Source organism: Chenopodium quinoa, unplaced genomic scaffold (assembly GCF_001683475.1).
Source record: "Chenopodium quinoa cultivar QQ74 unplaced genomic scaffold, ASM168347v1, whole genome shotgun sequence".
Classification (NCBI taxonomy): Eukaryota; Viridiplantae; Streptophyta; class Magnoliopsida; order Caryophyllales; family Amaranthaceae; genus Chenopodium; species Chenopodium quinoa.
The window spans coordinates 2289058-2361146 of NW_018745617.1; the positions used below are offsets into that span (position 1 = coordinate 2289058).

The 72089-nt window shown below is 33.7% G+C and overlaps 3 protein-coding genes and 1 pseudogene across 4 annotated transcripts; 2 read left to right on the forward strand and 2 right to left on the reverse strand.

The window, feature by feature from the left end:
* The first annotated feature begins 8659 nt into the window (after nt 1-8659).
* Nucleotides 8660-10546, forward strand: LOC110716624 (non-specific lipid-transfer protein-like protein At5g64080). Its single transcript, XM_021895271.1, has 3 exons — nt 8660-9165; nt 9272-9304; nt 10092-10546. Exons 1-3 carry the CDS (start codon nt 8826-8828, stop codon nt 10289-10291), a joined length of 573 nt encoding a protein of 190 aa, XP_021750963.1. The 5' UTR covers nt 8660-8825; the 3' UTR covers nt 10292-10546.
* Nucleotides 10547-16013: 5467 nt separating this feature from the next.
* LOC110716650 lies at nt 16014-20797 on the reverse strand (annotated as a pseudogene).
* A 32332-nt stretch (nt 20798-53129) lies between these two features.
* Nucleotides 53130-58910, reverse strand: LOC110716618 (protein RAE1-like). Of its 2 annotated transcripts, none has more exons than XM_021895262.1 (12): nt 58810-58910; nt 58444-58511; nt 58186-58272; nt 57177-57254; nt 56863-57056; nt 56266-56407; nt 55418-55498; nt 54365-54493; nt 54097-54174; nt 53934-54005; nt 53733-53813; nt 53130-53623 (listed from the first exon to the last, which is right to left on the reverse strand). In XM_021895262.1, exons 2-12 carry the CDS (start codon nt 58504-58506, stop codon nt 53573-53575), a joined length of 1056 nt encoding a protein of 351 aa, XP_021750954.1. In that variant the 5' UTR covers nt 58507-58511; nt 58810-58910; the 3' UTR covers nt 53130-53572. The 2 variants fall into 2 exon arrangements, with proteins under 2 accessions (XP_021750954.1, XP_021750955.1); XM_021895263.1 differs by lacking the exon at nt 58810-58910 and adding an exon at nt 58613-58801.
* A 2446-nt stretch (nt 58911-61356) lies between these two features.
* LOC110716611 lies at nt 61357-65121 on the forward strand. Its single transcript, XM_021895259.1, has 4 exons — nt 61357-61652; nt 63460-63476; nt 64571-64647; nt 64750-65121. The coding sequence occupies exons 1-4, from the start codon at nt 61579-61581 to the stop codon at nt 65119-65121; spliced, it is 540 nt and encodes a 179-aa protein (XP_021750951.1). The 5' UTR covers nt 61357-61578.
* Nucleotides 65122-72089: the final 6968 nt, after the last annotated feature.

The window sequence follows — 72089 nt, forward strand, 5'->3', positions numbered from 1 at the left end:
ATATATATATATATATATATATATATATATATATATATATATATATATATATATATGATTTAAATGTAGGGTATTATATAAATAATACAAAATATAACATTGTTTCTCTTTTGTATTGCATGATGTATAATTTATATTTAAAAAGAATTGGATGGTTCAAACGTGTGTTTATTACTAGCAATGATCGTCGATTTCGTTGAAAATTGTGAACGGTACAATGCAATTGATGACTTTCTTGGTCATCGCTTCATCAGCATTTGGGTTAGCCGTACAATGTACCGTGTATGGTAATTTCTTCACACGGAAAAAAACCCACAAATTGAAAGGTATTGATATCTTGGAGCATACATAATAGGTGGAGCATGTTTTAAATCTTATAAAGTAGGTTGACGTTGGGCTTTGTAATTTGAAAATTGACTAGCATCAAAATCGTCAAATGTAAATGGTATTTTTCTTGCCCAATCCATAATATTGTCTAATGGTAAACATTGTCGCTTTTAATTATTATCATTGGGAGGCTAATCAGATGGCAAATTTTTGAACTAATCATGCTAGTACTATCCTCTTTTATCAATTGATTTAAATTTTGTAATGATTTATATTCTCTTTAATCAAAGTTAAGAGTACAATTAGGTATTCAATTTTTCCTTATTTCACCTTTTAGGTACTCAATTTTTTTTGCTTTGCTTTTGGGTACTCAAGTGATTTTCAGGTGAACTAACTCACCACTAACTCATCACTAACCATACCTAATTCAAAAATTAATATTAAAAAAAAATTCTTAACTTTGACTCATAAACTAGCCATTATTACTCTATTTAAAGGGGCATGAACTTGGCCAAAAAATGCCATGAAAACACCTGCAAAACACTAGCAGCACACCATGTTTTCTTAACAAAATTAATCCAAAACGATTTTCCCTGATTCAATTTCAATAAAAAAAAAAACAAAAACAAAAACAAAAACAGCAACGCAGAAGCTATAGCAGTACACCAGCAACAAATATCATCAAAAAAAGGTTCATTCACCATGTCTATTTAGGCACAAATTCTTCAACAAGGTTTTCCCAGATTTTTTAGAAATTAAAAAAAAAAAAAAAAAAAAAAAAAAAAAAAAAAAGTTGTTGCTAGGTTCTTCCCCAGCTGCTGCTTCTTCAATTCTTCCCCTGCTACTGCTTCTTCAGTATACCAGCCACAAAATCAGCCTCCTGCAAATTGGAAAAAACATAAACAGTAAGCTTCAAATCATGGATTGCTTTAGTGCGAAAAACATATCAACTAATCACACATACACATACACAATTTCACCAAAACTTCCCCTGTTTTAGTGCGAAAAACATATCAACTAATCAAACCCTTGCACAATTTAAACAACATGCAATCAACATTCAACAACAACACTAGCTTAATCCAACAACAAACAACAACAAAGCAACAAATTTAACACAAAAACACAAGAAATCGACATCATCAATTTGTTAAAAAAAAACCCCAAAAAATCAAAAACCCTAGGTCGCAAATGACATCAAGAAATGGGCAAAAATTCAAAATTTATATCAAAATATCAACATAATCCATGAGTAATTGAGCTTACCTTACAAAAATGGTGGCTTTTGGTGTCGTTTTCCCCATAATCGAGCCCAAGCTTGCTCGTGTTCTTCGACAATGACGTAGTAGAATTTCCAGAAAAGGAAAGAATAAAGGGAGCAAAAGGGGGAATAAAGAATAAGAGAGGGAAAAAAATTACGGGTGACCCGCGAATTTTTTTAATCGGGTGGGGCCCACTTTCTCTTAACCAAGATACTGAATTCTTTAACCAAAGGTACTGAATTCTTAGGCTGATTTATTTTTTTTTGGTCGGAATTCTTAACTCAGTATCCAAAAGCAAAGTAAAAACAATTCAGTACCTAAACGGTGAAAAAAAAGAAGAATTGAGTACCTGAATTTGTGCTTAACTCCTTTAATCACGTTAGATCATACGATATTTATTAAGTAATTTAAATATATCAAATACTTCGATAATTATTGTGAATTGTACATTCTTTATATTTCATTTTTTTTAAGCAAAAGATAAGCACTTCAAAGATTTGTAAACCCCTTTAAAATGAGATAAGTTTAGTTTACAAATATGTAAAAGATAACTACAATAACTATTAAAGACAGAAATAGGAGGGTGCAGCAGCAGAAAATTAAACAAGATGAATATCAACAGATGAAAGTTTAATGTTTATCATGATTCTTTTTTTAAAATGTTTCTTCCAACCAAAATGTCTTTCCGGGAGATAGAATCATTGGGTTTACAAGAGTAATCTAGGAAATTAGAATATTTAAAATATTTATTTTTAAAAATTTGAACCCAAAACTTATGATCTTGAGTAAGGATCTTCCAACCTAACTTAACCATGAAAGCTAAATTCCATCTACCCAATTCTCTAATACATAGGCCACCCTTTGCCATGGGATCACAAACAACGAACCTTCCAATGAGTACGAGGGATAAATTTAATTCTATTAATTTTATTCGAAAGAAATTGTTTGCAATACTTTTGAAAGTGAGAAAGAACCGATTTAGGAAAAAATTAGTTTGCATGGCATAAACCGGATAAGAATTTAAAACTGATTTAATTAGAATGTATCTTCCCGCCATGTTTAAAAGTTTGGCTTGCCAACCTTTAATTTTAGAGTTAACTATACAAATGGTGATCAAGTTTTTGTTTTTTTCACCCTTTGGTTATCAAGTTTTTTTATTTCACCCTTTGGTGATTGAGTTAGAAAAACCGAGCACTTAACTCACCGGAACACCTTTTAACCTGTTTTGAACTCAGCAGCAAAAAAAAAAAAAAAAAAAAAAAAAAAAAAAAAAAAAAAAAAAAAAAAAACACTTAGTCACCCAACATAAACTTAATCACTTATCAATATTAAATCATGAAATGAGTTTCAAAGCTGAATATATAATACTAGCTGTTGGGATGAATTACAAAAGTATAAATCAGGAGTATGTTTCCACACCCCACCTAATCGAACAACAAGTGTCATTGGGATCATCTCCATCTAAAACATATAATTGGCATTCAATTAAAAAATCAATAGCTATTGTTTAACATCAACACATATTGAAAATAAAACAACTTTCATATAATTCACAAACAAATTAATACATAAATACACTTTACTCGACATTAAATACTAAATTCTTTCAATTAAGTACAATTACTCTGTTTCACACTACTCCTTCCAATTACACTAAAGTCAAGATACCCACCCAATTTAACCATGCATTAGCAAATCAAGAGTCTTACAACAATAATCTAAAGGTAAAAATACGAAATTTTATCATCAAACACCAAATTCGACCCTAAATTCAGGAAGAATTCCACAATTTTTGACAAAATTTAAACCCTACTTTTTTCGATTTTAAAGACGACACAACGATTGAGGCAATTATGAATAACTTAACGTCTTAACCAAAGAGATCAAGTATAAATTTACCTTTCAAAGTGTCGAACTCCTTTAATCAAGCTTTCCAAAAAAGCAAATCACCATTATTCATTAAGAGTGAAGTTTGAAGAACTAGCAAAGAAAATTAATAAAAAAAAAAAAAAGGAAACGTGGGGAAGGGGAAGAAGAAGAAGTGCACCAAAGGGGGAAATTTTGGGAAAAGTTCATAAGAGCCGTCATTTTCACAAATTTGAAGTGACTGGTGTGAATAAAAAAAATTAAATACCTGCTTTTTTCCTATTGGTTAACCACAAGTGACTAAGTTTTTAACCCATATCTGATAAGTGATTAAATTTTTGCTTCTTTATATCTATTTTTTGCCAGAATTACCCCTCTAATCACCACACGGTGAAAAAAAAAATAACATAATTACCAAACGGTGAAAAAATATAAAACATAATCACCAACCTTATGCTTAACTCTATAATTTTAGAACAAGTTTTGTCTAAAAGAGGGAAATAGTCTAAGTGGATTAAACGGTTAAGAGATATAATAATGCCTAGATATTTACAAAATTGGTAGGTTTAGTAATATTACATATCTCACAAATGAATTTTCAAACATTATAATTCATTTTAACATTGATAGAAAATTCTTCATATATGAATAAATTCTCGTCTGATTTGATCTAGTCTAGGCTTATATTTATTTTTATTTTTTTGAAAAATAGGCTTATATTTATTAATAAAGTATATATGGAGTTTTTTTTTCTCCTAATATGATTCTATCCTAACTTAAAACTGATTTTATAACTAAAGCATGAAACAATATAAACTAAACAAAGCTCATAGATTATTACATGTGGCTACTACATTTATGTCAGATTGACTACCACATGGCAATGATTTCTCCAGATAATACAACACTTGGAACAAGTTAAAGCTCTACAACCAAATTTGTATGCTTTTACACACAACAAGCTAAGGCCACTAACGTTAATAAAACTAGTTTGCCAAATTTCAACAAAAGTAATTTGAATTTATTTCCTTTTTTTTTTTTTTTTTTTTTTGACTTATGAATTTATTCCATTCTAAAACAAATGAAATCGAATTTATTCCAAAGTGACAACAAGAAAAGGCCATACCATACCATAGCCTTATTGGGCCCACCCACTTATGAAATAATTCGAGCAGCCGCATGCTCAGCTGGTCCATAAATGACGGAGTTAAACATATTTTGTGATCACATTATTGAATACGAAGTGTAAATATATTAATAAAAGCTACTTCAATTCTATAGAGTTGCCATCATTATTTGGTAGCATCAAAGTGTATTTTCTTTTTATTAGGAGTGTTTTTATGTTCACACTTTATGTTGTTTGTGTCCCCATTTATATTCTCTTTTGGGTGGACAAACGAAAGTTAAGTTTCATTATGATTATGACTTTAGCATAATTATGATCAAAACTTTTTGTAATTTTAATTTTTAAACCCTAAAGGTCTCTAACGGTTGGATTTAGTAGATTTTTAAATAGGAAAGTGTAATTGTACAATGAGCGGAATTACTATAAAATGATCAAATGTTCCATTGACATAAAAAATAGTTACTTATTTTCTTAAATAATAAAGTTGTCGTTTTATAAGAAATATATCACTCTTAGGGCCTGTTCTGATACGTTATTTTCAATTCTGTTCAGCTCTAATAAGTTCAATTCTGTTCAGTTCTAATAAGTTCAATTCAGTTCTAATAAGTTCAGTTCTATTAATGAGAACATGCCCTAATGTATAAGATAACCATATTATTTTTTTATAAAATTTTTCCCTTAAAAACACTTCTTTAACATATACTATGTTATAAAAATAATAGCAGCTTAAAGATTGTTTCACACCAATAAATTTTACCCTAAAATTATTTGTTGTACAATAATTTTATACATTTATTACATTGTCACTTGGTCACTTGTCATTATGTTGTTTGGTTTCCATTAATATTTGTAAGGTGACATTGCATAAGTTAGTGGGCATGAGTTGGTGTATGGATGGGGGGTGACTCATAGTAATAAGTGGGAAATTTTGAGAAATTACAAGATTGATTATGTGTAGAAAAGTGTTAGATGATTCTGGAACAATTCCACCCAGCTAGAGTAGTGCACGTTCTGGAAATCCAATGTAAGGGGAGTGCATTCTTTATGTTATTTACAGTAAGAGCAGGATGAAATTCATTGGCCGGCGGTGGCGGCGGAGGAGTCTCGTCGTCTTTGGCCATGAGAAAGGGACGGTGTTAGGAGATGAAAGGAAGCGTGAGAAAGAAAGAAAAAAAGAATTCCTAGGATCGAAACCTAATGTTGTGATACCACGTTAGATTTCGGGAAAACTCCTCAAATTGAAGTGTGTACCATTGATCGATTTATATAGAGTTACAATCCTAACCCTAATCATATTAGGGGTTCATAAGATAACTATACAAAATATATACAAATATATCCGACAAATATTATCCAACAATAATATCTATCAAAAAGAATTTGTTAAAGTGATATAACAAAATAAATAATGTGTACCCAAATTAATACTTTTTTTAAAAAAATTATTTTTGGAAACCTACCCAAATTAATACTTCATACAAGTATAAGATGTTTTTTTTTTCCTTTTTGCGGAAAATGTATAAGATGTTAATTAATAATTAATATTACTCCTTTTGTATTTCACTTAGTGTTACAGTTTGACCGACACATAGTTTTAGACAATTTAATTGACTTAAATGAAATAAGAGATAAGTGGGGTACTTGAGTTATTAAATAATTATAAAAGAAAGATATTGGAGTTAATTGTTTATTGAAAAGTAATGGATGTGAAACAATGGGAGGAAGTATATAATAAATAGGAAAATTTGCAAATTGCAACCATTTAAAGTTCGTATTTTGCAAATTGCAGCCATTTTTTTTTTTTTTTTTTTTTTTTTGCAAATTGCAGCCCAAAGTTCGTATAAATTGTAAATTGCAGCTCAATTCAACTTTTACATGTCGAAAAATCTTCGGTTAATGTTTTAGGGGTCATTTCAATCCTTAAAGATCCAAATTGAGCTCGAAATTAGCAAACAAATAACATAAGTGCCTCATTTTGCATAACAAAAATATATCAATTTGTGGAAAACTGTAAAAATGAGACAATTACGTTATTTTTTTTACTAATTACGAGCTCAATTCGAATATATATATATATATATGGTCACATATTTTGGGTCATTCTAATATTAGCATGGGATCACCAGCTTCAAAACCAAAAAGGAAATTAAATCAAGCTATCTAGGTTACAATTATATATATGCTAGTGTACATTAAATACATTTGAGGCAACTTACTCAATATTTTTACTCCTCTAATAACTGTAAATTAATTAATTAATTAAATATACTAGTAGATTACAATTTATTTGTATCAGTACGATTTTTATCAATATCGGAATAATTTTTTATCACTTTAATTTAACTTTACACTCATATCCGGAGCCTTAGGCCCCCGTAAGCATTTTTTTTAAAAAAAAACTTTACACCCATATAAATATAATATCTATTGTACACCTCATTTTATTAAAAGTTTGTAAAGTTTTACTTTACTATTAAAATTAGTTTAAATAATCTTTTGATATGTTAAATTTTTTTATTTTTTATTTTTTTGGAATAGAATAGGGAGAGGTGATTTCATTAAATAGTAATAGATATTTGACACCTATAATCATCCCTTAAGAGATCTACATTCTCAATAAAGAATTAAACACCCCTAATATAATGACATCATTTATGAGCTGCTCTTGGATAATGTCTTTGCAATTTTGTATCATTCTTGACGAAGCTCCATTAATATATAGTCGCAAAAGTGATAAAACTTGATCGATTATCAAGATTGCAAATTTGCATAACGAATCTTCTAAATCTGCACCGCTATACCAACAGTCTCGCAATTCCACAAATTTGCAAGACGAATCTTTCAAATTTGTATCCCTGCACACACTAACAAATAATTCTAAAACCTATATGGAGGGACTGACTATAATCACCATATTGTTAGTGACGGGGCTTACCACAATAAAAATCAATATATGTTAACGAAAAAACCCTAGCCTCCTTTTCTCTCTTCTCTCTCCTAAACCTAGTCTCCATTGTCAATTTTAAAGGGGCTTCCATTGGATTTTACCGGTGAAAAGCCTCAATCTTGATTTACTTTTAAGCCTTTTGTTTTAGGTTACAATAATGTCTCCCTCGAAAGAAAGGGTTTCTCTCCTTCGAAAGACAAGGTTTTTCGTACTCCTTCGAAAGACAAAGTTTTATTTGTGCTTAATTTGGTCTCCGGTTGTGTGGGGCTACTATTGATTGTGGCTCGGATTCGGGTTACGGAATCAGCACAAGAATTTACTTTCTCACAAAATTGCGAAGCGACAAAGAATCCACTCAAAGTTGTATGAGACAACGAATCGAGAATATGCCGAATTGTTATATTTATGTATTTGGATTCTTAGCCCTTCCCCGATTAATTCTTGTTTGATTTTGTTAAATTCATTTTCATTATCGTTCATTGTCAATTGTAGCAGTCGTATGACTTATATTAATGAAATTCAGTGTCCTTTAGAACTTTTTTCAAAAAAAAAAAAAAAAAAAATAAAAAATCAATACATGTTAAATTAGATAACATAAAATTTGTTTCGCATAAACACATTATACAATGAAAAATGAAAATTATAGCATTGTTGCACACACATCAAGCCCGAAATATGTTCGCATCAAATCATTTTCCATACAATCTTAAAACACCTATGAGTAAACCAACATTATTGAACATCATAAAAAGAGAATAACAACCTTTCCATTCCTAGTTTCAAATATGGAATCATAATCTCCCATCATCTTCTACTTTATTTACCCTACATACAAGTCAGAGTCAATCAATTTTAATTACCCTTCATTTGGTAAACAAACTCACCTTTCAGTAAAAACAGTAAAAACTAAAACCAACAGTTACCCTTTTTACCCATTTCAACCATCCTAGTCCACCCTCATTGACTCACCCATCAAAACCCCTGACCTTCACACGTGTCATCCTCCTATTCGACCTTACCAAACCTTCCCACACAGCCACCCCACTGTATCATCCCCCTCAAAAATCCCCTTTTCACATTTTTTCAAAACCCCAAATGCTTCTCATCATAACATTCCCTCATCCCTATACTCCCTCGATGCCCGCCACGTGTCCCTCCTTTTTCCCCCTCCCTATTTTAACCTTCACTCTCCTCTCATCACTCCACCACACCAACACAAACACAACCAACTTGTGAAACTTCCCTTCTCTTTTTTTTCATTCATCTCATTTGTGAAATCTTATTATCATCTCTTCCAATGGCAGCAACTATTATGAAGTACGTGATCCTAATGTTAGTTGCTATCGCAATGGCTGCAACGGTGGAGTCAAAGGGCTCATCGCCCGCACCGGTGGACTGCACGAGCGTAGTGCTGAGCATGTCGGATTGTCTTTCGTACGTAACGAATGGAAGTGCAGTGAATAAACCAGAAGGAAACTGTTGTTCAGGGTTGAAATCTGTGCTTAAAACGAATGCTGAGTGTCTTTGTGAAGGGTTTAAGAGTAGTGCTCAATTCGGTGTCGTTTTGAATGTTACTAAAGCTGTTGGTCTTCCTGATGCTTGTCATGTTCATGCTCCTTCTGCTGCCAAATGTGGCTGTAAGTTTGTTTTTGATTTTAACTTTTTTTTTTTTTTTTTTTTTAACAAAAAATATGCCGATTTTAATAATCTGTTTTTCTTTTTTTAATAAATTTGTTTTTGCAGTGGATATATCTCCAACTGGCGCTCCTTCTCCAGGTATTTATCTACTTCCGACGCTTCTGTTGTATTGCTTTCCGTCGCTTTTTTCTGTCGTTTGTTTTTGTTTTATACGAAATACTTAAATTACTCTTGATTTTTGTATATGAATAAAACAATGGTATGCTTTAATTATACGAAATACGTATTTTAATTTTTGGAAATGTGAATTTTTTGGAAATTTGTGTTAGGAGTAAAATTCTTTAATTTTACAGATTATAAAAATAAGATAAATAGAAAAAAAAAGGGTTCCTTTTAGCTTGAAATTTCAGCATGCTGTTTTTTTTTTGGCTTTACAAAAGTGGTTTTTTTTAGGGACTTTAAAAAAGTGGATTTTTAAACCTGGTTTTAGGGGCAATTTTATTTTTTCTGGAAAAACAATTTTATTTTGTGTTCTCGACGATTTGAATATCGAAATTGAAGTATGTAGTATTTTTGTTTGGATCTTTAGAATGTTTGTGGGATTTCTAATTTTTTAATTTGTTAAGGAATATTTTCCTTGTTTATAGGATTTTAGAATAATTAATTAATTTGTGTTTACATAGTTTTTTTCAATATTTTACGTACTCATTTACTTGTTCTCAAATTGATTATAATTGTTACATTATTATTGCATAATTTAGGGATCAATCAGTGTTGTTTATCTAATTCAACAGCTATAAATGACTAATTGAATTTCCTGAATTACTTGATTGGTATCAATGATCCTCTGTTATTAACCTGTAACATTATTTGTGATCCTTTGCTATTGAACTAACTGTGATCCTTGTCATTTTTGTACTTGTAGCTGGTATGGTTTCTCCGGCGGGTGCTCCATCAGGCGCTTCGATGGCTCCAGCAGCAGCAATGGGTCCGGGAGGCAGCACAGTATCATCACCTGCAATGTCACCAAGCAGCCCAAATGGTGCATCCTCTGCTACAGGCATCTCAGCACAACTGACTGTTGTTGGTCTAGCAGCGTTAGGAGCATTTTTATCAAGTTTTTAAGGGGTTTAAAGACGAGCTTAATTTTGCATAGCAGTAGTGGCATATTTGGAAAGTACTTTGTTTGGTTAAACATTACTATTATTCTGTTTTACATTTGTTGACCCACATTTTTAATTTTTTTTGGTTTTGTGGTGGTGAGGAATTGGAATTGATTATGGAGGAGACCTTTATTTATTCTATGTTTCCAGACATTTCTCTGTATTTCTTGATTATATTTTCTTATCTCTAACTATTGAATTTATGATGTCTTGATTATGATTTATGTTTATAATATATTACCCATATATTATGGGTAAAGTTATATGTAGCCCTTGCCGCATATAAGTATCAAATATATTTTCTTTTTTTTTAGTATTAAGTGGAGAATTTTATCGACAATTTACGAGTAAATTGATGTATAAATGTTTATTTATAATCCATTCTTTTCATTTTTAACTTCTTATATGCCGTCGTAACAGTAGTAGTATGCATGGTTCGTGCAGGCGGATGCACGATCCACATGGTGCATCTCTTAAAAAAAAAAAAAGCGGAAAGAACATTGCATAGAAATATAAAGAACATTTAGTTAAACTGAAAAAAACATATTATAGAATTGTAAAGAACATTGTATAGAAATGTAATGAACATTCCGTTAAAGTGCAAAGAACATGTTATAAAATTGTAAAGAAAATAACGTGTAGTTAAATAATGTTCTTTATCTTCATGTTCTTTGATTGTCATAATAATGTACTTTTATTTGTGACATATGTTAATTGTTTATTTTGAAATGTTCTTTGAATTTTATATTTAGATTATGGTGGTTGAATAAAAATAATGTTCATTACATTATAATATCATTAAAGGTGATAAAAAAATCGGGTCGGGCTGGGCCATAACATAATATCTCGTGTCCAAAAACCCCGGAAAATGTAGTGGGCTTTTCGGCTTTTTTTCGGGCCGAGATTGGATTTTGTTAACTAAAAATGCATTTTTAGGCTTGTCTAAACCCGCCATATTTTCGGGTTGGATCGGGTTGGGCCGGATCGGGTCGGGCCGAAGTTGATCACCTCTAATTATCATGTTTTTAATTAATATTACGAATGTTCTTTAGATATATATAAAGAACGTGAAGTTGGATGTTTTTTTTACAAAATAGGTATATGTTCTTTATAAAACAACTATATGTTCATTACAATACAGCTCTAATTTGGATTTTCGGCTTTTTTTTCGGGCCGAGTTTCGATTTTTTAACTAAAAATGCATTTCTAGGCTTGTCTAAACCTGCCCTATTTTCGGGCTGGATCGGGCTGTGCCGGGTCGGGTCGGGCCGAAGTTGATCACCTCTAATTATCATGTTTTCAATTAATATTACGATGTTCTTTAGATTTATATAAAGAACATGAAGTTGGATTTTTTTTTACAAAATAGTTATATGTTCTTTATAAAACAACTATATGTTCATTACAATACAGCTATATGTGATGTTCTTTATGAAAAAGCTATATGTTCTTTACAAAACAAATGTATGTTCTTTACTGAACAACGGAATGTTCATTCCGCATTTTTAAAGAGAAAACGGATGCACGGAGCATCGTGCATCCGCCTCCATAGAAACAATTTCAACAGTAGTATATATTTTTTTCCATGTATTATTATGTTTTCATGTTATTGTTATTATCATTATTCATTATTATGATCAATTATTAAGCAGTATTATAAATTTCGAATTACAAATATACTCCATAATACTTTCTCAATATCTTAGGGTCCGTTCACTTCACCTTAAATCAGTTCAGATTAATTTAGTTCCCATCATTTCACTTTAATTCAGCTCCTAATTTTCTTCTCTCATAAAATATTCAATTCAGTTCAGTTTAGCTCCAATCAGTCTAGTTTAGTTTAGTTTAGTTAAGCTCGATTCAGTAAATATAAACAGACCCTTATACTTATAAGAGCTGTAACTTGTAACATGTAACACAGCTTCATAGCAAGCATCTGAGGAAGAGATTAGATGATACTCCGTGATCCTATAATTATTGCGTATACTACATAATCGTAGTATCTAACCCTTTTTAATATTTTAATCCCAAAGCTAAAATATTTTAATTTGATAAGTGTATTCATTCATTTTCTGTAATCACTTTGAGAAGTGAATCAAAAGATAATAGATTGTCTAGGGTGAGTGTTCATTAATTTCCTTGTTGATCAATACACTTGTGAAACTCATCTCCTTTCTTGGTTGATTTAGTATTTGGGCTGATTTATAACATAACTTGAATAGAATTCATGAGTGGACATGATTGGCATGGGCACGGGTTGTACTCCAGGCCACTAGCTTCGTTGGAACACCTTGTCAAGTTTCTGTAGCTAATTTGTATTCCATATTTCATTACTACGTATTTTTGATCCACCCGTGAACGTGCCCCTGGCTGGTGGTTTGATAGATTAGTCTCAATCGTCGCATCCTACATGGTCCGATTAAATGACCATTTTTATCCTTAACAAACTTTAACACATAACGGACATATCAAAATTCAGAAACAGACCTGATTGCCGAAATTGACCCAACTTTTGATTCAAACCCAAACTAGTCTTGATGAACCCGACCTCATAACCCATTTGAGTGTAGGATATTAATATAAAAAACTTAAGGAAATTTTGTCAAAAACCACCCACTAAAAACAAATTTTTTTATGAAAAACCACCCACAATAAAAAAAATATCGTACAAAACCACCCAAACTAAAAAAAATGTTGTAAAAAGCCACCCACTGTCGGAATTAGGCTATTGACCATATTTACCGGTGTCAACCGCCCTCCCCTGGTGTTTACAACTCTTCCCATCCCCTCGAAAACCCCTAGAATTCACCAAAGGGGGGAGGGGCAGCCGAACTTTCCGGTGAATTCTAGGGTTTTCGAGAGGATGGGGAGGATGGTCAATGCAAGGGGAGGGCGGTCAATAACCTATTTCTGACAATGGGTGGCTTTTTATAACATTTTTTTAGCTTGGGTGGTTTTTACAACATTTTATTTAATTGTGGGTGGTTCTTCTAAAAAATAATAATAAAAAAAACAAAAAGCTTTTTTAGTTGGTGGTTTTTGATAAAGTTTCCAACACTTTAATACTTCCATGATCAAACCGCCTTATGCGCACGACACTCCATTTTTAACTTATGTGCACTGACACTCCATTTTTAACTTCCAGAGTGTGTGAATATACTTTCACCAATGTATCTTTTGTTTAAACTTCTAAATACAAGAAGATTATTGAATTCTTATTAATTAATGGGTAATGTTATATGTAGCTATAAGGGTTATATTTAAGGGTTAAATATAGTTTTGAAAATTGTATAAAATTAGAAATTCATGACAAAAACACGCGCAAATCAGTGTTATTAGTGTTTATATTTTGATGAATTATTAATTTCTTACGATTTTCAAGTGTAAATTTAATGCTTATATGTAGCCCTGAGGGTTATATATAACATTTTCCTTAATTAATATAAAATAATTAATATAATCAAGGAAGGTTATTCAATGACTGCATAAAAAATGTGGCCATTATAAATAATTTCAATCTCAACCGCTTAAATATTAATAATTAATCTTATCCATTCAATATTTGACTTCTAAAATATGAATGTTTTAAAAACTAATTTATTTTGAAAAGAAAAAAAAAACCGAAAAACACTACGTACTTGTGTCAGTTGTCAGTTGTCACTGCCATTGATGATCTTCTAAGTATTTAAATTCATCCTAATCTCCATTAAATAACTATAGAGGAACAATTAAAACATGGATATGATTGAACTATATATAACAAACTATCAACTAATCTTCAAAAAGAAATATGATTTTATACATTGGATAATTTAATACGAAGTACATGGATGATTGGATAGGATCAAATTCATTCTTGCACTAATTTGATTTCTTTTTATGTGATTCTCTCTCCTCTCTGCACCCCACTCTTCTATCAAATTCTCCCCATAAATCTTATGAATTAAGTTTCTGCTGCTCATTTTTGGCAGCAAGTTTCAACAATAAATGCAAATTCGTCGGAATCCTTAGCATCGGAAAGTTATTAAATTGCAATATCTTTCTTTTAGTTGACAATGGTGCATAATTTTTCTAGTGGATTGTGGTTATTCATATTGGAAGCTGTCGTAGACTCGTAGTAGTTTAGTTAAAGAAATTTTCTTTGTCAACTTAAATTAATGGCCTTATTTACATAATAGTGTAGATTTTGTTTTTTATAATGGCTACAATAGCCGTTACAAAACTATCCTATAATCAAGTGCTGGATTATGTAAATACATCTTTTATAAAATAATAACTATTTTTTTCTTAATAGTTTGTAGGCGTGTAAAATAGTGTTGTGGTTCCAGCCCAATTTGCAATATCCATATATTGTTTTTTGGACTCATGTATTATGGGCTCTTTTCACGGACTTGTTAAGTCTTATTTTTTGGTCCATATTTGGGATGACTTTTATGGCTACTCTTGAAAGCTTTAGATGAGATATCTTGTGTTCAACAAGTGAACAAGTAAGCAGCAAGTAGCGAATACTCTCCCCGTTTTTTAAATACTTGCTCCACTTTCTATTTGCGACCGTTTTTAAATACTTGCTTCATTTTCTTTTTTGAAAAGCTCTTACAATTTTTAATTAATTTCTCCCACCTAGTGGACCCAACATGTATTATCTCTCTTCCAATTCTCTCCACTACTTTTGCCTTTTACTTTTTTTAATTCTTCCACCAACCTCACAACCTCTATATTTTATCACTTTATTCAATTTCTCCTAAAACTCCGCACATGGAGAAATGAAGCAAGTATTTAAAAACGGAGGGAGTATTTCATACACACAAAAGAGAGAGAGAGAGAAAGAGAGGGTTCTTGTAAACAACATCCAACTTCGGAGTTTTGTGGAAAATCTTTACAAAACTGTCTGTTACTAGAGTTTTACCGTTGGATCGGGCTCAAAATTTTACAGCTTATTCTTGACATCAAAGGCTTCATTTTGAACGGTTGGATCGTCGTTTTGAGTTTTATTTTAGTCAAAATCGTCTATGGACAAAACTGCTGTCTTTTTGGGTGAAGTTCACTCTTTTGCTCTCTAATTTTGATCTCTTGTTGTTTGTTGTTGTTGGTGGGTGTGTAAAACTTTAGTAGACAAATTTTGGTTCATTTTATCCTCAATTATCAGTAAGAGAAGATAGGGTGGACTCCTTAAACGGTCCTGTGGCTTTTATCCTTCACATCGAAGAGTTTTCCACGTATAATAATGTTTGTATGTTGATAAATGTTGTTTCTTCCGATTATTGTTGGCATTATTATACTTTTGCTACTGCTTATTTGCTGTCTTGGTTGTGTAAGAGTTTGGTTTTATTGGATTGATTTTGGGTTGATTGTTTTGTGTGTGACATAGTGCGTGTCATAGTGACCCCTTCCGGTCCCCACAAATAGAAGGGAGTAGCGTCTAGCAACATCAAGGGAAAAGGCAACATGTATCCACCAAAAGTTAAGCACTTGTTATATGTTTAAACCCAACGTTCAAAGTTTGGAGAAGAAGGAAAAAACAAAAAAAAAAAAAAAAAAAAACACACACACACTCTTTCTATGATTTGGAATTTGTGTTGATCTAATTAACAAGATTGATAACCCATAATTTTACTCTTCAAGTTATACTCTAATGGATAGTCAATTTCACTCCAAGCTTCAATAATTAGAAATTTCATTCTTCATAAAATATTAAAGGTTGATTCACAACCACACACTTAAAATGGTAAATTCTTACAGTGATCACGCTGATCAATACTTTGTACCACTTCAAATTGTACATTGTATAGATCTGTATTAGAAGTAACCTCTCAAGGACTCTCAATCTCAAACGATTCAGTAGAATGGGAGGATCAAAAGCCGAACATAAAAAATGAAGCTCCATTAAAAAAAATGTGTTTAGAAGATAATCACATATCATAAGACAACCGGCTTAGCTTGCACCGACCTAATGTTATCTTACCAAGAGTAAGAGTACATATTTACATGGATAGTTTCAAGTTAACATGTTGTATAACAAAAACATCAAGCTTTAGCACTAGAAACCGCACTGATTTTTCAGAGGAATCATGGTTAAAGCTAGCTCAAGTATACTTGTGAGATTGATGAGTTAAATCAAGCAGTTTCTTCTAGTATCTTTCTATTGCATGCTCGAACAGCATCTCCAACTGTTAGATGAATATTGTCTTGTCCAACAACATCTACAAACCCGGAATCATGTAGTTTTGTCATAACAACACACCCTGGATTTGCTAAATGAAGCTGTTTAAAAAAAAATAAACAGAGAAAATGTTAGGATTTCTTTGATACTTCGAGTTCACAAGACATTCCTACAAGTACTTGAACAATGTAACATGGTTAGTTCTTACGCGTATTTCTCTCTTTTGAATACTCTTGTTTAAGTCTTCTAAAGCATGAATACCACTGGTGTCAATATCGATCACAGCTGCAAGCAAAGGGAATAAAAAAAACGACGATTTAGAAGATGCTAGGTTTACTCTAGTGCTGGTAAGCATTCATGAGGAATGAAAGATCATACTCCGTAACATTATTTTGAGAGATGACTTACGAGACATGTCAATAATCAGATATTGAATTTTGGGGAGGTTACTTTCTTTGTTCAGCTCTTCTTCATCAGCTAGCCATCTCAGAGTCCTGAAAGAGAATAGATTAACTTGTTTATGCATAATTTAAATAGCTCATGAAATCTCTTCAATGACATTGAAATCATTTTAAGCATCAAAATTGTTCGAAATGTGACTAATGGAGTATGATGAAACAAATAAGTACCTGTCCTTGACGTAATTTGAGTTTGAAAAATAGATTGAAGAGTCGACTCTCACAATCAAAGCACCGGGGATGGTTGAAGCAGCTGGATACTGCTGAATATTCCTGTAAAGTGTAGTTCCAGGAAGGTTTCCGAGTAGTGCTACCCTTGGCCTTGTTACTTGTAACAGAATCTTGGCAAAGGAAATGCAAACCTGATAAATCATGCAACAAAAAGCAGGTCAAGACTAAAACATTAGAAGAAAATTAACTAGGAAGTGCAGAATTGTGTGGGTGTTACTATACCGCGATCAAGATGCCAATCTCAACAGATATAAAGATGACTCCGAAGAATGCTCCCATACAAGCAATGAAGTCGAACTTATCAATCTTCCATAAGAGAACTACAGCTCCAATGTCAACAAGGTTAATCACTGCGGATATAATGATGGCAGCGAGAATAGCATTTGGAATGAACTTAAACAGAGGTGTGATGACCATCAAAGTCAAGAATACAATCATTGACATGACTATATTAGAGACTGCTGTTTGGCAACCAGCCATGAAGTTCACTGCAGAGCGCGAAAATGAGCCTGCAAAACACACCAATACCGTATACTATTAATACTCTTAGGCTCGTTGTACTAATGATTGTGACATCAAATATGGGACGGAGGGAGTAATACTGAGATCCGAAAGCAATAATTTTTACCAGTAGCCACATAACAAGATGTCATTGAGCCAACAATGTTCATGCTTCCTAAGGCAAGCATTTCTTTGTTTCCATCAATAGAGTAATCTTTGATGGCTGCAAAAGTTCTGCCAATTGCTACTGCTTCCTGCAACATCAAGTTCACAAAAAATATTAAGTTTTCGCAGAGTTTGAATTTAAACTGAGGTATATAAGAGATATTACATAATTTTCTTACCGTAAGTGCAATTACACCAGCAATAGCACCAATTTTGATTCCTTTCAATAGGTAAGGTCCGGTGAAAAAGATTTTGCTAGCAGAAGGCGGGTTGATTCCTTTATCTATGTGTTTCACCTATCGAAAATATTATGTTAACACAGTTCATTACTTGCACAAAAAAAGTATTCACAGGGTAACATGATGAATTTTTTTTTTTCTTCTTAGAACTTACAATTTGAACCCCATGCTTATCAGCACGAGTAACAAACACGATCAGAGTCGACAGGATAACACAGGTGAGGGGAGCCATTGCAGGAACCCAAAACAGTTTCTTGTTTTTCTTTCCCTGTAAAAGATATATATAATTCGAGTTTAGCAACCAAATTTCTGACATTGCCTAACAAAAACTCCGTTTAGTTCAGAAACATTCTTACAATATACTTGGCGATCAAGAGTAAAATCAAGAATGATACACCTATAGCTATTGTCTGCCAGTTCCACTGTCAACATATAAACAAAACCCGGTATCAGTAATCGAACCAAGAGATCATTTTAGACAAGCAATCAGCAAGCACAAGGCAATAAGGCCAGTAACATATACAAAGTATGTAAAATGTTCGACATTGGAAAAGGTAGTGAAGAATAATACTTACTCCATGCTCTGCTTGGCTAAAAACCGATTTTAAAACTGAGATTATATCAGTGTCCTTTGTAAACTTCTTTATGCCAAGCAAGCCTTTGAGCTGCTGAAGACCAATGGTAATGGCTGCACCAGCCATAAATCCAACAGTCGCGGCATGGGAAAGGAAGTCAACTAAGAAGCCCAACCTAACAATCAGAGGCAAAACTTTTCATTAGATCATACACCTTTACAAAATTAATCTAGATCAATCAACTTAAGCTAAACTAAATCAAATAATTGCGACTTTTAAGGCCTTTTCCTCAAAAATTTGCTTTGGAGCATTCAAACTTAAGTCGAAAAACTTCCTCTGTTAGTTGTTCCACTTTGATCAAGCATACTTGCCAACACGTAACTTTAACTAATAATATCTTTAATTATCCTTTTCAACATCTTCATATATATTTACCGAGAGAGTATTTATTCTACATTCAGAAAGATTCCGAACAAAAACAAAAGAATATTACAAAAGAACATACCAAGTATATGATGGTGAAAAATATTATGGTAAAAGTATAACATGTGAATATACAGTGTACAAGTCCAAAGTGCACAAATTGTATGACGTTAGAAAATTAAATATTTTATGTAATGCCCATATAACATTATTTCTTCACAAATATTAAACAAAATTTAGTCATGTCAAAGATAAGTTAAAGCTAAAAAACAAAGGAGGTTAAGAAAGATGTTTTAATTAAGGGAATAGAAGAGATGTTCCTGTACGTTATACTGGCACTAGTTTTGTTTACTTTAATCAGAGAGTAGGAGAGTTTTAATATAAAATTGTTTATGAAAAATATTTAACATTATATTAACTACATTTATACTAATAATGCACATAAAAGAGCATATATATTTCAATTAAAAAATCTACTTGCTCATTTTAATAACTCCAAATAAGCGTAATAACAAATGGGCACATCAGATGATTTAGTGTTATACATATTTATACCTGAAGAAACCAAGTGTGGCTTGAGTGATACCAGCAAAAAAACGTAGCAGTTAATGCAAGTTGAGTATATTCAACTGGATTAATATCAGGATCAATCACAGCACTAAGTAGAGTCCCGAGTAGGAGCGAGACGACCGCCACTGGACCGATAGCTATATCTCTTGAGCTTCCCATGAAAGCATATATAAGAGGTGGTACAAAACTACTATCTGCAAGTGTAACAAAAATATATGCATATTTGTAAGGTTAAAATGTCATATTAATTACATCATTTTCTTATTTGAACGATATACATATACATGTATGAAATAGTAGGGAGTAGGACTCACATAATCCATATTCGGGTTTGAGATAAGCAAGTTTTGCATATGCAATGTCCTGCAAAAAGAAAAAATGTTAAACATTTGCGTATATCACAATGCAATAACAAGGCCAGTTTTTTTTCGTGGCGATCACCTAGGGTTAGTGGTTGTAAAGGTCCGAAACTAATACACATGAACGTAATTAAATTAAAGAAGCTATGATGAGTGAAAATTAAGTGAATGATCGAGCTGTCTATACAACAGAAAAATCAATTTAATTTATACTTGACAAAAAAAAAAAAAAAAAAAGAAAAAAAAAAAGAGAGCACTTCTTTTTGTTTACCACGCGTCTCTAATATGTTAGAGACGGGGTGTAACCGTGCATCGTAGAATGTCAGTACTAAAAAGAAACGTTACAATAGAAATTGTTGTTACCTGTGGTATGCAGAGACTTGCGATGGTAATACCAGCAATAACGTCATGTTTAAATTTGGCAAGGTTATACTGTCTTCCCCAGTCGAAAATGGGGAAAACGGCGCGTAGCCCTAGGACGAACTTTTTCGAGGCCGGTTGATCCTTAAAACTCTTCAAAGGATCATCAGGAAAAAAAGTCTCCTTGAAGGTATGACCAAGATCTTGCCATATAGTCTGTTTTTCAGGCCTTCCAACACTATGGAGTTGTGGCAACGACTCCGGTCGACGGCGAGATGAGGCTGCACTGGTAACAATGTTTTCGTCACCAATGCGACTCATAGTTGGTGATTGGAACCCTCTCTTTTAGTCTTCCCTCAAAATTATTAGCTAAAAAAAAAAGAGATGAAATTAATTAGATTGTTGTTTGTTTCATGAAATATTATAGATGTATTGTGACAAGTATATATAAGGGTGTTACGCAAGTGTTATGAATAAAATGAATGTGGATATTATATGATCTAGATTCAAAATGTGACTTGTATATTAACCATCATCAGAAGAAAATTAAAAATGATTCTTCACTGATTTGTGAGAATAATAATATAATCAATGATTTATGTGCATATAGTTGACTTTCTATATAATGGTGTGATCTCGTTGACCTAGTTTGGCTGAGAAGGAAGTTAGCTTAGCCACGTCAGCGGCCAGATGAATTTGACGCTAGAACAGTGGAGTAGTAATTAATAATTATGATGTCATTCATATGTATGAGAAATTCATCTCATCCAGACATTAAGTCCAAAGTTTATAACCTCTTTTTCTTTTTATTTGCAAAAATGAGGTTTTATTACGAAATTTGTTTGTGACTATTAAATAGAGAGTGAAAAAGTAGGGGTGCATGTGGTGAGGAAAGACCGAAAGATATGGAGACAGATGTCATCTTAAAATAAAGTACAATATATTAAGGGTCTGTTCATATTTACTTAATTTCAGTTCAGTTCAGCTCTAATAAGTTCAGTTCAGTTCAGCTCCAATCAGTTCAGTTCAGTTCAGCTCTTAATTTTCCTCTCTCATAAAATATTCATTTCATCTCAATTCAGTTAAGTTCAGTTCAGCTCCAATCAGTTCAGTTCAGTTCAGTTCAGCTCCAATCAGTTCAGTTCAGTTCAGTTCAGTTCAGCTCAGTAATTAAGAACAGACCCTTTAAATCTAATTTAATGTATATGTAGCTTCTTTTATACTAAACGTTGCAAATAAAAAGAAATAGAGATGGTAATAATTATTTTAATAACTAGTTTTTGGCCCGTGCAAAGCACAGATTTATAAAATAAGATTTATTAATAATTATAGTCGATTGAAATTAAATATAGTTAATTGAAATTAAATGACTTATGTAACAATTTTTTTTTCAAATTTGAATTTTTTAATGTCTATCTTTTAAATTCTTAAATAATGTGTTGCATAAATAACATTTAATAAAATAATTTTAACAGAATTTTTTAAAGAAAATAATAAATAGCATTTTGCAGAGAAAATGTTTCACAAAATTATGCTAAGTGTCCTCTTTGGTAATTATTTTAGTATATAGTACTAGTTTAGAACCATGTTATGCACGGTTTTAAAGTACTATATTACTTTCATTATTCGTTTATTAAAAAAGGTGTAAAACGAAATCATTGTCTATAAGAAAAACATAAATTTTTTTATAATAAACATTATATTGTGATATCAAGTAATGTGAAAAGGTAGAAATACAGAGTAATAATAAGATTTTTAGTACTTGTAATATTAAAGCTTAATCTTATTATCAATTAATTAGTATTATATAGTAGTATGTAACATTTTTTATATACTTTACTACTACACTTTCATAATTTTATTTAAATTATTATGGTTGTGTACCATTCTCTTCTCTAAATATAATGCTAAACTTAACAAACTCTTTCAATAATAATAATAATAATAATAATAATAATAATAATAGAGATAACAAACTTTTTAGCGGAATTTTTTTTTATGAGGTAATGCCAAGTGTACTTTAAGGATATTATGGGGATTACTTTAGTATATAGTATAGATAGATAGATTATTTTTAGATTTGGAGATATAATTTAAATCTTACCTAGCTTTCAACCCTAAATATTTAACTAATTGACATATGTTACTCTAGAATTTTGTTCTTTTTTTTCGTTATTTTTTTTTAGAAAAAATAATTTAGTGAAGTTGTGAAAGTGCACTGTGAAACCGGGGAGCAAATTAAAGCCACTAAAAATGAAAGGGAAACAATAACAAGCTAGGAAATGCGGAGGAAATAAAAGGAAACATAACAAACTAAAATAAGACTAGCACGAGCAAGATTAAGCTAGTAGTCACTCCTCCTAAATCCTCCAATAAAATAGCAAGAAAATGCGTATAACCGAGGGGACCACCTCAAAGATCGTCGACCATTTTTAGTTTTAAAAAAGTGATAAAGTCATCTTTCAGTTCTGTTAGAAGTCTGTTTAGAACTTTAGAAGGTTGCTCTTTTTTAGCATGACAGAAAAAGTGCACCTTAAAAAGACTTCATGGGAGGCTTATGATTTATGCAATTGTTGTATACTACAAATATGATAAGTAGATGGATAGTGACATAATCATACTTCACATTTTATGGGTAGCCAAAGAAATAACCATTTATTTTCCAAACGTACCTACTCGTATTCAAAGGAGACCAACCACCTAAACTCTTTAAATTTATATTCAACAGTTGGCTTGAGACTTGAGTGCAGAATACGCACATGAGAATTTCCTCTGCATCAAAAACTTCTTCACGTTTGGGAATACTTATTACAGTGAACAAACTATTATATACTCGAATGTACTAATCTACGCACAAAGAATATAAAATGAACCGCAATACTCAATTATATTATGCTCATTTCTTGACATAAAAATACAAAAATGTACTGAGTAAACATGTAATAAAATTTCCATAAAAACAAGGATAACACCGTAAGACACACCCTAATCGCATAACACATGTAAATTTACTCCGTACACTTTATCTTAATTAGGTGATCGAAGCAATGTGACAACCAATACAGAACAAAAGAAATAACTATAGATCATGTAGTTTTTTTGAACAAAAGAAATCCGCCGGAATTTTAAAATGGGTGGTAATCTGAGTAGTATTTTAATTTAAGGGGTGGTAAAATAAAATAAAAAATTAAACGGGTGGTTATTTTGAAAATGGGTACATTTTTGGGTAGTAATTTAAAAATAATCCTTAAACGTATGATATTCATATCAAATTATTGTAACAAATAAAAATTTATGAGTGTATTATACATTTATACCTTATAATCACTGTAAACGATATATATTATTTTGAATAAACTAACCGAATCTTGTGTTTATTTATTTAATCTTATTGAAACACATTATTAAGTTCAAAAGTCAAAATCATAACATAGCAAGCAGGGGCGGATCTATTCATGTGCATGGTAGTGCACGTGACTCACCCGCCCGAAAAAAAAAGTTCAAAATATGGGCCTATGGCTACATAACCTACCTGAGTTTAGCACTGCGTCAGTGTTTTAAATATCAAAGAGACCGGTTATCTATTAAATTTGAATATTTTTTGTGCAATTGCGCTGCATTTTTTTCATTAAAGAGACCGGCATATTTAATAGCCGGTCTCTTAAGTTATCTCACTATATATATTTTTTTAATTCTTGTTTCTATTTATACTATATTTGTGCTATCAATTAAGTAAAAAATTATAAAGTTAATTTAATGTAATTATTTTATAGTACCATTTATTTGTAACATGTTATTTATTTGATGTATGTACTTTCGACTTGTAAGATTGAATTAATAAGTACCATTGTAGTATGGATTTTTATGTCATATTTTTGGATTGAAATCATTTTGGTATATATATATAATTTTTGGATTGAAGCAAGTGATCAATTATTGATGGTGACTCACCAGTTTAAAAATCCTGGATACTGATAGCAAGGCAAAACTAAAACAACTATATTTAGCTAATTAGATCTGGTATTCTAGATGAGTGATTGAGTGATGCTCAAATGGAAAAGAGTTGGTCTCATGTTAAACAATTTGATTTTAGCATAACTTTTTATACTCTAAGGGTCGATTCTCTTCAACTTATTTTCAGTTCAGTTCAGTCTGTTCAGCTCCAATAATTCAGTTCAGTTCAGTTCCTTCTCTCGTAAAATATTTAGTTCAGTTCAATTCAGTTCAGTTCAGTTCAACTCGGTTCAGTAAATCAGAACAAGCCCTTAGTCTGATAGTGGGTGAAATAAATTGAGATGGACAGAGCATATCTCTTATGTTGTTTTGTTTCAATAAAGGTGTACTCTATTTTTATCGATAGGTAGGTCGTTAATACTTGCAAATATCCTCTGATTTAGTGAAGTGAGCTGAACTGAATATTTTATGAGAGAAGGAAATTAGAAACTGAACTAAAGTGAAAATAATTTAAGGTGAAGAGAACAGACCCATAGTTATTGAATGGATTAACTCAATGAATACATATGTGTTAGAAGATAGACGGAATTTTTTGGACAAGATCTTTAATGGGCTAGATTTTTATTAAGAAGGTTTAATACATGACCAAAATTTTAGTCCAATTATTCAGATGTACCACGTTTTTTTTTTTCCTCTCTTTAATTTTAATCTTTGCTCGTTTATTGGTCTGATTGTGATCCATATTGACCAAATTTGCTTAATCCCAATAAAAATTGACCTCTTTTATTGGCCCGCATGCGTTGATCCTGACCTAACTCTTATAAATACATACTTGCAATATACATCCTTCACATGCTACAAAAGTAATTAAAGTCAGAGAGAAACTCTAACCACTTGAACTACTTTTTATTCTCTTATTAGTTATTACATAGCATGTCAATGTGGTACAAGTATTATAAAACAAAGTACTCGTATGTATATATGTTCCCCTCTTTGTGATTTATTTTAAGATGTTTAATTCCTTACCGTTAATGACACCTTACCAACACATGTATCACTCTAAACACCTTTTTTTTTTCCAAAAATAAAAGCTTCTCATAAAGTCGAAAGGTTGTAATTTAGTTATGCATAAGATTCTTAGAAAATGATGCTTAAACTTATGGTTGAGGCCCAGAAATATGTTTTATATTCTATCAATATCAACCGCACTACTATCGAAAAATGTAGTTCAAAGAAAAAATATACAGTGTTTTATAGCAAAATAAAGCATTTTTTTTGGTGCGAAAATAAAGCGATTATGATGATGATGATTAATATTAATACATAAACAAGTTTATAGAAGCTTTTTTAATTTAAAATTTTAATTAAAAAAGAAAAATACAAGCAAGTTGCCATCATGAGAACCGTCTTGCTATTTAAAACTCCAAATAATTGAAGAGTGCATAAAAAACTTGCCATTTTTTGCATAAACAAATAAGGTCAGAAATTGAGAGATCCCATATCACGTCTAGGTTCATCCATATCGAATTTGATGGATTTTCTCAATGCCAACCCATAACATAAGCAAAGTGAACCCAAGTATCTTTCAAAAAAAAAAAAAAAAAAAAAAAAAAAACCAAGTAAAGAGTTTGAATTGGTCTTAAATAATCCAAAATACAGTAATAATAAAAATATAAGCGAACATATATATACTCCATATATAACAATGCATTTGCTTCCAAATGTTCATAAATTTAAAATCCACACAATTCATAGTTTAAGAGAATTTTCGAAATTCTTTATATTAGACGTAGTTTAAGAGAAAAAAAATAACTAAATGGTAAATGTGCACTTTTGGACATAAAATTTTATCAATGGTTAAGGGCGTGTTCGGCGTTAGCTTTTAATAGCTTGACTTGACCATGTCAAACAAGTCAAACCACACTTAGCAAAAAAAATTGAGTGTTTGGCAATGTAATGCGTGACTGAGGTAACTTTTAGTGATGGAGGTAGCTTTTATATATAAAAATTAGAAATATTAGTTTTTGAAGTTAGAGGTAGTTGTTAAGGTAGTTGTTGAAAATTAATCTATAGTTTTACAAATAAAATATTAATTTTTATATGTAACAATTAGTCAACCGTTACTTTACCAAACACTCATAAGTAAATAATCTATCTTCACAACTAAGAGCAACTCCAACGACAAGCTAATTATCAAATTAGTTTGCCATGCCACCTAGGATTACAAAACTATTTTTCATTCTAGCTAATTTATGCCACAATGGTTAAGCTAATTAGCATTTAGATTTTTTAGCTTTATTTTTTAAATAATTAGTATTTTATTAGAGACAATTAATTTCTAAGCTAACTTAGCTAAGCTAATTTGCTTGGCATTAGCTTGGCCAAGCTAATTATTAAACTATCCTCCAATGGTTTAGCTATTAGCTTGAAAATTATTAAAATTGCAAGCTATAGTCCCTAAAAGCAACCATTGGAGTTGCTCTAACAGCTACTTTCATTGCTAACAACTACTTTCACAACTATATTTTGCCGAATACGCCCTTAAAATGTGTATTGACAGACGTGTCAAAAGAAAATGAGAAGGTTCATGTTTTTTCTTTTCACCTTATTTTCACTTATTTAAGATCAAATAAGTTCTGATAAGTTCAGTTTAAGGAAAATACATTTTAATAAGAATTACTCGAGTTTAAATTAATACTAAAATAAGTTTTAAGGACTAATAAGTTTAAATTTAATTTGTTCATATAAGATCAAGATCAAATCAGTTAAAAATAACACACCAAGAATACAAGAGACAAATCTAACCATATTCCAAATGATAAGTTATCATTGTACTAATTAAAAAGGTACATTTAAAGTTTGGACATTTAACCATATTCCAAATGACATTGTGACATGTGTCACAGGAAACTAGTAAAATAGGTTACCAACCGGCTTTGTTTCATTTTTGGCAAATACATATGAAAGGTGGTGTTATTCTGGAATAATCAAAAGGTGGTGCTATTATTAGAAGACCGCCCAAATGTGGTGTTATTTTTGACAAATTTTCCTTAAAGTTTTCAAAGTTTGACCAAATATATAATATGGGAGAATAAAAAAATGGAGAATTAGTGGATACAATTATACATACTTATCCTTCGATCCTAATTATTTGAAAGCATAGATAATATAAAGCTTTTCAAACAATTAGTGAGCTCCACATTACTGTGTTATGTATCATCAAGTGGTCAATTCTAAAGCTTCTGGATGTAAACAATATGTAATTATTATATAAACTAAAGCTTTTGGATGTAAACAATCTGTAATTATTATACAAACTAATGGCTGACACAACCATCTTAGCTTAATTATATTTAAATGAAGTTAGGTTTTCAAAATAATAGCAAAAAGTTCCATTTTAAAAAATTCATTTTAGCTGAGAAATTTCTATTTTACAATGGGTTAAGATATATATAATATACTAGTTTAAGTCGTCCCGTGCCATGATGGCCGGTAATTTTTCGTGTTATTATCAATAAATGAAAAATATTTACCAAAAATTAGAAATATTTACAAAAATGAAACATAGTCATGAAAAAACCGATTAGCTAAATATGTACTTTAAAGTTAAGAATTTAAACATATAGTTATTATATATTTCTGTGTGGTTAAATTGTTATTTTTCTTATTAACTAAATGAAATTTTTTAAAGTTATGTACAAAACTTGCGAATAAATTTTCTTTGTACACACTATTAAAATCACTTTATTATATTCAACCAAAAATGTGCAACCTAATTAAAATAATATTATTACATATCATTCCGTCAATATATTATTCTTATTCAACTTCTATCTAATATGAACTCTAATTAGATATCAATATATTTTAAATTATATACTGGTAATATTTTATATAATGATTAATGGTTATCAATCAATAAATTATATAGTTATTGATTGATGTTCTTATGTAAATATTAATCATCAAAATAATTTACTTAACAAAACAAGTAATAAAATACTTATGTTGATAATGTACTTTGTATATGATATATTGATATTTTTCTTAGAGAAGTTATTGCATTTAAAAAAAAAAAAGTTATTGCATTTTATTCTTTCTAAAATTAAAGATCTAATTTTTTTTTTTTGAAATAAAGATCTAAATAGTGTATATTTATTTATTTATTATTATTTTTTTTTATAATCAAGGTTATTTACATTTTAGTCAATTTTTTTTACCTCATTAAACTTTACTAAAAAAAATATTTACTCAAAAGAAATAAAAAATATAAAAAAAAATATATTTAAGGACACACCAGACGATGACACGTGTCATTGTTGATGTATCTTTTAGTATATAATTATTGATGATTAAGGACACAATTATTTTCTAGTTATTTTTTCATTATTTATTTTGTTTCCCCCTAATCTCCATCTTCGAAATTATAAGGATATTTCAGTTGACATTTTAAATTTAGGGCATTTTAAGTAAATGAGGGAGTACATATATTTTTCTTCATAAAAAAAGGGAATACATATATTTATGTTAAATACAGGTATGGACCGCACCCGCAACTAAAAGAAAGAGTCCACTTCACAAGACCAAAGAAGGTTCCATCTTAAACTCATTTGGCAAGGAGGAGTGTTCCCCTTACTCATTTAGCCTTATAAAGTGTTTAAATATCTATTCTTTTCTCAATGTCGGAAGTACGTGGTTTGGGCGTTTGTCTCGGGTGTTACTTTTTTTTTTTACCTCATATGTATTTATTTTCTATTCTTGTGAAAAATAAATAAATTATATAATTTCTAATTCCTTAATAAATAAAAGGAATATATAATGTTTATTATATGTAATTTAAAACGTTAATAAAAGTTGGTTGAGATGGTAAATATATTACATCATTTATGTGTTGGAGGATACGGGTTCGAATCTAGCTCGGGGAAGTGACATTGTAACATAGTGCATATATTTTGAATAGTGTCACGTGAAACCGTTCCTTTAAAAAAACACCTTTTAATACTTCATCCATTAAATGTTAATTACAACAAAAAGTATATAGTATAGATATGTAACGAAGTATCGTATAACAGCACTATTGAAAACTTCATTGTGTATATTTGATCAAATACTACGTATTTTGACACAAGAACTTCACTTGATTTTCAAATTTTGAAAATAATATAGTTGTAAATTGAACTTGATCAGAATAACTCTTAAATTGTTTATGAAATTACCAATCTCATCATTGTCCAAATTCATCTGAACATAAAATAAATAGAAATAAGGAAATATACATTTTAATAATCTCAACTTTGCCCAATTTATTTTAAATAATCCTAACTTTTTATTATTCTGCAATAATCCTAACTTCACTACTAGAAAAATAGCGTTTTCCGACGGAACTTTTCGTTGGAAACACCCTGTTTTCCGTCGGAAAACGTGTTTCCGACATAATTCTATCGGAAACTGTCGTCGGAAAAACATTGGTAGGAAAAATGACCTTTTCCGATGGAATTTATGTGTCGGAAGAGTTTTTCCGGCCTAGAAAAGTCCGTCGCAAAATAACAACGGAATATAAATCCGTCGGAAACTTCTACCAAAAAGAATAAAAAAAAAGGCCACCCACACCACCACTCACCACCACGTTCAACTGCCACTGCCTAAACCCCAACCTTTTCCCACCTAACTGTAATACCCAGTAGCCCCACCACCAACCCCAAACCCGAACCCAATAGCCCCGAAAAACCCTCCCACACCCAGATCCCCACCAAACCCCAAATTAAACCCTAACCCAGTAGCCTCGAAAACCCTCCCACACCCAGTTCCCCACCCACCCCAAACCCTAACCGACCACTAGATCCCCACCCATCCACTACCACCACGAGTTCCACCTTTTCATCGGCAAACCCAAAAAAAAAAAAAAAACCCCACCACCACCCACCACGGCTTCAACTTTCGACGACAATTAAACCCAAAAATTAAAATAAAAAAAAATAACAAAACACACAACACACAACACACCACATTAACCACAGTGAAACCCAAAAACTAATTTTTTTTTTTTAAAATTAAAAACACACATACATACCTGAAAACTTGAATTGGCTTCGAATTTAACGTTGAATTTGGTTTAATAAGGCCAAATTCGACCATGAAAATACTAGATCTAGTGTTTTAATGGTCGATTTTGACCTTAAAAAACCCTTAATTTGTTAACACTATCCCTAAAGCGAAATCGACCACCATGCCGCAACTACACCACCCTCAAACCGCCGAGAAACAAAAGAGAATAGAAAAGGAGAGGAAAGAGAGGAGAATAAAGAGGCGAGAAAGAGAAGTGATAAAGTAAAGAGGAAAGAAAAGAAGAGAGGGAAGGAAAAGGAGAGAGCAAATCAGAGGGAAAGACAGAGAAGGAGAAGGGGGAAAAATGATGAGAGAGAAGGAGAAGGGGGAAAATGATGAGAGAGAAGGAGAAGGGGGAAAATGATGAGAGAGAAGGAGAAGGGGGACTGGAGGCGGATAAGAAAAGGGGATTTAGGGTTTCTAATTTTTTTTTTATTAGTTCTGACGGAAATTCTGTCAGAAATTTCCGACGGATTTTAATTCCGTCGGAAAATTAAATTTTCGACGGAATATTCCGTCGGAAAGCCCATTTATTCCAATGAATTTATATTCCTTCGTAAATTTCCAACAGATTTTCTATTGATTGTTAAAATCCATCGGAAATAACCGATGGAATGTCGAATTTCCCATGCATGTTTCTGACGGAATTTCGTGTCCGTTGGAACTAGTTCGTCGGAAATCAGCCTATTTTTAGTAGTGCTTTAACATGCGTTTTCTTTCTTCAATTCCCTTTACCGTTTACCCGGAGAAAGGGTTAAATTTTTCGTAAAAAAATAAATTGTCATGTGTCGCTTGTTTATTATTTAAAAAAATTAAATAAGTTTAATTTTACAAAAAAAAAAAAAAAAAAAAACCAAAGGCCTTGCCATGACTACCGTTGGTGGCCACGACCTCCCCAGCCCAGCCCTACTTTGTACCATGATTCCCGATTTATGGCTAGATAATTTCCGACGCCACGAACCTTGCTTCCCCCCACCGCAACCTAGCCCCGAAACCAATTCGTTAGGAATTTGGGACCGATTTTTTCGAAGGTGGGGATTAGAGGAGGTCGGTTTCTGGGTTGAGGGAAAGGAAAGGAGGTTGACTTCAGTGCTGTGAGAAGGGACGGGGCCTCGGTTTCGGCGATGTTGGAAGGCAACTCTATTTTTCGGCGGTGTTGGAAGGCAGCTCTATTTTTCGGCGGTGAAGTGGCAGCAGGGTTGATGTTATTGTTGGGGTAAGAGATGGAGCAGGGATGCATGATGTTGTTGGTGTTGAGAGGTGGCATGGCTACATGGGGTTGTTGGTGTTTGAGTAATCATCAGGGAGAAGGTGGAGTGAGGGAGTTGGGGAGTAAAGGGAAATGGTTGTTTCTAAGGTGGGTTTTGGGTGGGTCGGTTGATTCCCTGTGACCCTGTGTTGGAGTGTTTCGGTGGCGAAAATCAGTGGCTAGCGGTTGGTTGGTTCTGGCGTAGGATAGGAAGAAGAGCCACCGTTGGTGGCTTGTGGCTAGTGGTTTGTATTTTTTTTTTCCTTTTTATATTTTATTTTTAGACCAATCACGTGTTGACACATGCATGTTAGGTAACCTACAATAAAGAGTTATTGACTTTTGTTAACCGGTTTGGGTTCGAAGAAATAAAACACATGTTAAAGTTGAGATTATTGCAGAATAATCGAAAGTTGGAAACATTTAAAGTAAATTAGGAAAAGTTGGGATTATTAAAGTGAATTTTTCCTAGAAATAAGGCAAAACAATACATATATATATATATATATATATATATATATATATATATATATATATATATATATATATATATATATATATATATATATACATACATACATACATACATATATATATATTATTTGAAACTCGGGTACTAAATGTTTTTATCAAATTATTATTTGGGAATTCACCAAGAAAAATGGTAATTCCTCTCTCCACCCTCCTCCTTTATCTCTCCAAAACTCTAGCCTCCTTTGTTGAATTTTGAAGGGGCTTCCATTGGTTTTAACCGGTGGAAAGCCACAATCCTTGTTTCTTTTAAGTTTTTATCTAGGTTTACAATAATGCTTCATCCTTTTGGGAGAGACTTCTCTCCCTCGAAATAAAGAGTTACCAATTTCCTTCGAAAGACAATGATTTTTCGACCTCCTTTGAAAGACAAGGTTTATCTCCCCTTTTCGTTGGAGAAATTTCTTAGTTTTGAATCAATGATATTAGATCTAATGGACTGTCGTGAAATTATTTCGTTGGTGAAAAAATTATCAAGTTTTCGACTACAGACAGATGAATCAGAAGAAAAACATCCTTACGGCTACAAAGAATCGTTAGATTGTCTCTCCAACAAGATTGTATTTTCTAGCGATATAAGCAGGAGATGTTCCATAGTGCTATTTGATTCAATATCTTGTATTTGTTAACGGGTCGAATCTCTATTGTAGATGTCGTATGACTTATAAAATTATAATTAATGATTTATTTTTGCTATTAAAAAAAAATTATTATTTAGGAACTAATATAAATTTAGGTTAAATGTTAACAAAACCAATGAGCTCTTAGCCTAGTGTAAATGAAAGAGGGTCTATGTATGCTAACTCATGATTTTATTAATAAGATTCATAAGAGGGTTTTCTAAGGAAGAAGACTTGGTGAATGATAATAATATGAGTGTATATGGGTTAAAAATAAGAATGTGATCTGTTTGAAAATTTAGTAAATACCCTTATTTGGTCAACCTTTCTTTCCTCCCTCCTCCATTCTTCATAAAGTTTATATTCCATCCCTTACCATCCCTCAGCTCCTTTAACTCTTTAAGCATGGAATTGATGTAATAGTGATGTCCCTACTCCTATTGTATTCCACTTTTCCCTAATTAAACAAAAGTTATGCCTATATCTTTAGTCAGTTGTAACCAACAATTGTGGAATTACTGTTGCAATCCATTACACTACACTTTATACTTCCTCCGTTACGTATTATGTGCAACATTTTCTAAAAATGGATGTTACACATTATCAGCAACAAACTAAAACTTTCCTCTTTTAGTAATTTTTTTACTTAAAATGACCAATGTACCCTTAGTTAGCTTTACTAACACATATTAAATGATTAAGATTATATGTTATTAACATATTAACCAAAATTAATTAATCAATTATCTAAACCCATCCCAATCTCTCTCCTCCTTCACAACCACCTCCACCATCATTATCACCAACTTTTCTCTCACCTGCCTCGTAGCCGCCACTGCCACCGTCGCCACCATTTTTCTTGCTCTTCTCTAACAGCGACGGTTCGATCCACACCAGCCGAAATTGCCCACCCACCCACCCAGTCCCAACCCTGAATCCCCCTGAGCACCTCTCCTCCATTGATGTCTCCGTGAAATCCCCCCCAAGTCGCCTCTATCGCCCAAACCTACCCCTGTCGCGCCGAAATCCACCGCCGATCGAGTCACCGGCCTCCTTCTCCATGATATTGTCGCCGATCCTTCTGGAAATTGAAATCCTGAAAATTGATTAGGGTTTGCGGTGGTGAGAGAGTGTGTAAAGGGTGGTTTGTGGTGGTTGCGAACTAGGTGAGCTTGGTTGCGTGGTTTCAGATCTTGGTTGCGTCGGTGGGGTTTCAGATCTGGATGGTGGGGTTCGCGATGTCGCGTCGCTCAGGAGATGGGGTTCCACGATTTGGCTGGTGGGGTTTCGGATCATGGTGGTGGTGGTGGTGGTGGTTACGGGGTAGGCCTAGGTAGGGTGGTGGTGGTTACGTGGTAACGGCGAGTGGGGTGGTGGTGGATGTAGCTGCTGGTAGGTGGTGTAGAGGAAGCCATGGCAGTTTGTAGTGGTGGCCATTAACTCTCTCTCCTAACCTTAATCACACACCTTTCATTTAGTTAATTAACATTAACAAATTTTATCTTGGGAAACGTGCAACAAGGTTTGTTGCACATAATGCGTAACGGAGGAAGTATTTATTTTGCAAGTTATTATGCTTAGTCAATGTTTACTATAAATTAGCCGACCTATCGACTTCCTATTCCAGTACTCTGGAGCACATAGTTGGAGCGTTCCTGAAAAAAGGATGCTTTATTTTGATGATCCTCTTATCGAAATAAAGAACCTATTCTGGGAGGACATAGTTGGGGTGACGTTGCCTCGATTGTTAGTTAATTTTTGTATTTTTCTTTTTGGGTTTTGACCCTATTGTGCACCCAAAAAAATGTTTACCATAAATTAGGAATGTTACATATTTATGTGTAAACTGGCATAACCTATTTAAAGGAGTTTACATTAGGTTTATGACATTCTTATGTTCAGATAAGATTTGATAGCTTCAAATAAGTTCAAATAAAGGAAATTTTGTCTAGAACTACCCTAAAGATAGGGTCATTTGTGAACAACTATCCAGAATTTAAGAAAAGTTTGGATAGCACTACCCATTACCGTTTTTCGTCTAAAAAATCATTAATGAGGCTCACTTTTTCACTTTTCCCACTTAATTAACTCCCCTAATTACTTTCTCTCTCTTCCCTACTTAACTTCCCTAAGCCCTAGAAATTAAAACCCCCAAATTTAGACATCCTACCAATTACAATGGCCGATTAGTAATTAAAATACAATTGAATTCAATCTCAAAAGTTAAAGTAACCGAAACCTAAAACTCAATTGAACCCCTAAACCCTAGAAATTAAAACCCCCAAATTTATTTGAACCCATAAACCCTAATCCGAATCACAAATTTACACCTTAATTATGTTAATTGCGTTCAATTAAAACTTGTAAATAAATACAGTAAACAATGAATTAAAAGGAAAGTGTGAAACATCACTTGAATAATTGAGAATTTTGTGTTCAATTTATTGAGTATGTTATGTTTTCTTGGATTTTTTGAGTGAGAATGGAGGGGAAGTTAATTAGAGAGGAGAGAGAAGGTAATTAGGGGAGTTAATTAAGTGGAAAAGTGAAAAAGTAGGCCTAATAACACTTTAATTGGACGGAAAACATTAATGAGTAGTGCTATCCAAACTTTTTTAAGCTTCTGGGTAATTCTTAACAAATACAAAAAAAATGAATAGTTGTTCACAAATAACTCTATCTTTAGGATAGTTCTAGACAAATTTTCCTCAAATAAATTCAAATAAATGATAACAAAACCTAAAACACTCTTAGAATGAAAGCTCATTCGAGAAAAATAGCCCTTAAGTGAAAGGTATGCATATTCTAGAACCTCGCAATTTGCAAAGGTAAATTCACTCCAAACTCCAAACTAGCAAGACCGTTTAAGAGTTTATGCATGGAAAAAGGTCACGAACTCTCTACACTTAAAGTGTTGGAGGGGTCAAAATCGAACCGATCCAACCCGAAAAAAACTATCTGTATCAAACTGTAACCGATCCGATTTGATCCGAGAAATTCAAGACCCAAACCTAATATGTAATCGAACTAAACTCAACCTGAATCCGAACTTGACCTGATCAGAACTTAACCCGGCATCGATTTGATCCAACTTGAACTTAACCCGAAACCAATTTGACTCGACTTGAACTCAAATCGAACCGATTTGATCTGATCCGAGCTTAACCTGGTCGAAATTAACTCGACAAATAACCGATCTGATCCGATCTGTGTTTGACCCAAATTGATATTAACACGGCTCGATTTCAACTCGGTTTGATTTTTACCCGATCCGAATTTAACCCGACCATAGTTAATTATTGACCTTTTTATTCAAGTTCTTATACTACTCCCTCCGTTTCATAATAATGTTTATTTTTGGAATCTTTGACTTTTTAAAAATAAGAGAGAATCTTCTAATTTCTCTCAATCTATAAGAACAAATATATTCATGTGAGATCTAGTTTGATTCGTCTTGATGAGTACATTATTAATATCTAACTTTTATAATTTTTGCTAATGTGATATTGAAAATATATCCGTGTTTGAATTGTCGATTAATGATGGCCCAAGATCGGAAAATTATGCAATGTCACTTACTAGTATATGGTATAGACAATAGTTATAACCCATGGGTGAGTCACGGAGAAAATGATAAACAAGATGGTAATAATGAAAATGATGAGAAAACAATGGAGGTCTCAAAAGACGAAGAGAATGAAATGCCTTTTTGATGACATGGCTCCTTTGGTTTTTGATGCAACAAATGCATGGAATAATAATACTACAACTTCTAAAGTTCCCATTGATAGTGGTAACACCATGGAGTTTGGTTCTAGTAGTTGCAATGATGAAACCCCTAATAAGGAGTTCATGACGTTACTTGAAGATATAGAGTCCGAGTTGTATCCAGGGTGCAAGACATTTAAGAGATTGGAGTTTCTTGTCACATTACTACACATCAAAGTTAGTAACAAGTGGAGTGATAAGTCTTTTTCAATGTTATTGAGTGCATTGCATAGGGCATTTAATCATGATAAAAAGTTTCCAGCAAATTCTTATGAAATCAAATGTTGAGGACACACTCAGTGTAAAAGATGCTTATATGAAAGTGTTAAAACCTAAATCTGGATATGTGAGAGGAATTGGTCCTGGAGCTTGACCACCTGCAAAAGTTAGAGCCTAAGGAGATGATATGGAAAGGGTTCAACTCGCTACTCAAGTTCACACACTTAGTGCATCAAATGAAGAGCTTAGAGCATCGAATGAACAATTAAAAGCATCAAATGAGGAGCTCAAAGCAAAATTTTCTCGAATGAATAAGGAAGCCATTGAACGTGAAAAGAAACTAAGAGAAGATATGCTAAAAATGTTTGAGGAAATGAGGTAATATTCTTCTTCTTTCTTTCCGAGCTTGAATCAAGTCCTACTAATACTATGCACTGATTCTGTCTCTAGAATTCTGTTCACATGTAATTGAGCCAGCCCAAGTTAATCTAGGGCAGATTCGTCTTTTCATATCATAAGTCAGGGGTGCTTTGGTAAATAGCTGGTAACGTAGAATTTTGCATGTTGACCCAATATCAAACGACGTTATGTCCCCAGAGTTAACCATAGTTAACTTGTGTCAGTTTTTCCAAGTAATATCCGTGAATTCAGGACACCTCTTCAATGCTCGATTGCTTCAGGAAACTCTCTTCAATGCACACTTTGCTCTGTTTTTTCAATGCACACTTTGCTCTGTTTTTTCAATGCACACTTTGCTCTGTTTTTTAAACTGTTTTTCAACGAATTAATTAATTGACTTTCCGAATTGGGAAACTCCTTGGTCTAGGTTTGTCGTCGATTCATGAAGTGTGATTGGGGGACGGTAACTGTGTCTTTCTAGGTGTGTTCATTGTTACAGTATATAGTATGATTATATGACTATATGTTGTTGGTAATTGTATGAAACTATGAATTGTTTTTAATGGTGATGATAGGGAGTGTGTTGGTGGAAAACTTGTGTAGGATAATGGAGGTGGCGGTATGATTATACATTATTCCCGATAGGTTGCTCCTTTTGTTTATTTTTAAATTTGGGGAAAATTTGTTTTGATAACCAAATACATTGTTTGGAACTTTGAACTCCTCTCTACTAATGGGAATGTAGAACATTTTTTTTGTAAGTATTGATGCCTATTTTTGTCTTATTACCTTACAGGAACAAGGGAGCATGATGTTTTTCCTTAACAAATCGAGAACGTCCTGTGAATTTTGGATATAATAGTGGTATCATGAATATTAGATAGAGTTTAACTACGTTTATAATTTTCCAATGTATTTTCCCAAAGGCTTTTCCTTGTGTTTTGAGAAACAATTAATTTATAATATGATTGCCATATGAAAATTCTTAAAGTTGTCATATTAGTTATCTTTGAAATGTAATTATACAGGACCAGGGTACAAGTATTATTATTGTGAAGTGAATATATATATTGTCACGTAAAACAGGTTGGAGAAATTCAGTTACAAGAACGATAGGACAATAAAATAAATATCAATTTTTGCCCCAAATTGTCATATGGTAACCAAAAAGTACTGCACATTACAATTAGAATTTGAAATTAGCATTATATTGACAATATGGGCAACATAGATGTAATTTGGTTGCCCAAAATCACATTGGGTGACAACAATATTGTTGCCCCTATCTATATATTTGGTGCTACAGTGTATATTTGGGCAACATAAACGACAGTTCGTTGCCCCAAATAGTTTTGGGCGACAATAATATTGTTGCCCATAATATTCTAACAAACTGCAAATCAGCCTTTTTTGGCAACAATAACACTCGTTCGTAGCCCAAAAGAAAATTGGGCAACAATATACATCGTCACCCAAAAGTAATTATGGGCAACAAAGCACACAATCGTCGCACATAAAGGTACTTATTATAGGCAACAAAATCAAAACTCGTAGTCAAAACAGTATTATGTGCAACGCATGTCACCGTCGCCCTAACTTATATATGGGCAACGCCATATGAAGTCGTAGTCCAAAACTGTAAGGGTGTCGACCCTTGGGCGACGAGCCCACGACGACTTCCTCGTCGTTACACATTGCTTTGGGCGACGACAATTGAGGCTTGGGCGACGAATTCTTTTGTTGCCCAAAGGCTTTTTCCTTGTAGTGATTAACCAAAAACTAAACGAAAATTACCCGAAAATCAGACCAAAAATCAACGAAAACAAAATTAAACCCACTAAAACAAACCAGGCCAAAAACAAACAACAAAAATCAAACAAAACAACCAAAAACGAAACGAAAATCAACCAAAAATTAAACGAAAATAACCAAAAACGAAACAAAAAATGAATCAAAAACATGAAAACATACCTCAAACTTTGAATTTCACCTCAAATTTGGTTTAATAAGGCCAAATTCGACCATGAAAAGTCTAGATCTAGACTTTTCATGGTCGAATTCCACCTTAAAAACCATTAAATGTACTTGTTGAGAAAAACGAATCCGAACTCGCCAATAAAACCGCCGCTGCCGGACTCCTTTAAGGAGGAGGAGAGCCAGTGAAGATTGTGGCGGAGGAAAGATGGTGGCGGAAGCCGGTGAAGAGAAGAGAGGAAACAAAGAGGAGAGAGATAAGAGGAAATAAATCAGAGATTCAGAGGAAAGAAAAAGAAGAGAGGAGAGGAAAGAAAAAGAGGAGCGGCGTGAGGGTTAGTTAATTAGGGTTGGGGTGAGATGGGTGATCTTTTATACCCGAATTTTTTTTATATAAAAAAAAGCTTTTTGTGACCGTCTTTGACGGTCGCAAATAATGACATTTACGACCATCTCTTTGACGGCCGCAGATTATGACATTTACGACTGCCTTTGACGGTCGCAAATTATGAAATTTACGACCGTCTCTGTGACGGTCGTAGATTATAACATTTACGACCGTCTTTGACAGTCGCAAACGATTTATTGTAATTTAGAATTATTTTTAATTGTTCAAACATCCTAGCGACCGTCTAAAAGGCTAAAAACGGTCGCAAATTTGCGACCGTTGTCAAAGCAGTCGTAATATTGCGACCGCATAAAAAACGATGGTAGAAAAACGGTCGTAATTTAGCCGAATTTTAGTGTAGCAATGTGATGGGCTAGAGTATTACTCGCACGCTTAATATGAGAAAACGAAAAATAATTAAAACATGAAGCTAGACAATTAATACCATCATAAATCAGAAAAACAGGAGAGAATCCCTTAGCCTTGGACTTGACAGCCTTCACCACCCTCTCAGCGTCTGACTCCAGGAGAACTTCTGTGAAGCCAAGTCTACTAGCAAGCTGCAACCCAAACCTACAGGCAGCAGCTTCTGCAGCACAAATATCCCACCCAGCACCAACCTGTCGTACAGCAGCAAGAAGCGAGCCCTACTCACTTCTAATGACCACCCCGAGCCCTGTCTTAGCACCCATAGTAGCATCACAGTTCACTTTTACCTTTCCTGCATTGGGGCAAGTCCAAGCACTTGGTGCACGACACACAGCAATAGCTGACTAATTATTAATAAGCTAACGTTTTTACTACAAAGAAATAATCCGGAGTAACAAGTTTACTTCATGTATATACCAATTATATAAAATTACATTCTAAGTTTTATATTCATCTCATCTAAAATTTGCTACAAATAATTTGTAAAAGTTGAACATTAAAACCTTTCTTTCAACTCGATAAAAAATATGACACGTGAATGACTTGATACTGACCCAATAATAAGGTAAAAACTCAATAATAACTCTACTTTTAAAATAAACTTATTTGGATATGAATTGGCTCAACTCGATTAATATCCAGTCAAACAAATAATGGAATTAATTGAAATTGACCAATTAATGAATCAACGGATCAACCTTATCTTAATCCAACTGAACTTAAATGAACCCAAATCAACCCGACCCAAATTCATCCAACCCAAAATTAACCCGGTTAAACCCGTTTTGAACCCGATCTAAATTTATCCGAACCGAACATGAACCGATCTGGAGTTGACCCGACCCATATCCTATCCGCTCGATCGATATACCATGACCCGAATCTGACTTGACCCGACTCGATCCGAATTAAGAGAATAATTTTGAGCCGAACATATCCGACCCGAAGATATTCGACCCGAATAGACTCGATCCAAACTCCATCCGATTATCCGAATTGACTCCTCACCTTAAAGTGCCCTTAGATTGTCGATTGATTGGATTTTCATTTTATTAAACAAATTTCTGGATAATATAATTTACACAAAACTAGGTTTTCATATGATGGAATAATAATAAATAAATAAATAAATAAATAAATAAATAAATAAATAAACATTGAAAAAACAAAACTTACTTGGATCGATCGTCGTCTCACATCGTTCGTTTGTTTGATCATTTAATGCATTGATAATCTGATACGAGTATCATCATAATCTTCATCGACGACTTGTACATCAAAATTATAATTTCCTTTATTTATTACTCCGTATTTTTTTTATAATGTTGATTGTGTTTGTTAATCGCTTGTTTGTACTTAGAACAGTTTTTTTTTTTATATATATTTTTTATTTTATAATATTTAGTACTTATCTAATATATAATTGTAGAGTCATTTTTGCAACTTAACTACATCACTCCAAAACCCCAATCCTACAATTTGGAGCGATTTTTTTTTTTGGAAAATAACTACCCTATCTTTTTTTTTTTTTTTTTTTTTTGTGTCGATAACTTTTAATTCTCTAATTTTTAGATAAAAAAAATAAATAAATAATTCACTTTCACTTTTACTATTTTACAATACAATATATATCTCCACATATAATTGCACATTTTATAACAACATTCAACTACAACCATATTTATTATGTTTTTTCATCTTATAAAAAAGTTATTATATAAACTATGTACCCACATTACTTTTTAATTTTTGAGGGAACTACCCACTTAATTTACTTAATATTACAAATATACACACTAATTTATTATAACACAATATTGGAAGGAATTTATATTATAATTGCACGTTTCATTTTTTAATTTTGTATTATCCCAACTCTTGAAAACTTCAATCTTAATATTACAAGCATTTTATTTATTTATTTATTAAAATAATATAGCCCTATATTGATGGTCAGTTTGGTACATACATTATGTCTACGATTTATTCAATGGAAATGGCTACATGTTAATTCACATATTTTGAAATAATGCCATCCTGAAGATGGATAAAAATAAAAATTGCCGAGATGCTTCCCATGAACCCTAATATACCCTGGGAGTCCATTTGGGTGGGTAAAACCATTCAATATACCTTCAAACTGTCAATCGAAGTCTTGATAACTATTGTTTTCGCGGTCTATTTCTGTTGAAGAGAGCTACTCTATTCTTTCTCTCTTCAAGAAAACTCTCTCTTGAAACACTTTCTAACTTAGGCATCGAAGGGGGGATCCTGGAGCCACCCCGAGGGTATTTTTACCCTGAACAGAACTTATGCTAGCGTGTTTTCTGTGCGCTGCAACATCGTATGGTCACTGGTACAAAAATGGATTAACCTGTATTATATTGAAACGGTAAACCCTTATTATACTTTTTGAGTAACCTTGAAATAGCAAAGTAACCCCTAAAACACTAACAACATAACCCCTATATTATTGACTAAGTAAGCTCTATATCCGTAATGGAGTAACCCTTATATCACTAATCGAGTAATTAATTTTAGCTAAAAGTTATTGAACTTCACAAATAGACCTGGTTAATTCTTCATAAATCAGTTAGTTGTGAGCTTCTTCCGCAGAAATTCAATGCCAACGACATCCCAAAATTCAAGGAAATTGATAACCCTTATTTTCATTTAAGAGCTTTTGAAACAATAATGAATATTAAGGGTATTGATAGAAAAGTATTTCATTCTTTATTTTCCAACAAGGCAACACATGTAAAATGCCCTCGGGGTGGCTCCAGGATCCCCCCCTCCGATGCCTAAGTTAGAGAGTGTTTCAAGAGAGAAAGTTTTCTTGAAGAGAGATAGAATAGAGTAGCTCTCTTCAACAGAAATAGACCGCGAAAACAATAGTTATCAAGACTTCGATTGACAGTTTGAAGGTATACTGAATGGTTTTACCCACCCAAATGGACTCCCGGGGTATATTAGGGTTCATGGGAAGAATCTCGGCAATTTTTATTTTTATCCATCTTCAGGATGGCATTATTTCAAAATATGTGAATTAACATGTAGCCATTTCCATTGAATAAATCGTAGACATAATGTATGTACCAAACTGACCATCAATATAGGGCTATATTATTTTAATAAATAAATAAATAAAATGCTTGTAATATTAAGATTGAAGTTTTCAAGAGTTGGGATAATACAAAATTAAAAAATGAAACGTGCAATTATAATATAAATTCCTTCCAATATTGTGTTATAATAAATTAGTGTGTATATTTGTAATATTAAGTAAATTAAGTGGGTAGTTCCCTCAAAAATTAAAAAGTAATGTGGGTACATAGTTTATATATTAACTTTTTTATAAGATGAAAAAACATAATAAATATGGTTGTAGTTGAATGTTGTTATAAAATGTGCAATTATATGTGGAGATATATATTGTATTGTAAAATAGTAAAAGTGAAAGTGAATTATTTATTTATTTTTTTTTTATCTAAAAATTAGAGAATTAAAAGTTATCGACACAGAAAAAAAAAAAAAAAAAAAAAAAAGATAGGGTAGTTATTTTCCAAAAAAAAAAAAAATCGCTCCAAATTGTAGGATTGGGGTTTTGGAGTGATGTAGTTAAGTTGCAAAAATGACTCTACAATTATATATTGTGCGTGGACCAATCCCGTAGCGACACGTGGCCCAATCAATTGGAGACACGTGTCACTACGAGAAGATGCCACGAGTTTAAGGCAAGCAAAACCCTTGAAATCAGCATTAAAAAAGGGGCCTTATTACAACATGGCCCGAACTTCGAAAGATACTCATGAAGGTCGCAAAACGGCGCCCCCATATTACACATGGCATCACGTGATTGCGCAGCCAATCACGTCACGGAATTCTAGGGTACAAACCCTAAAGGGCAACAAATTCCCACCCCTATAAATACCCCAATCATTTATGATGGGAGGGTGGATTACGACACTACAAGCAAGAGCATTAAATAGCTCCAACTTCTCTCTACTTTCTCTCTCTAGACTTTTCCGTTTCAGATTTCTAACTTGATCGTCGGAGGCGAATATTCCGGTAAAGGAATATTCGTTCACTTTTGCAGGTGTCTCAGTGTCGTTGCCAAAAGAGCGCGACCAGTATCCGAGGAAATCCAAAAAACACCCAAAACATTTGGCGTCGTCTGTGGAGATACTCATCCGTTATGGCAATAGATGGTCAGACACCTAATCCCGGCTCTCGTCCAGGCGAGGACGGCCATGTAGAGGACATAGTCCCTACAATCCTTACCAGCGATCCTCTGACCGCCTCATTTCAAGAGGCTGATGACCCTCCTGTTACCGCAGCCTCTCTGAAGGTCGCGCTCAACAAATTTTGGAAGGAGTTTGAGAGCAACCGAGCTTCTACCTCTAGGCAGCCGCCTAGGAAGGAGGGGAAAGAGCTCCAAAGAAAGCTCAAAACAAAGCAACCAATGCAACAAATGCTAGAAACACCCCATTTCGCCGGCCAAATGGAAGGTCTCCAAGGGTGTGCCCGTGAAAAATTCACGGGATATATAAGAAAAAACAAATTTAAAATGTGGAAAGTTGATTTTGATGTTTGTAATTTAGACTTGAGCTGTAATGGTCGGTTTTGTTGAACCCTAATTAGCTCTGTTGTGCTGAGTATTAATAATAATCGTATTAATAATGTGCTGACACCTGTTGTGCTATGTTGAAATATGATATTCTATGCTTTGCTTAGAAGTTCAAAATAAGGGTCTTACTCTTTTATGTCGGTGGTCATGCAATGCTATTATGGGGTTTACTTTATCAAAGTTATAGAGGTTACCTGTTCAGTGGTATAGTTGTTATTCGTGTTACTCAGTTAGTGTCATATGGGTTAATGTCTTGCTTTAGGAGTTACATACTTTGTTCTGTTGCAAGTAGTTATTTGGTGAGGCCAGTTGTACAAAAACGTATTGTACATTTTTTTTGTTTTTGATGATTAAAGAAGTGGAAAATGTTTGGAGGGTACTCCCTAAAAAAATGCATATAATTGTAGGGTTGGGGATTTAGAATACTATAGTGAAATGTTGAATAAATGAACTGTATACTCGTGCTAATGCATGACATATATTATACTATATACCAAGAAAAGTACTCGTAAAACAAATTGCAATATTAGTACGTAGTGTTAAATTGCAATATTAATAATAATCGTATTAATAATGTGCTGACACCTGTTGTGCTATGCTGAAATATGATATTCTATGCTTTGCTTGAAGCTCAAAATAAGGGTCTTACTCTTTTATGTCGGTGGTCATGCAATGCTATTATGGGGTTTACTTTTTCAAAGTTATAGAGGTTACTAGTTCAGTGGTATAGGTGTTACTCGTGTTACTCAGTAGTGTCATATGGGTTAATGTCTTGCTCTAGGAGTTACATACTTTGTTCTGTTGCAAGTAGTTATTTGGTGAGGCCAGTTGCACAAAAATGTGTTGTACATTTTTTTTGTTTTTGATGATTAAAGAAGTGGAAAATGTTTGGAGGGTAGTCCCTAAAAAATGCATATAATTGTAGGGTTGGGGATTTAGAATACTATAGTGAAATGTTGAATAAATGAATTGTATACTCGTGCTAATGCATGACATATATTATACTATATACCAAAAAAAGTACTCGTAAAACAAATTGCAATATTAGTACGTAGTGTTAAAAAAAAAATTGAAATGTTGTTGGGGATTTTGAGTGATAAAGTGAATTGTTGATAAAGGAACCGTATACTCGTGCTAATGCATGTCATATGTTATACTAAGTAAAAAAAAAAAAAAAAAAAAAAAAAAGGTGAAATGTTAGTAGTAGTTCCATAAAAATAAAAAAAAATAGTAGTGAATGGGTAGTTATTATTTTTTTAATAAAAATAAATTAGTGGGTTTGGTAGTTTTTTTTTTCTTTTTAATAAAAAATAAAAAAATAAAAAAAAACTTAAATGCATGAGAGTTGAGCATTGGGGTTTTGGAGGGCTCTCGCTAAAACGACTCTACAATTATAATATACTAGAGTGTACCCGTGCAAAATGCACGGGATATATATTATATTAGAGAAATATTAAATATATAATATATTTAAAATATGGGAAGTTGATTTTGATGTTAACTTAGACCTTATTCTTTTGAGTTGTTATTGTTTGTTGTCTACTTATGGTTTGATTTGCTCTGCTGAAGCCTGCTTAGCTATGCCACTGAGTATTAGTAATACGCGAACACTCGTTCTGGCTTGCTGAAATTTCTCTTCTCTGTTGAAATCTGATGTTCTTTGCTCTACTTAAAAGAACATGGTCTTATTCTTACCGGTGGCCACGCAATGTGGCCAGCTATTATGGGATTTAGTTTGTCAAATTTATAGAGGTTACTCGTTCAGTATTATAGGGGTTACTCGGTTAGTGACATAAGGGTTGTTCTATCAATGCTCTAGGAGTTACTTTGATATTTTGCAAGCAGTTATTCGGCGAGGCCAGTCACGCAAAAAGCGTGCTGTACATTTTTTTGTGTTAATGATTAGAAGGATGTTGTTTAGAGGGTTGTCCCTAAAAAGTGTATATAATTGAAGGGTTGGGGATTTTGAGTATTATGGTTAATTGTTGATAAAGGAATTGTATACCCGTGCTAATGCATGACATATATAATACTACGTTCAAATAAAGAAAAAAAACACACACACACACAAAGTGAAATCTTAGTAGTAGTCCCTTGGAAAAATACCAAAAAAAAAAGGTGGTATGTGTAGTTATTGTTTTTTTATAAAAAAAAAAGTTTTGAAATAAATAAATAAAGTATGGGATAAGGGTGGGTAGTTATTAATTTTTTTTTAAAAAAAAAACAAAAAAAAAACCTCAAATGCATGAGAGTTTAGTATTGGGGTTTTGGAGGCTTCACATTAAAAGTGACTCTTTTTTTTTAAAAAAAAAAAAGAAAAAAAAAACCTCAAATGCATGAGAGTTTAGCATCGGGGTTTTGGAGGCTTCACATTAAAAGTGACTCTCAAATTATATATATATATATATATATATATATATATATATATATATATATATATATATATAATCCAGTGAGAATAGGTCCATATGTGAGAATTCATACTTATATGAAAACTGTTTAGAGCATATGACTCAAATTAAATTTTGAACCTATGAGTAATAATTTAGAACATTTGTGTGACTAATATGTTTAGAACATCTGATTTAAGAATTAGAACAAGTGATTAAAATTTATAAAATTTTAAACATATGAGTACAATTTAGAACATCTTATTTAAGATTATGAACATGTGAATTAAAATTTAGAACAAACTGATATAGAATATAGAAAGTGTGAGTAAAGAATTTAGAACATACAAGTAAAAAATTAGAACATAAGCCTTAAAATCTAGAACATATAATTAAAAATCTTAGAACATACGTTTTAAAATTGAGAATATATAAGTTAAGGTTTTGGAACAAGTTATTTAAAATTTATGACACCAAACTTAACTAATTTGTGGTTTAGAACATGTGAGTACTAAATTAGAACATTTGATTTAATTTAGAACACCTAAGGAAAAGTTTAGAACATCAGATTTAAAATTTAGAACATACGAGTAAAAATTTAGAACATAAAGAGTGTTCTCACATAAGAAAAATTCTCACGAGAGCCTTCCCCTATATAAAGCCACGTAAATTATATAAAGGGGAGTTTTTTCCCGATGTTTTAAAAAGCCACGTAAGATTTAATTTTCTTAGCGCGCCATGTAAGATTATAAATTTTAGTTGTAGCCAGTTAAATAAAAGATTATTAATTTCTTTTAAAATTAATTAATTCAAATGCTACGCAAAAAAATTGAAAAATGGTATTTTTTTAAGTTTAAATTAATTAAATATAAATTTCTTTTTTTTATATTAGGAATTTAAGCACATAAATACAAAAAAAATATTTTAAAAATTCAAACGCTTCATCTGGTATTTACTAAAAGCATGAGAAAGAAAGGAAGAAGAAGAAAAAAAACCATTCAAAGGAGTTTTTTCCCAAAAAAAAAAAATATTTTTTATGGGGAGTGAGAACAGTGTTTTTTTTTTTTTTTAAATAAAGGGGAGTGAGAATAGTTGAAGATATAAATTTATATGGAAGAAGTGAAACATTTATTAAAGGGTAATTATGATAGGTTTTTTTTAATAAAAATAATTTTCTATTGTAGATTAAATATATAAATAAATAAATAAAGTATTTTTTTGCAAATTGAGACGTACATTTTGAGAATTAATAAATTTATCACTTAAAAAACTCTTTGTCTTTATATAATACTATAGATTTATGCATTTAAATTACTCCATTTAAAAGAAAAACTAATTTTTAGTCCCAGGCGACGTCCCTAATTATTATATGAAATTGATCATTAATATACGTTGTAAGTTATGACCTTTATTATATTGTAATAATTAAACATGTTTTCATATATTTGCTACATATTATTTTATATCTAAAAAATTACATAAATATCACATAGCTTGGTGGTAAGAACACTTAGCTCTAGAATGGTTGTGTGTTTAAATCTTGTGGATAACTTTTCATTATTATAAGTGCATGAAAGCAAAAGTAGTGCAATGAGTATTTGAGTAGGTAACGTGGCGTAGTGAGGGGGTCTAGGTGACACATAAACGTTCTTAGTAATGCCTTTTATTATATTAGTATAGATTTGTTATCGGATATTATCTACAAATTCATACTTCCTTCGTTTTTTTTAGTTGACACGTTTCTTAAGTCACGTTTGTCAATGCACAACTTTAACCATTCATATCTGATCTATAATTACTGATAAGCAAAAATTATGAAAAGTTAATATTTTGAAAATATATATCGTGACAAATCTAACAAGATCTCACATGACTATATTTTTCATTACGTATAAAGCACAACACATGGTCAAAGGTGAGTGTGTGAATAGTGGTAAAGTCAAAACGTGTCAACTAAAAAAAAACGGAGGTAATATATGTTAGTTGATGGTGTGTCACTTCACATATAAGACAGTTGAGTATTAGCGTTATAGTGATGATTAAATATGATACCTTGAAAATAGAGTGTTTTATTAAATTAGTCAAAATTAAAGAATAAGGTTACTCAAATGAACAAATAAGGTTTTGTTTTTTTTATTGTAATTGATTTTACTCGTATTACCATTGGTTCGTATTATTTGCAACTTTTGAATTTTTATATCTCACAAATAATATACCAAAGTTGCATATGATACGAATCGGAGTTAGTATAATAAATTTGCATTATTTTTATGGATGAAATAAGGTTATTTTTAATTACTCTTATAAACAAATATGGCCACATTATTTGACTGACTACAAATAAGACATAGGTCATGTGTTTCTATACCTTATTTTTGCTTAACTAAAATTATTATCATAAATTGAAATTATATTAATTTGTTTAACTTAGATTATTTTCATTGAACCGAAATTAATTTTAGTTAACTGTAATTATTTATCCTAATTCTCTATTATATTTCTTCTTTAATCTTATTAATACTTTTGAACTGAAATCATAGTATCAAAGTTTTTGAAGCTAACTGAACAAAAATAAAATATTTATTAAATTAAATTTGCCTATATTGTAACGAATAACTCTATTAAATTTAAATTTATAATTAAATTAATGCACAACAAGTGTTGGCAGTGTACACTAGGTCACTAGGTAAGATTTCATTTCGGTGCCAGATTTAAAAAACAGCTACAAAAATACTTCCTTCGTTTCTTTATAGTTGCAACACATTCCTAAAATGAAAATGTCACAATAGTTGCAGCACACTATTAAAAAAAAGGTTTTTATTGTGAAAATGGTACTGTTATCTTTATTTAATGCTCATGGCCCACTTAATTATACTCCTAACAACCCCTTAACTCCGTTTTAAGTGTATTACATCATATGAGGTCTATTTTCTTAAATACCGTGATAAAAAATGTGTTGCAACCATAAAAAAAACAAGGAAATACAAAGTAGTCCAAAGAAAGTAGAGTTAAGCATAAAGGAAGGACCTCACATTTCAGATTTTTCACTTTCAAGTACCTTCAACTTTTTTTTCATCTTTAAGGACATGTGGTTGGTTTTCCGGCTAGATAACCCACCTGAGCTCTGGCCAAAAAGTGAAGTCCTTCAAATACAAATGTAATTCCTTAGAGCATTTAATACATAAAAAACTTAATACTTTGGTTTCAAAACATTGTAACTGTCAAAGTAATAATCCATACGTGATTGAAATTAATCAAAATTAATCAATTAACTCAAAATTTCACCTAATTAATTTGCATAATATTATAACGATTGAAAACTCAATTACAAGTAGTAAAAAAAATTCAGTACTAATCAAACTCTCTCAACTATACACACAATGAAACAAATCCATCAAAACAACACTCAATGCAATCCAAAATTAACCTCAAAGTAATAACACGAATTCAAATTTCCAAAAATCAAAGAAAGAAACAATTTTTTTTTTTTTTGATTCAATTAGTTTCTTTCTTGTTTGAAAAAAAAAAGGTTTTTCTAAATTGACTTTCTATACAGTGTCCCTGGGATATTGACTTTTCCAAGCTGTGGCCACCCATTTTCAAAATTCCACAATGTACCCCCAAGGTACCTTTAGTTTCTACGAAATAACCCTACCCTAATCCCTCTGTTAACTATAGTTCACTTTCAGTTAACTTCAAAATTAATTAATTAAAAAAAACAAAAATAAAAAAAAAAAAACAAAACACCTCTCTCTCCTCCCTCACACTTACCCACCACTACACCTCCAGCCGCACCACCGTTGCACCCTCGGCCGCACCACCGAGCCGCGCTCCTCTCTCCTCGACCCACCACCGCGCACGTCACCCTCCTCTCTCCTTCTTTCTCAACTCCTCGACCTTAATCTCCTCCGTCGTTCTTAGCTTTATGCTCAGGTTATCGACCAATTGACCATATTCGTGCAGATTTTCATTGGAAAAATCAATTAAAAGAAGTTTTGTGTATTTAATCTCGATCTAATTGAACCAAAATTGATGATTTAACAATTAAAATAAAATTGGGGGAAAAATTAGGGTTTTCTATTGTTTTGAACCAAATTCATTGATTTGAAAACAAAAATAACAATTAACAACTTAATTTTGCAATTTGAATCCAATGAAACAAAAGCCCTAAACCAATTTGTCAAAATTTCAATTCGAATTCGAATTAAATTCCTCCATTGCATTCTAACACTTTCTTTGGTGGCACTAGGTGGTGGTGGGCCTGTGGTGGTGGGCATGTGATGGGTGATGGTAGGGATCGTTGATGGGGTTCGGCTCGCAGGTGGCCTGGGGTGTGTCGGTAGGTGGTGGGTAAAGGGTGGTGGGTCGCGAGGGTTGATTTTGGTGGTGAAACATATAAATTAACGGCAATTTAACGGTAGGGTTACATTGTAGACACTAAATGTACCTTGGGGGTACATCGTGAAATTTTGAAAATGGGTGGACACAGCTTGGAAAATTCAATACCTCAGGGGTACTGTATAGAAAAACCCAAAAAAAAACATAAACTAAAAAAAAAAAACAAATTTGAGCTTCAAAACCAACCGAAAACAAAATCAAATCAAATTGAATAGCAAAAATTAAAAAAAAAAAAAAAAAAGAAAACTCAAAATCGATTGAAGAAACCAAATTCTGGAAAAACTATAATACAAAAAATGCCAATCTAAATTAAGAGTCTGTTTTCATTGATTGAACTGAACTTATTTGAATTGAACTGAATTTATTTGAATTGAACTAAACTTATTAGAGCAAAGCTGAACTGAAATGAACATTTTATAAAAGAAGGAAATTAGGAGCTGAACTGTACTGATCTTATTAGAGCTGAACTGAACTGAAATTATTAAAGCTGAACTAAACTATATTGAAAATAATCGTATGAGAGAAGACCCTAAGATATGATAAATTAAGCTTGAAATAAATTCTACTAGTTACTAAATGAAGAAGAAGAAGAACAAGGACCTCGACGGCTACGCCTTTGAAATTAAAAGTACTAATAAATCGAAAAATCTAAATATATATTAAACATGGTAAGAATTGTAATCATGACATGTGTTATGATTCTTGCCACGTGTCGTCATGACTTGATAAATGATGTGGGGTTATGTGACTCATGTCATATTAAAATTTATCATCAATGTTTCCTCATAAAAAATTTATGTTCATAAATTCTAAATTTTTAATTGAACTTATATATATATATATATATATAGAATATAGCAAATTGATTTCAATATAATTCCATTCTTTCATTTACTCATCCATAATTCGTATGCTACGTATTTAAAATATGTAACACAAAAATATATACTTCCTCTGTTCTTTTTTACTTGACTTGTTTTTTTTATCACGCTTTCCAATATAAAACTTTAACGATCAATAACTTAAATTCTCCATAAGTAAAAATTATAAAAGTTATATATTATGATAGTACTTATTGAGACGAATCCAAAAAGATCATGCATGAATATATTTTTCCTTACATATTATTCACAAAAGACGGTTAAAGGAGGAGTGGTGAATAGTGTAAAAGTCAAAGCGGGTCAAGTATTAAAGAACGAAAGAAGTAACAATTTTAAAACCACAACATGTGGTTACTTTGAAGAAATTTATAATGGTAGATAAAGATTCATGGAACAAATAAAACAAGCTAATATAAGTATAAAACTTAGGTTATTGCATATTTCATAATAAATTTTGAAAAATTCAATAATATTTTTTAAGATTATAAAACCACCAATATATTTCACTTTAATTTATTATAATTTTTTATATACAAAAAATGACCCGGGGCAATGGGGCATCGCCCGGGCCAAAAACTAGTTATAAATTAAAAAGGAAGGGAAAAAAAAAAAAGAGAGAGAAGGGGTTTAGCAAGAAGAGAAAGAGTAAGATAAAAAAAAAACATTAACCAAGGCTTAACTCACCTTGGGTTAATTGTTGTTATTTAGAACCGGAAAGTAAATGTTACGAAGTAGGTCATTAAAGATGAAAAAAAGGTTAGAGATCCTTAACGGCGAAAAATGTAAAAAGTGAGATCTTTCCTTTATGCTTAACTAATACAAAGTAGTCAGAAGAAAGTACATTATTTTATTCCAAATGCATTACAAAATTGGGTAATTTAAGTATTTTTTTAATGTTCCAGTATATTTTACCCTAATTCATCAAAGACCGAATTTTAATGCCCATTAGGCAAAAATTATCACTCACTAGTAACCTGAACACAATTCATATGCAAATGGAAGCTAATTTTGCTAATTGAAGTTAAGAACCTCAACAAGTCAACAACATAGCAATGATAGCATATTTTTTCGAAATATTAAACTATCTACCAACATATGAACATATCAAGCCCTAAGAAATCGACATAAAGGAAGCTCAATAGTTCCAAGACGGTCTCAAAACATCTGCTACTCAAAAAAAGAAATACTACTCGATCAGGCTAATCCAAATATATCCAACTATCTGCCATGTACACTGCCGGAAAACTGTATGAGCTCCAAATACCAGGCTTCATCGTCGGCCAGTGCTGCCAACTCTGGGCTTCCCTTTCACCTCAGACTCCTACAATATTGAAAGGAGAATTGTAACTACAGAAATTTACAGAAGGTAAAGCCTCAAAATCGTGAACTCGGACAGAAACATTTTAATAGGTGATTAGACTGAATCATACCTGTGGTAAGTGTAAATATATGTAAGACTTGGCTGTTGCTGGGTTATGGTTCTCAGCACCTTTGCTCCAGTCGTAACATGACTACAATAGAAATCAAAGAGACTCAGTAAATACTACTAATTGTAGAAGAAGATGAACGCAAACTAAAAAATTTGACATGAATTGGAATTCTGAGACTCTGTAAGCATATTAAGGACATACCGAGTATGCAAATATAGATCCATCACTGTTGAATGCACTACAAGTTATTGGTTGACTGCATCTTGACATTGCCTAAAAATGCATAGTGCTATTAATGACCAGTAATATATGGGAGTAAAACAACATCCAAAACAATGACCAAGTGCACAATATTCCTAGATACCTTCAGCCTCTGTTTACTGTCTTTGTCCCAGAAATTAAAACCACCATCAGATCCTGCAGTTGCAAAGGTGCCGTGTACCTGGATAAAAAGAGAGAGAGAGAGAGAGCAGGAGGAAGATTAGCTTAAAAACTAACTAAATCTTTAATGTTAAAGCCCTACAGCTTATAGCCATTTACCAACAAGTTGAGAACAGAAAGGCAATGAGTTTATTTAAAAAGTAAGGCAGTTATGTTTGCATAAATTACAGGAAATCAAAGATGCAGCTTACAGGGTGGAAGTTCAAAGAGTTGACAGAATAAATCTCATTGCCCTCTCTGTGACATTTGAAAGTGAAGTTCTTGGATTGTTGTGCATCATCAAGGTGATGAACTCCTACTCGTCCCTCAATTGATCCAACCTGGACATTTAGACGATAAAATTCAACAGATATCAGAATAGCATGTATAGCATTGAAAAGACAGAAGAAAGCCCAATCACAAGAAAAAAGGTATTATAACTAAAATGACGAGAATCACAAAACTTCAGTCCGGACTCCGGAACAAGAAATGAGTCACAGAAAAAAGAAAAGGTTTTAATAATCAAACAGAAGCAGAACCTTCAGTGATTGAATTCTGATAGCTAAAGGAAGATATGACAACTAACAAGCCTATAGACACAACAATGAAGTAAATCCTTCAATATGGACAAATGATAGAAGCAGAAAAGCTAAACTTTGCTTCACTAAACATTCCTCAAACAGCAATCTTTTGTGAACATACAACACAGTGATGTACATATTTTTATAATTTATTATGCTTGATAGCGTTGACATTCATAAATGAGACCACATTCATAAATGAAGTCCTGTGAGAATGGCTTTGTCAAACATGAACTTGGATAGAAAGCACTTGACCCATAAGCTTTTCCAAAATTAGAGTGCCAAATTTTAGTAACATTCAGAACATTCTTTTTTTCATTTCAAAAGTTTGTCTACATTTAGAAATTAAAGGGCTAAAACAGTCCGTAGGTGAAGATGCGAAAAAGGTGAGTCTCTTATCTTAAGAGCTATGACTTCTCAGCAGCATGTAATTTATAATTTCCCCAATTAAGATAAGCATCTATCTTGGTATCAAGCATTTTGCTGTTTAGCATAATTAACTCTGCTTCAGACAAGAAATAAGCATTAAATATCAAATGGAGGATCATAAAGTTTAATAGATTTGCCAATTACTATAGTCTGTAGGCATACTTCAAGTTTATTGTAATCAAAACTACCCAGTACCCACAGGAGACAAGGTTGTATCATTCTCTATAAAAGAAAATAAGTGGAGTAAATTCTTACCAGGAATCCTTGTTTATCAGGAAAAGCAGCAAGACACCTTGTCTGGTATTTCAGTGGTGACATTATCCTTTTGAATTCAGCCTGTCAGTGGAAGATACATATGACTGTAAAATTAAACTGATTGCAGCAAATAATTGATACACAAGCATCTCAAATTAATAGAGTTGAGCAACTGCAACAAATCAATGGATTGAACAAGTGAAACTAAGCTTTTAAAGGAATTAATTTAATATAGCCCCAGTTTGGCCCCAAACAAAAAACCCAAAAGTCTACCAAAATAGAAACGGTAGTGTAAACTGCATAAATAGTTAGCCATCACTGCATAAAGAAGAAATGGTAACACCCTGGCAGCCTTGCTTGAACATTGTTTTCATCCACCAAACTGAGATCCATTTACCATCAATCTGGAAGAGCAAATAATATGAACCAGGATATCAAATAATATTTTTACATTATAGCGAGTTTATGATTGTTTACAGCTTCTGCAACTGAAGTTTTCCAATTGCAGAATCAAGAATCCCTTTCTCCCAATGTTATGGAAACGAGGAGTGTAAATGCGGCACAAACAGAAATCCATATAAAGTCAATTAAATTTATTCCTTTGTTCTCAAGAAAGAGGGATCTTGAAGAAACACAATTAAATAAAAGTTGTATGTAGTACCACACACGTTTTCACTAAGTAAACTCACTTACTCAAGGTTAACTTTCATACACAGGGACTAACGATATTTCTAAAATCTAACCACTAAATAAAGAAAATAGTGAGTGAACTGAAGTTTGATGGAGTATTTATAAAGTGAAACAAAGATTGTAAAGAACAGAAATGGAAGTCTCAAAAAACAAGTCACCTGAGGGTTCTGCAAATTGAACACTACGAGATTTCTATCCGCTGTTCCAACAACCAAAAGAGGATGCCGTGCTGTTAAAGAATAGCAGCGCTCTGGGAGTTGTTGGGTATGGACGGGAGTTTGTTGCCTTAAGTCCCAGTACCTGAAAATAAACTGCTCAGTTGATAATCTTAAAATAATTGCAATGAAACAGAAGATACTCTTCTATTATCATCTTTCAGTTTGCAATGTGATCAGTCATGAGGTAGTTGAAAACAGAGTTTCCATTCAGCAATTTAACTAGTGTCAAAGCTACAAGTTCAAAGGTGAAAACACAAACATTATATTGAAGTCTTAGCTTTGTCAAGCTCAAAGAAAACTATGTCCATCAATGAAGTCATTTCTCCATTTAGCTATGACTAATTCATGCACTCTAGATATAATCCCTGCTTGTTGAAATAACTCGTGCAAATGGATTATGCATGCGAAGTTAATCCATATCAAAGCAAAGGTAACAAGTTTAAAAGTCTGGATATCAGCAACAAAGCACCAGTAAGTACTTCTATTTCCTTAGAGTACATAAAAGAGAGAAAAAGAGCAAACACATTCAGTTCTCACCTAAGCGTTTTATCCCAGCTCCCAGTAACCAGAACATTCATCTCAGGAATCCAGGCCATCTCTCTAATTGGAGCATCATGCATAGCCACAGTAATTGGTTGCCCACCAGACAGCAAAGGCCACATCTTCACCTGCTTGTCACAGCCTCCTGAGAAGACAGTTGTTCCATCATCCTTCCAAGCCGAGCACAATACCTACAACAACGTTCATTGGTTAATGGTTTATTAAAATCCCATGCACAGGGGCAACTAACACTCTAACAGACATTACTATCTTAATCCATGATTAAGTTTGTAGAATTAATGAATTATTACCGGCTGATCATGAGATATGGCAGCCTTTGGTGTACTATTGACATTTGCTCCGCTTTGCATTATCTCCCAACAACGCACCTACAAATCATATAAAAGATCAAATGCAGGAAAACATATTAGCGACAACTTCAAGTCAAAATGCTCTATTATACTTTGTGTATGTAACAATGCATCCAAGACGAGATGGCTAATAAATAGTCAAATACTTAACAAGCCAATTTTGCAACATTTTTCAATTAAAACATGTTAAGATATATACTTTCTCACATATTACTAACTCCCTTCAACAAAGGTGCCATCTCAAAGCCAAATGTTCTTTTCATTTTCACTTTGTTATCATGTTTTAGTCATCGCATATCTTCCACCCTCTATTGTGGAAAGCATGGAAATAAAACCGTTGTTGATCTAGCTTTCTAGGTGCCAAGCCAAGCAATTTAGTCACAAACTAGTTACTGATCTAATATACACTGTAAGTTAAGCTACACTCAATATATGTAAATCTAACAAACAAGGAAAAAAAATGCTTGTAGGGTATACTATGTAATGAAAAAAAAAAAAAAAACCGATAGCTACTACACTCATTATCAGTAGCTATCGGTTTTTTTTTTTTGGTGCAAAAGAGGGGCTAAGCCCCAGCTACCGGCATTGTTAATATTATGCACAACGTTTTTAAGTAATCAATCAAAGCCTTAATCGGTTACTCCTATAAGTGGGGTCGGCTCATTCCAACCTTATTAAGTGATAATACACTTAATAGAGTAGTTAAAGCTTGGTATAAAAAGACAAATTATAAACAAGCTAACTAAGCTTGCATAACCAACAACCAATGTTCACCAATTAATACTACATTAACCTTGTCCATAATCGCAATCGAGTGTGTGCAAACACAGCAACCCAATAAAAGAATGCAACACTACTGTAAAGAAGAAATAAAGCACACCACAAAATCATAGGACAATTATATAGCAATAATGGGAAAATGTAAAAAAATATATTAAAGAAGACCAACCTGATTATCCCATGAAGTAACTATAAGATGATTGGCTTTGGGACTGAAATTAAGGCTAGAAATTGAATCAGCTGGTGGTTGAGGCACCTGGGAGTTCATAAATTAACCCAAATTTTCATCATAAATTCATTATTCATCCAAAAATTACAACTACATTGTAGTTATTTGCTTGTATTTTCATAGACAGTCAATAAAACAATCTACATTAGGGTTTATACCTTAAATAAAAAGATCAATAAAAAAAAATTGAAAACTTACCTCATATGATTTGTTGGGATTTGGGTTTTGACCCAAATTCGTAAGAGATGTAAAATTCGACATTAGAACTGAAAATACAACCAATAAAACATAATATTAAGAGGGGTTTATCAAAATTAATCAAATCAAACAAAAACATCAAAAAAAATTAAGGAAAAAAGTTAATCACCCAAATATAATACTTCGTATCAACAATTTTATGAAGAGAAAACAAAAAGAGTAGAAGAATAATTGAAAATCATGCAGAAAAGAGAATTGGGGGTATTAAAATGGAAAGAGATTGCAATGTAAGCGTTAGATGAACGCAGTTGAGCGTGAGTGAGTTCGTAAAAAAAACGCAGTTGAGTGTTAGAGAAACTGACTAACCTAGCCGCTTGATTCACCCCTCTTTTTTGCTCTTCCCCCAAAACTCTGGCTTTCTTTGGTAACGACTAACAAGGGCTTAATGAATATTGAAAATACTCAAAATAGCATTTCTTGGTTTCTACCTACTTGAGACTAGAGGTGGCCAGTGGGCCGGGTTGGACCCAGCCCACCCTAACTCGCACGGCTGGTGGGTCACGTGGGTCCGACCCGGTTTCAATCCGGCACAGCCCGGCACAGCTCGGATTTAATCCGGGTTGTGTCGTGGGTCCAAAATTTTCGACACAACCCATTTCAACCCAGCTCAGTTTAACCCGTTTGATTCGACCCAAATCGCACAACCCGTTTTGACTCATTTAATTCGACACACCTAGCCCGTGAACCCACCTAACCCGACCCACCTGGCACAACCCAGCCCGCACGGCCCACCCGCACGAATGACCCACCCAACCCGCACGAGCCAACCCACCTAACCCGCACGCATGACCCACCCAACCCGCACGCATGACCCACCCAACCCGCACGGTCGGCACAACCCGCACGGCCCGCACAACCCGCACGGCCCGCACAGCCCGCACAATTCGCACGACCCGCACGGCCCGCACGGCCTAACATCCATTTTAAAAAAAAAACGGCTAGTTTTTTGTATCTAACGGCTAGTTTTTTGTATCTAACGGCTAGTTTTTTAAGTGTATGATCATCCATTCTATTTTTCCTATAAATACCAATTCCATTTCACTCAAATTTCCACACAAATTCAAGCTTTCTTTCTCTCTTACTTAAAAATTCTTATTGTTCTCAAATTCTCAAGTGTTATATAGAGTTATATTTTTGTTAAAAAAATCTCCTTAATATTATTATTAGTATTCTTAAGATTCTAAAAAAAAAAAAACTTCTTCTCCATATTATAATTAGTAATCATACAAAAAAAAATGAGCTCAAGAGGAGGAATGGGAAGGAGTCAAAGTGGTGGTCGAAGTGGTAGCCAAAGGAGTGGTGGTGCAAATTTTTCGTATGAAATTAATACGGAAAATTTAAACCAATTTGTCAATGAATATGGAGATTATGGTTTAGGAGATAGGCAAAATATTCAAACGTCTCCACCACAACATTTCTCCCACGAGTCCCACCAATCATCAAGTTCAACTATGCCACCTCCATCGCAACCAACATCTCAACCTTCATCTCAAGGTAATTTCTAATTAAATTTTTATTGTTATGAATATTTAAAAAAAAAACTATTATTAATGATTATAAAGTTAGTTTAGTTTCCAATTTTCTATGATTTACAATTAGTTAATTACCATGAAAAATGCGTTTAAATAAGTATAATTAAAATATTTAAAATTTAAAAGCTTATTTTCATGAATAGCATTTAAAAATTAATTTTAATAATTTGATTTATGAAAGGTGGTGGCGGTGAAAGTAGAGGTCGAGCACATTTTTCTTGGGTGTGGAAACATTTTGAACGAGTTGAGGTCACACCCCCGGGATGGCAACCTGGTCAACCAAAGAGGTTCACGTGTACATGCCTAGTTTGCAAGGCGCTAGGTGCAAATGTCAAGTCATATAATTGGAAAACGGGAGATGGAACCGGAACCTTGAGTCGGCATTTGCAAAATAAACACGACTTGTTCGAAAATGGCCCCCGTCCTTCGGGGGGTGGCGTCCAAACACAATTGGGTGGATACATGAACCAACCCGGCGGAGGTACACCTTTCATTTATAATAAAGATAGAATGATTGATGAAATGAGTACTTTAGTTATTGCTAATGAATACCCTTTTAGTTACGGTGAAAATGCAAACGTTGAGCATTTTAATAAAGTTGCATTACAACCTGCATTTACAATTTAATTGCAAAATTAAATTTTAGTTTTCTAAAGATAGGTCCAAGCCCCCCCCCCCAAATTTCAAAAGAAGTACAATATAAGAACTACGCTGGCTTTGATTCCTTATTTTATAATATAAGGATACGTAGGCATCTTAATTAAGAGCAAGCCATCAAATTGTTAATTTTGTAAAAATTAAAACACCACACAACCCACCCGACCCTAACCCACGAACCCACCCGACCCTAACCCACAAACCCACCCGACCCTAACCCACCTAACCCACAAACCCACCCGACCCTAACCCACTAACCCACCCGACCCTAACCCACCTAACCCACAAACCCACCCGACCCTAACCCACTAACCCACCCTTCGACCCACCCTAACTCACTAACCCACCTTGACCCGTCTAACCCACGAACCTAGCTCGACCCACCCATGACCCGTCTAACCCACAAACCCAGCTCGACCCACCCACGATCCGTCTAACCCACAAACCCAGCTCGACCCACCCACGACTCGTCTAACCCACGAACCTAACCCTGGTGTGTCCAACTTCTCCGACCCAACCCACGACCCGGCCCACCCTACCCTACGTGTGTCGTGCCGTGTGTCATGAAACCCCAACCCGCGACCCACCTAACCCTAACCCAGCTCGCACGACTCGCACGGTGGACACCTCTACTTGAGACCAACTTGGTCTCAAATAGGGGTAAGAAGGTAATTTCACCTAAAAGCTAGAAACGCAGAGTATGAAGTCCTCTTGTCTTCAGAAAAAGTTTTGAATTTTTAATTGTAAAAAGTGGAGAGAGAAAGCATTTTGAGGGTCTGCTACTGTGGAGTGAAAAATTGAAAGAGGGTTTTTATTTGTACGCGAGAAGACGAAGAAGGACACGAAGAAACTCTCAATAAATTCTGAAGAATTCAAGGTGAAGGGGATGATCCAACGGTTTGTGGTTCGGTTCGGTGGGGTTTTCGCGGTGCCGGAAGTAGGATTTTCGAATAAATTTTGGTAAGTATGTTGTATTTTTTGTATTTTTTATAGTTAGGGTTTATAATGATGAATTAGGATGTTTTGTTGGTTAATTAAAAATTAGTATTTTGCATCTGTAAATTGTTGAAATTTGATGATTTATAGCCGTGAATTTCTGGAATGGAGTATTTGTAAATTGTTTTCTGGAATGAATTGGAATGGAGTATAGGTAGGGTCTTTGTTTTTGCTCATTTGACTATTTTTAATTGTCTTTTGGTGCTTAAGACTTTTTAACAAGTCTTATATTGTTATGTTAGTTACCTTGTTGTGGAAATCAATTTCTTATTTGCCTGACCTGTTGTGCCATGTCAGGTTTTTTAGATGTCTGAAATCTATCATTGGACTTTGAGTGTTCAGGAAAGTGAAGTTTGTAGAGTCAAATTAGTGTGTGGAATTTCTGGAATGAATTTCTGTGATGATTTAATTGTGTGATTTTGGGATTGTTATGAGTTTAATATGTATTCTGGAATGGAGTATGTGTGGCGTAAAATTGGATTTCTTGGTGTGTTGTTGTTGTTGTTATTTTTCAATTATTAAGTTGGATTAATGATAGTTATGTGTGGTAGAATTGGTTATGTGATTGATATATAATGGGCGCAAATTGCCTAATTTATGTAGTACTCGATAATGGTGCTTTAATATGCAGTGTTGGTATTATATTTATACCATCAGGTGTGTGGTTGGTATTGGTTTGTAGTCATATATATGCAGGATTATACCATCATGTTGTGGTTGAGTAGGCATATATTGAATTTTATGTGTTTCTAGTTGTAGACACCCATTTGTGTCTCCCCAAAACCAAACCCAGTGATGAGTACCTTTCACGTCGAATCATAATCGAATGAAGTGAAAGTGTGGAAAGCTTAGTGTTGCGGAAAACTTTAATTTCTTTTCTCTTCTCTCTGTTTTTTAAAACCTATTTTAAGAAAACAGCAAATCCAGTTTAGTTGGTCCATGATATGGGTCCAATAGTAGTGTAGTTGGATGGGGTTTGAAAAGAGCTCTCCAACGATATATTATAAGCCCAATTCCGATGAATATCGAGGAAGTTATGGCCAAATTACTGAACTGGGCCCGGTTTGAGCCTTATATGCGGCCCAATGATCTAGAGAAGGGCCTAATATGGATTTATCATTCCTAATGCAATTAGGAATGGTTTTAGTCTTCTAGATTCTTCTAGAAGGTTCTTTTCATTCCTAATTCAATTAGCACTGATAAATTGACTTTTGTTGACTTTTTAGAGTTTTATTTAGAATCAAAGAACGTTTTTGAGGAAAATACGATTTTATCCTCCTGTACGGTTAAATTTCTATTTGATTTTAGAAAACGCGTCAAAAAAGGGATTAGTGCCTAACGCCAAACATTAGCGCCTGGTGTTAATGTTGGCGTCTGGTGCAATGGTCGGCGTTGCCGCTAATCAATTTTTATCCGCGTCAGAACTCTGTTTTGGTTTTTTATCTTTTTGGCTGATTTTCTCTATAAATAGCGTTCCAAAAACTCCGTTTTCATTCATTAATTCTTATTCTTTCTAATTCTCACCAACTCTCATCAAGATTTTCTTGATTACTCTCTCTCTCTCTTCTAAACTAGCCTTCTCTCAAATATAAAAATTCCGCATTCATTAGATTTAGAAACACCTAGCCATATTCGAAGTTGCCTTCGCCCTAGACGTGGAAGGTTTAATTTCTGAGGGTTTGGTCCCTAATCTCTCTTTCAATTATTTAATTTAATGGTTGTTTATTATTTTCCTTGAAGTTACTAACGTGTGTATTTTGTTATTAGAAAGGGGTACGAGGCATCCAAGTAAGTACTTTAATGGTTTAATTGATATTATGATATAGAAATCATGCTTAGATTGTTATTTTGATTCCTAGTATCATGTTAAGATGTTTTCCTTAATTTGATGTTTAGGGTGACAACAATAAATTCCTAGTATCATGTCTAGGGTAAATTTAAGATTAAGTATGATTAAAAGTATGATGCCTTTTATGTTCTTCCAAATATTTATGATTGTTAGTATCATGTTAGGGCTAAAGCTTTGATTTTTATTGCTTAGTGACATGCTAGGGTTTGTTATTAATCTCGTTAGTATCATGCCTAAGATCTTGCTATTATTATGTTTTAACATGATTATTATAATTGTTATTATGATGATTATTATGTTGCTTGATATTTATTGTTATTGCTTAATCACGCCTTTTATGCATATTTAAAGGGAATTTGATACTTGTAATCACGCTTAATAAGATATTTAATAATCTTGTTTAGGGTTAATATGATTATAATTCAAGTGATTGCGAATAATAGATTTATTTTTGAATTAATATTCAACCAACATAGATTAAACAGGTTTAGGGTTAAATCTTATTGATTGCATGTTAGTCAGAAAGCGCACATGAATACGATCAGAATAAAGTAGAGGCCTATTACTAGGGCATGTTCAATCTCTTTTAGGTTGGATTTGTACCTTCATCCCCGAACCCTATTTGGTTCAAGACCTTATGGAGTTGACGATCTCTTGGATCGTTAAGGGGTGTAAACTTCACCTCGTGAACGGTTTACAAGTTCCTAAAAAAAACTTGTTGGCGACTCTTTTGCTTTATCTTCTTTCCCTTTGGACGCCACCGTACTTTAGTGTATGATCACAGTGGGGTTCAAGCTAGGGGTAATGCTTGAAATATTCCCTACACCAGTCGATAGGGGGTACCATATTGATCTTGTAAATTCTTTCATGTTGTTTCTTTTTGCGAAACACCATTGATGTGTACATGGTGTTTCATTATGGATATGTGTGTGTGGGGGTTGGGGTTGGTGGGGGGGGGGGGAAGGTGTTGTTGTGTGTAATGGGGGATTTCAACTCCTATATTTAATGAAATGTATTTTGCCTATTTTGTTAGTCATGCTGTCGGAGAGGGAGAGGTATGCCGACTCCTCCATTGCTGACTCCTCCATAAGCTGCAGACGTAATTGGGGGGTGAGAGTAATGAAGTTGTGTTGTATTAGATTGACAGGTGAATTAGCTCAATTAGCTGGTACTTGTGTCTAATTTATTGCCCTTATGATTTTGAATTTGCAGGGTATCTTGAAAAAAATCATGAAAAAGGTACTTGTGGCTTCTTCTGGAAAACAAACGAATAAGAGGAAATTGAAAGTTGTAGTCGAGGATGAAGTAGTTGATGATGTAGAGGAAGACCTTGAGGATATAAATGAGGTCAGTGATGGAAGTTCTGAAGATGATGATTATGAAGAAGAGGTCGAAGAAGATGATCCAGAAGATGAGTTAGAAGGTGGTGAGTACGTGGATGAGGTGGATTACCTGCAACATACTCGTAGCGAGCGTAAGCGGAAAGTGGTTGAGCAAGAAAATACTCGGGCCAATAATAGATTTATTTTTGCATTAATATTCAACCAACATATATTAAACAGGTTTAGGGTTAAATCCTATTGATTGCATGTTAGTCAGAAAGCGCACATGAATACGATCAGAATAAAGTAGAGGCCTATTACTAGGGCAGGTTCAATCTCTTTTAGGTTGGATTTGTACCTTCATCCCCGAACCCTATTTGGTTCAAGACCTTATGGAGTTGACGATCTCTTGGATCGTTAAGGGGTGTAACCTTCACCTCGTGAACGGTTTACAAGTTCCTTAAAAAACTTGTTGGCGACTCTTTTGCTTTATCTTCTTTCCCTTTGGACGCCACCGTACTTTAGTGTATGATCACAGTGAGGTTCAAGCTAGGGGTAATGCTTGAAATATTCGCTACAGTTTTTGGCGACTCCACTGGGGAAGATTTCTATTTTAATTCCTGAATTTGTTTCGGCAATGATTTAGAATGAGTGGATGAGACTCGAAACGTTCTAAGTATTTCATGTGCGTAATTTTGATTAACATTATTGTCATATGCATAAAAAAGATCTCAATGGAAAGACCATCCGTAATGAGTTAAAACATAGGATTTTACACATAGGAAATTTGAGGAATATCTTTCACAACTAGGACCGAAATAACACTGCGCGAAACTGGAAAATTTTATCGAGCACAGAAAGCTGCTGAGGCATGTAGGAATTAGCGTCAGGGACCAGGGCATTAGCGCCAGACTTTTAACTGTAGCGCCAGACGACAGTTCTGTCGCCAGGCGCTACAGCTAAAATCCGGCGCCAATCTCTGTTTGCTGGCGCCAAATTCTTCCAATACCGAGCCAGAAATATGCGTTCTAATTTCGACCAGTTTTTCGTATTGTTTGCTCAATCCTACTTTCTGATTGAGTCTTTATCACTTTTCTGAAACCCATATGTGTTCTACATATGAATATAACCCCCTGGGAATTCACTACAAGAAAACAACAAAATTGCAACGGAAAAAGTTCGTCGTAAACTATGTAAATTCCGTCGTAAATTTGGTTTACGACGGAATTCTGTCGTAAATGGTTGTCGGAAAACCCTTTGTAGGAAAATGGCCATTTTACGACGGAAATTCCGTCGTAAACCAAATTTACGACGGAAATAATATCGTCGGACTTGGACGCTCTGAGCAACAAAGGGTACATCCGAGATTGTTGAATTCACCAAACCATGGAAGTGAGTTTTTTCTAAAAACTCGCGGTGTCCCATCAACTCGCGCCAACCCTTCACGGTTAGGCTTCCGCGCGGTGCATCCGGACAATTAACCATGGACCCTCTATTGACTAAACCATATCCCGAACTTTAGAGAACTAGAGCCATGGTTAGGTTGCAAACTCATTGCATCATATTGTGCCTACTTGACTAATTGTGCATTATTTGTTGTGCATATACTATGTTTTCTTAACCGTTTGTTTGACTTGTGTTGAGGTTAAATAAATTAATGACTTAAAGAACTTTTCCTAATTAATTAATTTGAATAAATAAAGTCTAATTTTTTAATCAGAATTGACCTAGTACGACTTTAGGCATACCCCTGTTGATTAATAACACCGAAAACAGTCTCAGATTGAAGCTCCAGTAATGGCGCCAAAGTCTGAACTGTAGCGCCGCTCTGTGGAGTGTGGCGCCTGGCGACAACTCTGTCGTCTGGTGCTACACTACACAGTGAGGCGCCAGTCCTGTCGTTTTGGCGACAGTTCGGTTTATTGATCGAGTCATCACCTTTTGTCTAATTAAACAATTTGCTAATTAATTCTGTTAATCATACCTTGTTAAGTCATTAATTGAATCTAGTCACATAGTCTAGCCACATGGTCGTGACACGAGTCCAAGTATGTCACCTACACTCACTAGTCTTAGCACATACTTTGAGTACATATCACCAAGGGCATGTCTTAGGTTCATGCATGAGTTGGTTTTTTCCGTCATTTGAGTTGGGGGTACATTCTATTCCTAATTTTCCATATCCCTCCATCTACATCATTTTTCTTCACATTCTATTCCAATCTTTCTTCACTTCCTCCATCCATTGCATGTTGAATAAAGTTTGAGTCAAATAATTAACAATAAATATCCCCAAATTCCTTTTCCACAGTACTTGGTCGAGGAGAGAAGGGCGATTAATCAAGGACAACCTCTTTATTCAAGTCTCACTTTTTGATAAACCAATTCGTCAAAAGAGGAAGGCTAAAAAGATAATGGCAAGTCAAGAAGAGGTCAATGAACTTAGGAATCAATTGAATGACGTGACCGAGGTGTTAAAGGCTTTAACCCTCAAAATTGATGACCCTGTGAAGCAACAACAAATGAACCTCATGCAAGAAAGCTTGAGCAAGCTATCTAGTGACTATAAATTTCAGGGCATTAGTTCACAAGGGGTCTAGCTAGACAAGGAACTTCTTCCGCATAAGTTCAATGCCACTGACATCCCTAAATTAAAGGCAACAGATAACCCTTACTTTCATCTAAGAGATTTTGAAACTACAATGAGCATTAGGGTATCGATAAGAAGGTTTTCCCCTCTCTGTTCTCACTATCCCTCAAGACCGTTTGCCAGCAATGCTTCTTTTCTCTCGAGAAAGAAAAAACCTCCACATGGGAGTCCATAGCAAACGCTTTCATAGATAGATATAAGTGCAACATCCAAGACGAAACAGACCATAGACAACTCGAGATGTTAAAACAAAAAGAAAACGAAGGGTTCACTTCTTTCTTCAATAAATGGAAGGAAAATTCCGCTAACATGGTCAAGGCTCCTATCGAAAAGGAATTTGTGAGGATGTTTATCAAGAATCTCCAAGGGAAGTATTCAAGGCACTTAAAGTACCAACATAATTTGAATACTTTCAAGGCTGTCTATAATATAGGCATTGACATTGAAGATGACCATCTGAAAGATAATAGTGCGTGAGGAAAGAAGAACGACCATACTTCTTCTTCCTCTCCCATTAATGAGGTACATGCTACGAACACCTCTAAATCGCGAATCCAAAGGTCAAAAAGAGTGTTCACCCCACTTGGCATGAGTTATGAAACGACTTTCGAGAAGCTACATCACAAAGGACTAGTCATGCCCACATGGCCCATCAAAGATCCAGTTCCAGAGGCCAGGCCACCAAAGTGGGACCCCAATAAGCACTGCAAATATCACCAAGGAAAGGGTCACGACACTGAGGAGTGTTGGAAACTCAAAGAAGCTATTCAAGATCTGATCGATAACAATGAAACTTCTGAAATTCTAGCCATCGAAGAAGATCAAGCATCCTTCGATCCATCACTTCTTATCACACCTGTAGGAGAACCCATGATCGAGACAGCTTATATAACCTCTCTCGACGAAATGGCCATGATTGAGGAGGATGAAAGTCTTTTCTTAGATAATACCAGGGAAGACTTGTCAAGTCTAGAAGAGGACGTCCGAAAACTGCAAGATGTCGTTGCCATGTTCTTGAATATGGTAGAAGGACTAGCAAATCGGGTGATGGCCATCGAACAAAATTCTCGCCAAGGGTTTAATGAAGAACTCAATGCTCCTAAGACACGGGCAAAACGGACCATTGAAGAATAAACACCAATAGCAATGACTTACAATGAAGCTTTTGACTGTCTTCACGATCAAGTTCTTATTCACTCCATTGGTCCCAGTCAAGACTCTCCAACTGAAAAACATTTTCCCAATTGGGATCTAAATTCCTATTTTCGATACCATAGAGGTCGCGGTCACACTACTGAAAAGTGTCTCGCCCTCAAGGATCGTGTTCAAGACTTCATTGGTTCAAATCTCCTTCATGTTCCTCCGCGCGACAAGAAGGCCAAGATTAGTAACGATAGTAACAGTGGTTGTAAAGGGAAGAAGAGAGACTATCCTTCTTCTTCCGAAAACACCTACTCTAGTAACAGTGTCGGTACTTTCTACCTTAATGAGATCTTAGCCATGGATAATCGAGGATTAGAAAGCAACAAAAAAAGGATTTTAACCCTATTGGAATTAGCTACGATGATGCTTTCGATGGACTCCATGCCAATTACTCCTATTGGACCTCTTCAAGATCCCCCGCTTGAGAAGATATTGCCTAGTTGGAATCCAAATGTGCGCTGCAAGTACCATCAAGGTAAGGGTCATGCTATTGAGAGTTGTTGGAAGCTAAAGGAGGCTATCCAACACTTGATTGATAATAACAAGCTTCCCATACCTCCAGTTAACAAGAAGAGCGAGTGATGATAAAGCAAACAACACAAGACAAGAGGTGAGCTTCAACGACGAGATTTCATGACATCTTTTTTCTTTTTCTTTATTTACCCTTTCCCCAATAAGTCTAGCATAGACACCTTGCTTTTCCCTTAGAATAATTTTGTAGATTCTTTCTTTTCCCCTTCACTTTTTAATAAAATGAGCATTTATTTTCTTGCATATGATCATTTCATTACAAAAAAAAAAAAAATCCATGTCAAACTAAGCACGAGGTATACCAATGATTTGAGGCACCCCTTGTAGCCACATCATATTACTTTTCACCTTTCTAATTTACAATCCTTTCTTCATAAACCACTTTGAGCCTTGTCTAACGATAGACCTTTCATTTTTTCAACCCACATCTACCTAACCTTGGGATGGGATGGTGTGTAACATATGAAACTTCAAAAGCTTGAGTGATTTCAAAAAAATAATAAAGCAATAGTAATAATAATAAAGGTGTACAAAAGGGTAAGTGTTCCAATGTCTTTGATATGAAAATATCTTTGGTATGAACACGTCTCAGATTGTGTCTCTTATCGAGTGCTCTGTACCGTGCCTGAGAAACATGAATGCCAAGTGAGTGATAGACCGCATGATCGGGATTTCCCACACTTATAAAAATAAAATAAATGCTAAAACAAGGAAAGAAAGCTAAAAAAGAGTAGAAACTCAAGCATAAAAATATAAAGACTCAAAAGCAAGGTTGCACACCTTGGGGGCTTATTTAGGGTCTTGAGCCTTTATCCCTTTCTTCTTCAACCTTTAGCCTAACCACGTTACAACCCTTCAAAAGACCTTTTTGAGGTATACACACTTGTGCGAGGTTCGGCTAGAGCTACGTTCGGCCTGATTCCTAACGAATACGTAGGAAATCTCACATCGAGGTGTGGCCGTAATAAAAATGCATTCATATTTAAATTCACAATTGATCATATCAAGGGATCCCCTGTGCTCATCCCTATTCACTTAGAGCTAGACTTGGGGGCTTGATCCCTACATCATTAGCTTACCCAGCCTAAGAGTCACCATATTTGACTCTTTTCAATATATTTCCACACACTTAGCCCTTGCGGCCTAACTTTAGTGTCACTTTCACACACCGCACAGATACATGACCAAATATACTTTCCCTTAGGAACCCTTTGTCATGAAATCTTAAAATAACGCTGAAGCATGCCTTGTCATGTCAAAATCGTTCATCAATCATCATTGCATCAAAGTATGAAGTGCTTAGCCTCCGTGCATAAGTTACCTAAATACTTTCATTATCGAGTCAAATAGGATAGTCTAAGATGTTACAATCCTTGTACTATGAGAAACAACATTTGACTAAGCTCATTCAATATGCACCTTCAAAAAAAAAAACTTCGATTCTTTTTCGCGTCTTCCTTTTTTTGGGAGAAAGTCGGTACCCTCTAAAAAAATGACGAATTTTTTTTTGCTTTTTTGCATTTTTGAGTCACATTGAATCAACACTATGCACACACGGGTGATGATTCACACGTGTCATTTCACTTCGAGTCGAGTCAACCTCGAGTCAATCACATCGAGTCAAGTTTATGCCTTGAGTCGTGTCGTGTCAATGAGTCAAGCGACACTAAGCCTTAGGTCAACCCTAAGATAATTAAAGAGATTAGCAAAGTTCTATAGTAAAAAATAAATATAGGTGCAGCAGAATAGGGAAGACCCGACTCTAGCGCCAGACGACAACATCTAGCGTCTAGCAATAGTTTTTAGCGTTTGGCGCTAGATCCTAGCGTCTGGCGCCAGAGATATTTCAGCAGCGACAGAGCTCGAATCCTCTCAGAAAGGTGATTTGGAACTCATACAACAATTTCGGGTTCCTTGGTACGTCAGTTAGCCCCTATAAGCAATTTAACATGATGAAGTAGTCAGTTTGATTACAATCGCAATAGGTGATTGACCTGACGAAAGATCGTTTCACTTGGCTTAAAGCGCCTAAGTGTTGTCTCATCACGGAGACATCGACATAATGGTTCACAAGCAGCAAACCGCCGACGTACTGGCATAGCGGAAGCAAAGTTCAAGCGAGCTTTAGAGATCGGCAAGCGTTGGTCTTCGGAAATTTTTCTTCGGAATATTATCGCAACAAACATTCAAGCATCGAAGCTCTTTTGTTCTTAGATGCGTGGACATATCATTCAAAATCTCTATTGTTCAGAGATGCATGGACATATCATCAAGCTCTTTTGCTCTAGAGACGCGTGGGCATATCATCAAAGCTCTTTTGTTCAGAGACGCGTGGACATTTCTTTCAAGCTCTTTTGCTCAGCGACGCGTGGGCATCCTATTATCAAGCTCTTTGCTTAGAGACGCCTGGACATATCATCAAAGCTCTTTGCTCAGAGACGCGTGGGCATATCAATCAAAGCTCTTTTTTCAGAGGTGCGTGAACATATCCAAAAAAAAGAAAAAAACTCCATTGTTCAGAGATGAGTGAACATCGAAATAGCAAGATAGCGTTCCCTAGATTGTGGAGAGTTGCCAAAAACAACTGAAGGTGATTTCAAGTGAAGTTGTCTTCGATCATATTCCCTTAGACGTGGAAGATGGTCACAAAGCAGAAGAGGATTGTTTCAAGCGAAGTAATCTTCGACAGTGTTCCCTTAGATGTGGAATATTATCAAAGCGGAAGAGGATCGGAAGCAGTTACAAGCGTAGCGGTTTTCAAGTGGGATGACATTCTCTTGGCAGGAGGTCATCAAAACAGTAAAGCAGCAACAAATCGGTTACTTCAGAGACATGTGCTCGACGGT

Coding starts and splice junctions, on each gene's coding strand:
- LOC110716624 (XM_021895271.1), top strand. CDS start 8,826: ATGGCAGCAACTATTATGAAGTACGTGATCCTAATGTTAGTTGCTATC. Junction 9,166..9,271: donor TTCTGCTGCCAAATGTGGCT/GTAAGTTTGTTT, acceptor TTGTTTTTGCAG/TGGATATATCTCCAACTGGC. Junction 9,305..10,091: donor AACTGGCGCTCCTTCTCCAG/GTATTTATCTAC, acceptor TTGTACTTGTAG/CTGGTATGGTTTCTCCGGCG.
- LOC110716618 (XM_021895262.1), bottom strand. CDS start 58,506: ATGTCGAATTTTACATCTCTTACGAATTTGGGTCAAAACCCAAATCCC. Junction 54,494..55,417: donor CTGATAAACAAGGATTCCTG/GTAAGAATTTAC, acceptor CTAAATGTCCAG/GTTGGATCAATTGAGGGACG. Junction 53,624..53,732: donor TATATTTACACTTACCACAG/GTATGATTCAGT, acceptor TCAATATTGTAG/GAGTCTGAGGTGAAAGGGAA.
- LOC110716611 (XM_021895259.1), top strand. CDS start 61,579: ATGATCCAACGGTTTGTGGTTCGGTTCGGTGGGGTTTTCGCGGTGCCG. Junction 64,648..64,749: donor GCTGCAGACGTAATTGGGGG/GTGAGAGTAATG, acceptor TTGAATTTGCAG/GGTATCTTGAAAAAAATCAT.